Source organism: Epinephelus fuscoguttatus, linkage group LG12, assembly GCF_011397635.1.
Source record: "Epinephelus fuscoguttatus linkage group LG12, E.fuscoguttatus.final_Chr_v1".
Taxonomy (NCBI): domain Eukaryota; kingdom Metazoa; phylum Chordata; class Actinopteri; order Perciformes; family Serranidae; genus Epinephelus; species Epinephelus fuscoguttatus.
In genome coordinates this window covers 11,661,279-11,733,367 of record NC_064763.1, presented here as the reverse complement: position 1 = coordinate 11,733,367, position 72,089 = coordinate 11,661,279, and the positions used below count along the sequence as shown (strand labels likewise).

General features: G+C 41.9%; 1 protein-coding gene and 4 non-coding genes across 6 annotated transcripts; 2 read left to right on the top strand and 3 right to left on the bottom strand.

The window, feature by feature from the left end:
* Positions 1 to 41,615: 41,615 nt before the first annotated feature.
* Positions 41,616 to 54,202, bottom strand: znf346 (zinc finger protein 346). Of its 2 annotated transcripts, none has more exons than XM_049591864.1 (7): positions 54,098 to 54,202; positions 51,495 to 51,598; positions 48,377 to 48,469; positions 48,138 to 48,285; positions 46,108 to 46,338; positions 45,870 to 45,969; positions 41,616 to 45,702 (listed from the first exon to the last, which is right to left on the bottom strand). In XM_049591864.1, the coding sequence occupies exons 1-7, from the start codon at positions 54,153 to 54,155 to the stop codon at positions 45,435 to 45,437; spliced, it is 1,002 nt and encodes a 333-aa protein (XP_049447821.1). In that variant the 5' UTR covers positions 54,156 to 54,202; the 3' UTR covers positions 41,616 to 45,434. The 2 variants fall into 2 exon arrangements, with proteins under 2 accessions (XP_049447821.1, XP_049447822.1); XM_049591865.1 differs by having other exon boundaries at positions 46,108 to 46,335.
* A 7,697-nt stretch (positions 54,203 to 61,899) lies between these two features.
* Positions 61,900 to 61,972, top strand: trnav-aac (transfer RNA valine (anticodon AAC)). The gene has a single exon. It is a non-coding gene; the product is annotated as a tRNA-Val (tRNA).
* A 775-nt stretch (positions 61,973 to 62,747) lies between these two features.
* trnad-guc (transfer RNA aspartic acid (anticodon GUC)) lies at positions 62,748 to 62,819 on the bottom strand. Its single transcript has one exon. It is a non-coding gene; the product is annotated as a tRNA-Asp (tRNA).
* Positions 62,820 to 67,838: 5,019 nt separating this feature from the next.
* trnad-guc (transfer RNA aspartic acid (anticodon GUC)) lies at positions 67,839 to 67,910 on the bottom strand. The gene has a single exon. It is a non-coding gene; the product is annotated as a tRNA-Asp (tRNA).
* A 269-nt stretch (positions 67,911 to 68,179) lies between these two features.
* trnav-cac (transfer RNA valine (anticodon CAC)) lies at positions 68,180 to 68,252 on the top strand. The gene has a single exon. It is a non-coding gene; the product is annotated as a tRNA-Val (tRNA).
* Positions 68,253 to 72,089: the final 3,837 nt, after the last annotated feature.

Sequence of the window (72,089 nt, the reverse complement as noted above, 5' to 3'; positions counted from 1 at the left end):
CACACATCGGCTTGTATTTCATGGTCTCAATGCTGCCTCTGTTTAAAGGTACAATATAACGACATCCTCCACTGTCGGCTCATTTGTTGTTGTGTGAAATTTTTTACTCCGCCCTCTAGTGCCATCTACTGGCTGTATCTATGCCAACATAAAGGACACACAGACGTATGAGGGTAGTGACAGTTGCAATGTATGAAACGGAAGTATCTATTTTCGTACGTAAGGGGAATAAAAATGACCCTTAAGATTCTGATCTGATGCTGAATATTGAGAACACATTTGCAGATATCTACCTGATCTGAATTGTTTTCTCACCTGCCCTAAATCAGTACGTTTACATGCACAGTTAAGTTGAGCTACGGTTTTAGCTCGACGAGGACATGTAACTCGACTCCTGTCCTTATCCCAGTATACAAGCACGGGATGGGAATCCATTTATTGACCCAAGTATGTCCGACTTCTCTACGATAGGTGGTCTCCTTGACCGTCCAAAAAGTCAGGGCACTGGATGTAGATTTTGCCATGTTGTTACCGGCTTCTTTTTCTGTTGCACATTTATGCATTTCTGTTACAGGTCAAAGCCCAGGGCCGAAACTATGGAGCATGCTCAGAGCGCTTTGGCGAGTTTGGGTCCAATTGACTGTATACATGCAGGAGTGACATTATCTGGATGTGTTAGTCCCACTTTGAGAAATTCCATTTAGTGCGATTTCATTTGGATCAACATGTTTCCATGGATTTTTAAAAGTCCAGCTTTAGTTGGACTAACACAATAAATCAATTAATGTCATGTGAACGTACAAATTTTAGTTGTAATAAAAATCTGGTTGACAATATTTCAAACTAACAACACTAAGTGGACGTTAACATTTTTATGTTTTGCTGATGTTGGGTTTTGTTCTTCACGCCTTACGACTGAATATTGGTGTATGTTTGGAAGATGTTGTATATTGCCTACTTGACAACACAACTCAAAACCAATAAAATATCATCTGTTGTCAGTATTCCTCATCAATTGGTGTTAACGTTAGACGTTGTCAAGACATTGAATTTTGGTCCCCTGACATTACAACCTAAATTCAACCAATTATCAGTGTTAAAAGACACTGGTGGCCAGCTGGGTTACTGTCAACTTAAGTCTCAGAAATTTTGAAATCGCAGAGTGTAAATGGGCCTTTAGAGAGACTGAGGTGAAAGTGGCGCTCCATCATCATTTTTGAGATATCACAGAGGGAGGCTTAGATCATCTCGTCGTCTGGCAGGAAGGACAGATAGAGCTGGGTATCACAGCAGTGGTAAGAACAGCAGTTCTCTGTTCAGACTGAAAACGTACCTTTTGTTGCCCTGACAGACGGACTATCACTGAACTCTGGAAAGACACTTTCAGCTTTCAGGGCCTTGACTCAATGTGAGCTTTGTCCTCAGCATCAGGGAGGGGAAGGTGAGTCTGGGCTGTCTGAACCTTGACCTTTGAACCTGAAGGTCACATGTCCCTGGAAGCCATTTTCGAGGCCCAAATCTACACAGGGGCAGCTGGGAGGTCTCCGTCTCAAACAGCAGTGAGAGTACAGAATTGTTACGAAAGCGTTCATGGAGGTCTAAAACTGAACAGCTCAATGTTTTAGTTTGACATGGACCCAACATTCCCACCCATCTGCCCACTGCTCAAGGCTTTCTTCTTCTTCTTCTTCTCTTTTTAGGCCACATGGTAATCTACAGCCCTTTTTACACAGAGATCGTGTGCGAGAGACACTACGAAAGTCCCTTCTTTATGTTGCCTTTGCATTTCTTTACAGAACTTAACAGCGGCAACATCATGCCACTCCAGGTGATGATGATGGGCATGACATGTAATGTATGCGTCAGCAGTGCCTTATTAACAATAACAATGACATTAATATGACAATAACAATCATTTACCATCTCTGTCATATGGCGGTTGATCTTGTCTTCTTCTCGAAGGGTAAGGAGCTCCTGGACCTAATTGCTGTCCCAATTTGTGGACATTTCCTGATTCACTGAGTTAGCTGCTAACTGCTACTTTTTAATTCTCCCGTGGTGGGTCACACGCATTACAAGTTGACAAAACGTTACGATCCTGCCCATGATCCCGTCCTGCTGGCTGTCCGTTTTATGCAGACATCCTTTCAGTACCGTTAATACCTGTGTTCCCTACTCAGAGGTGAGACAACTCTGTCCCACCCATTCTAATGTTGTATCTTTTATACAGAACGTCGAGGCGGACAGCACCTGTTGTGGTGGTATAATTTGCTGCAGGACAGCGTCAGGTTAAAACGCTGCTGGTAATGACATATTGTAAGGAGCTGGAAAGTCCCTACAGGGCAGGCAGAAGAGGTGATGGATGGGATCTGGTAGATGGAGTCTGGTGCTCGCTTCCCGTTTAAATGTAGAGCCAAACCATGTTGTTTTTCTTCTAAACCTAACCATGAGCCTTTGTCAGCCTTTGCCTTTGTCGACATCTCAGCGTTGGTAGGGGCAGCAAACACAGAAGGATACCTTAAGTGTAATATGTAAATGTGTAAGTCCACAAAGAGGCGATATGTGACAACTTGGGATGAGAACATGCCGACTATGGCGTCCCATCTACAGCAGTGTTACCCGGATTTGGTAATCTTGAAAAGTTTGCATCTGGATCAGAGTGACCCAATCCAATGTTGCTTTTAAAAAAAAACGACAGTGAGATGGGTAAACTGATCCTGGACTGCAAAACATGAGATTTCCAAATCTAGATCATTCTGATTCAGATGAAATTCTTTGAATAACTGGGGCTTGATGATAAAGTCAGCTCATATACATGTAATCAGAACTGCATCACTTTAGAAACGTTGATATGATACATATGAAATACACAGTGTATCTGCAGTTTGCAGAAATGTACAATAACGACATTTTGTTCTGCTGACTGGGCTGCATACAAACAGATTTGCTCTTCAGTGGCATGTTCAAACTTGTTGCACCAATTTTCACGTGTTTAGAATTTTGTCTTGGTCCAGACCTGTTGCACAGATTACAACCCATTATATTACATTTATTTAGCTGACACCTTTGTCCAAAAAAACTTGGAATAAATGCATTCAATCATGTGGGTACAACCCCAAAAAGTGCAATAATCAGTCAAGTACTTAACTTCAAATATTAAATATGCTGACGTACTTCAAGTGCCAGAATTTGTGTCAGTAGGAGCTAGAGAAATATATTCCATTTTATGAGCCAGAGTTCAGTCTGAACAGATGGTTTTCAGTCTGCAACAGAAGACATGTAGAGTTCCTGCTGTCCTGATGTCAATGGGGAGTTTGTTCCACCAGTGTAGATCCAGTAAACAGTAGTGCAGTGGCCGAGCCCCCTCAGATTGATAAACAGTCTTCAGAGGGGGAGAAACACTTGTGTGACCTGTTGTAAAATTTACAGTGCTTTAATTTAGTCTGGATAAAGAGGTTCCACCCCAACCGTTATTTTTTTGACTGCATTGGAATGATTTTTTCTTTTACAACAACATACAGTTTAGTAGACTCACAAGTCAGTCTTTAGACGCTTTGCTTAACTAAAGACTGATGACTTTCTCCCTGATTTTGTGTTTAGATGGGCGAATACAATTTCAGAGTTTAAAAAAACTCCCTACGTTGCAGAACCAGTAGTAAATCTGCAGGGCGGTCCTTCGGTGGCTCGCTGAACTCTTGTGCTTGTAAACATAGTCCCACTAGAAACACGTGTAGCGGTACAAAATGGCTCAGCCGTGCTCGCAGAAAACGTTGTCAAAGTTAGTGGATGTTCGTCGCGTTTGTGGCGACACATTCTCGCCAACTAAAAGAAACAAACATAATCTTTTACAAGGCCATGACTCATCTGTCCGGCCGGACTATAGAGGGAATCGCCTTGTTGTTTACAAATACTTCCGGGTAGAAAACCAGCAGAGCTTTTAGCTATATATATAGCCTATTTTCACATCACTGTATCACCGTTTAGACTAATCCGATGTTTGTAAAGTCTATAAACACAATGATTGAACAAACATTACTATTTCTGTGTGCACGTTTAGCTGGACTAACCGTTAGCTGTTAGCCCTGTTAGCCGTTAGCAGTGTCTGTAATAGGTAATAACTCATTAAACGGTCCGTGAAAAAAATATCTTTTCCAGCGGATATCTTAGTTACAACATGATTGAGCTAGCAAAGCAGTTTTGTGTTGCTATGTGTGGTATTTATTCAGTTTTAGGAAATCACGATGTCTAGAACGCATCAGTGGCTGCAGCTGACAGGGACAGCTAACAGTAGCAGCAAAGGTAACATGACGTCATCTGTTAAAAGCATCTCGTTGTCGGATACGACATGAAACTACTCCAGTTAGCTCAATAATGTTGTAACTAAGACATCCGCTGGAAAAAATATTTTCTTCACAGATGAGCACACGTTTGATAAAATGGAGTTAAATCTCTCGGCATCCATTTTCAAGCTCTCAAGCTGTGTGTTTGTTTCCTTGCGGACGAGAAAAGGAGGAGCACACATTTCCAAGAAGGCGTGTCCTTTTCAAAAATGCAAGAGGCGTTGCTTTGTTGCCGGCCGTTTTCACAGGTGTGTTAAACACACTTTAGAAAGGAGTGTCCCCAGACTATCAGAAGGCGGAGATCTCTGATTGTCTGGTGGCAAGACTAACAGTTTAGTAGATACGCTTTTCTCCAACAGTTGCCTCTTTACACAGGTTGATGCTTCTTCCAATTTGGGTATGAAACTGTCTGTACGTTTACATGCCCAGTGAAGTGGAGCTACAGTTAAAGCTCGATTAGGCCATTTAATTGGACTACTGTTCTTGTCCCAGTATACAATCCAATTATTGACCCAATTATGTCCGACTCCTCTATGATAGGTGGAGATGTGCCCCCCCCCCTTTCAGCTTGTTAGTACCTTTTTCCAGTTGACCTATTACATCATAGACCAAACAAGTTACCTATGGTTAGCTAACAGCTAACTGGTACCATGGTGGACAACTTTACAGCTCTGTATGTTTGGTCTGTCCAAAAATGCACGACTTTCACCATGTTTTTACGGGTTTCTTCTTCTGTTACACATTTAATGCTTTTGGACTTCTGGGTCAAAGCCCGGGGCGGAAACTGCAGAGCATGCTCAGAGCGCCTCAGCCAGTTTTGGTCTGATTGACTGTATACGTGCAGGAGTCACATTATCTGGGTGTGTTAGTCCGACTTTGAGAAATTTAATTTTGTATGATATCAGTCAGACAGGTACTTTAAAAGTCTGTTTTTAGTACACAATAAATCTATTTTCTCTAATGTCATATTAAAGCACTGACTGAGCTTGCAAAGGATGTTTGTGTGGTTTCATTCCTTCTCTATGCCGTCACAGTACAGCAAATGACAGCTGGTAATATTTTCTCCTTTAAGTACCTTTACTGCACCACTTCTGACACTACAAACATTTGTTATGTTTTCATCTGTTGATTTCTGATATGACTATGATCTTTTTACTCTTGGGTGATGATTTTTGTGAGTGAAACTTGCCCACAAACAGAGCAGAACTGGGGAGTGTCACTTATGTTACTAATCAAATTCTTGACTACTCATGAACAGGTGGAATTCATCAAGTTGAAACCAACAATTTACACAGGGTTTGTGCAATTAAGAGAGTGAGCTGAGTGTGACTTCTAACACACAAAACCAGTGTGGAAAATATATCTACAGACAAGCAGTGCAAGAGTTTGAAGCTTTAACAACCAATAGTCAAAATGTAGAATTTTGATTCATGTGTTGGACCTGTTTATTAGGCTACGTGAACCTTTGAGCCTGTTAAGACCTGTGTTTTGCGTGATCTGATCACAAGTGGGCAGCTGAAACACATCACTGCTCACACCTGTGCCTATCATGCATCTCCAGCTGTGTGCTCAGATTTTATTACTGCCTCACGCAGAGTTATTACATCTAAACTTTTGCTAGCTGCTCTGTAGTAGGGCGTTAACGACTTTGATTTTTTTTCAGGTCGACTTATCTGTCAATAAAGTCGAGTCGAGTCAACAAGTCATTTGATGACGTTATCACATTGACACAGCGGAGGAAAGTGAAGGATCTCCACACATGTGATGTGTGTCTGTCAAGGCCCAAACATACTCGGGCGGAACGTATGCGGAACGGACTCTGTGGAGGTCTGCATTAAACGTCCCAATGTTGAATTTAGGTCCACTAACGTCACAACCTAAATTCAACCCAATATCAACATTTAAAGACGTTGGAGGCCAGACTGGATGTGAAGATAAAGTTCACATCCTGTTTCCAGTAGTCAGCGCTGCCTTCTCTTAACCACTGAGGCAATCTTTCCTAGTAGTTTTAGAAGCCATAACTTTTGTTGTTGAAGTATGAGAATTTGTGGTTTCTGTTATTATACATATAAGCAGTTCCACTGGAGCAGCTAAGATTGCTCAAAGGAACACGAATGTTAAGTTTCTTACTTGCACATAAACCTTTGAGTTTTGAGGCCTGCTTAGAGCAGAAATGACGCAGCACGACCGATCATATGTCTGGGTGGTCTCAGCATCACAGGTAGGAAGTGACCAGCAGCTGAACGACAATGTTCAACTCAAGCAGTTAAGTCAAGCCACGGGGCTCTGAGTGAACAATGAACAAAACTAAATCCCTCACAGATCCTCATAATGTTTCACTTCTGTGATGTAACCTTTCCTTTCCCACTGGCCTTTCAGTCAGGATATGGCCAAGTCAAGCAGCAAAGCCACACCACTGTGCCCAGTGAGTTAAATCTAAGCCCCATTCAGGAACTCTCAGCCTGCATCACAAAAGGCTGTGATAGAAACTTCCTCTTTCTCTTTGTATCTGTGTAATGACTGAGTTAAAGATATTTTCAGACAGTAAACAGTAACTGCTGCATCTGTTGCAACATCAGTGTTTCGTGTTATGAATGGACTTAAGTATGGCTACATGCTCTCTTACTGGTGGTACCCATGGTAAGAAATAAACAAATGCCCTCTTAGATGCTCTTATGGTAGATAAAACCTGATGACGTGTGCTCTAGAATGCCCTTTTAGTGGAGAAAACAAGATTAAGGGTTCTTCCAGTGCCTTCCAGTGGAGAGGGTGTGATGAAGTGTCCTCGAGGGTGCCCTTCCAACAGAGAAAATGTGATGAAGAGCCCTCTAGGATGCCTTCCAGTGGAGAAAATGTGATAAAGTGCCCTCTAGGTGCCCTGCTAGCGGAGAAAATGGTGCCCTCTTGGGTCCTTTCTAGTGGAGAAAATGGGAGGAAACACCACCTAGGCCACCTTCCCAGTGGAGAAAACAGGATGAAGTGCCTTCTAGGTAGCCTTCTATTTGAGAAAATGTCATCAAGTGCCCTCTAGGTGCCCTGCTAGTGGAAAAAATGATGGCCTCTAGGGTCCTTTCCAGTGGAGAAAATGGGACCATCTCGGCTACCCTTCCAGTGGAGAAAATAGGATGAAATGCCTTCTAGGTAGCTTTCTATTTGAGAAAATGTGATAAAGTGCCCTCTAGAGTGCCTTCCAGTGGTGAAAACATTATAAAGAGCCCTCTATGATGCCTTCCAGTGGAGAAAACAGGATGAAGTGCCCTCTAGGTGCCCCACTAGTGGAGGGAATGGAAAGAAGCACCATCTAGGGTCCTATCCAGTTAAAAAAAATGGGAGGAAGTGTCCTCTAGGGTCCCCTCCTAGTGGAGAAAATGGGGAAGAAGCACCATCTAGGGTGCCCTCTTAGTGACAAAACTGTGATAAGGTGCCCTCTGAGGTGCTCTACCACTGGAGAAAATAGGAGGAAGGGCCCTGTAGGGTTCCCTGTCACTGAAGGAAACATGGTGATATGCCCTTGAGGGTGAGTCAAAGAAAGAAGAAAAAGATCAACAGCTGATCCCAAACTTTTGAACGGTAATGTAAAACTTTATCATCTTGAATCCTCTGGTTTTCTCAGTATGTCCTTTATTTTCACCTCACTTCTCCGGCAGTACAAACACTGTCAGCTTCTTCCTGATGACCATGAAACCAGCATAGACATTGTGGTTCACGCTGGAACACAAGGCCGACATCCTGCTGCGAATAATGTGCTAATTAGATTTGGCCTGTGGTTGTTGCCGTAATCAAATCTATCCGGTGCTGCGGGGCCGAGAGGCTGAAACCTGATCTGAAATCCAAAATATGCAATCTGTTTCCTCTCAAGTCCTGGCACGCTGCGCTGTCTGTGCACCCCAAGTGTGTGTGTGTGTGTGTGTGTGTGTGTGTGTGTGACTGTACATGTGCATGTGTGTATTTATTATTGTGTGCACATGGATCTGTGCACCATCTTTCCTACGGTGCTCTATTCTGCTCTGTATTGCACAGCTGAACTTTACTGTATCCACTCAGCTTTAGTCTGTTCTGCTTTTTCCTTTTCTACTTTGCTCTTCTACTTCTAGCTTCACTAAGCTCTGTGCTACCTCACTGGTCTTCACTCACTTTTATAAAACTTTAGTCTCTGCTGAGCTTTATTCAAAACTTATCACAGTTACACTGGACTGCTGAGACATGCTTAATGAAACAGGAGTCTACATGTTCTTCACCATCACTTTCTTACAACAGCAGACCTCCCTCTTGAAAGTGTTTTGACACTGTTTTGTTGGTTTCATGCATTTTTCACACCCTTTTTCAAGCAGACCTCATAGAAAGACCCAGAACTCTCTTGGATTCACTGTGTTAAGAAAAAGGAAAATTCACAGCTGATAGAAATGACTTGCATAATTATGAATCTCTAATGCGCATAACTCTTCAACCAGCGATCAGTCGTTCCATCTGTTAAAGATGCCACTTCTTTGTTGCTATTTGCAAGCATGGATCAAAGAGAGAAAGTGCATGTAAGGAGAGGACCAGACCATAATTCAGCATTTCTGAGTTTGAAAAGTTTGAAACAAGACGATGTCAAAACCTATATGACTGTTGTGATCCAGCCAAAAAGAATTACATTTGTAAAATCTGATTGAGTATGATTTAAATAAATGTTTGAGTATTTCTGAGTTTGGGTTAAATTCTTTATTGGTTCATTGTGAATAATGACTGCAGCACGGGTCGTACTCTAGGTGCTTATTGTTCATTCATTTTCTGTAGCCACTTATCCTGTTGAGGGTCGCGGGGGGCTGGAGCCTATCCCAGCTGACATTGGGTGAGAGGCAGGGTTCATCCTGGACAGGTCACCAGACTCTCACAGGGCTGACACATAGAGACAGACAACCATTCACACTCACATTCACACCTACGGACCATTTAGAGTCACCAATTAAAATGCATGTCTTTGGACTGTGGGAGGAAGCTTGAGCACCTGGAGGAAACCCACGCTGACACAGAGAGAACATGTAAAATCCACACAGAAGGGCTCGAACCAGGAACCCTCTTGCTGTGAGGCGACAATGCTAACCACTGCATCACCATGCCACCTCCTTTTTATTCCTGTTTCTACAGATGTAGGACGTGGTGTCATACAACTTAGGGACCAACATGATCAGCTTCTTCTCCTCCATTTTTCCGATGAATGAACTTCTGCCGGTATGTCCCTAGTGTCACACACCCCTGGGGATCTCAAGGCTGATTGGCTATTGCGAATTGGTTGCTACAGTTCAGATTATTCAACTCTTGCGAATAAGCATATGATGCAAAATTGCACTGCTTGCATGATCTGTGCCGCTCAATTCATGTCATTTGTGTCATGACCATTGCCCTGCGGAATTCATGTTAAATTGTGTCTTTACATTGACTTTATATTTAATTAACTTGTGTGACTTGTTTTATTCAGGCCTGGAGTGAACATAACATGAGAGTAGGTTTGGGTCAAGCAGGACAGAGCAGAGTTATGATGTTTCTCCTCCCTGTTAACATTTTTGGCATTGTGTAAATTAACTGATAATCATTTTTTTTATTTGTACACTATTTATTTGCACTATTTCCCATTTTGTACTGGGGACCAGACCAGAGTAAAATATATTATAGTACAACAGTCTGTTTCTCTGCCTTCAGACTGTATCACAGCCTCCAGCTGACTGTGCTGTAGATCCACCTGTTCCTTGTGCTCAGAGCTGCCTCCTGATCCGGATGTGGGAACGTGAGAATATGGATGACTCCGCAAGGAAAACAAGTCTTTTTGTTTTTTTTGTTTTTTTGTTTTTTTTTTTGTTAATCGGAAGAGTTGGTGTTATTATCCTCCGGATGGGTTTTGTGGTGGAATGTGGCAGAGCTGAAATATCCCGGAACAAAGGATGTGCTCACTTCTGGTGTTTTTGTTGGCTTGGTTTTCTTGTGTATTGCTGTTTAAATGTGGTTTCGGGGCGTCGTGCTTGGTGGGCGCACAAAACGAAAAAAAAAAAAAATAGAGAAAGAGAAGCGGTCCACAAACAAACCCTTTCCTCTGCTGTTGCACCACTGCTGTAAGTGCTGCGGTCTGTGGATATTACGGTAACAGATTCCTGTAAGTCGCCTCATTCAGTGTTTTCACGGCCAAAAACACAAACACAGGCAGGCTGTGGCTGAGTGAATGTCAAGGCTTTAGCTGAGCATTGTTTCTGTAGTGTGTAGAGCGACAAGGAAACTTTCCAATCATAGTTTGAATAGATCTGTAAAATGTAAAGGTATTCAGCTGCATTTATGCATTTAAGTTTTATAATCTGGGTATAATTCAGTACTAATTTTAAACCCATCTATTTGAACTTTACAAAGCAGTTTATGTATTGCAGACAGGTCATATAAATCACCAAACAGTGGCATTTAACCAGCACCGTTCACAGACACTTTTTGGGGGCTGATGCTCAAGCAGAAAAAAGAGCACCCCTCTCATTATAAAAGAAAACAAAAAAAAGTTACATACAGTAGAACATCTTTTACTCATATTCATTAAGGCAATTTATATCAGTACCCTCAACTGTTAATTTGTCTGAACATTGGAGGGGTAAGTGTCACAGTGAGCACTTCCGACCTGCCATACATGCCATCTTCTCAGCTCTCTCGGTAGTTTCCACTCACCCTGCCTCTCTACCACACCTACCTGCCAGCCTATCACCTGTCCACACATTTGCCGCTCCTGCTGGTCCACCACACCCACCTCATCACGCTAACTCTGCTCACCTGTGGATCATTACAAAGACTCCAGCTTCATAAACTCTTGTTGCCAGATTGTTCTTTGCCATATCATGCAAGACCTTTCGGCATTTATCCCCAGACTCCTTCCTCGTTGCTGACCGCACCTGCTTCTGACTCTCCTGTTTCGTCTGCTCTCTGATAAATCACTCAGCCTTGTGTCTTCAACCAAGAGCCCTGCGCCTGGGCTTCTGGTTTCTCTTCACCTGTTTCCCGCAGCTGTGTGGAGAGACCGTCACTGAGCTCTCTGTTGTGAGCGTACCTGTTCTTCTGCCTGTGGTTCCCTGTGCTTCGGACAACCTTGCCGCATGGTTACAAATTCCACCTGTGTGCCAATCTCTTCAGCGTTGCCGCTGATTATAGCCAGCTCCACACAGGTGTGTTGGCTTCCCTAATAGGTTTTCCTGCTTCCAGATTCGCTGTTAGTCTGACATCGCCTTCTACCTGCTCCCTCACGGTACCATTCCACGTGCCCCTGGCGGACGCTGGCTACTCACTTGTTTTCGGCTTCGGCATTCCACGCCTAGAGCCCTGGACTGAACCTGTTCCTAAAGTTCATTAAACTGTCTTGCCTTTCATCTGTGCTGCTTTTTAGTCCTACACCCACCCGTCAGACACATATGAAGTGGGGCAACATTTTGAGCATCAAACACTTCCTGCATTCTGGTTAATTTTTCTGCATCAGTTTATGGTGGAAATGTCTTGACACTGCTCTGACACACCTTGAGGACAATTTCTCCATCAAAAGTCTTCAATTAGACATGAAACTCACAGAATGCTGAAGACAAAAAGAATCTTTTCTTTTAAGGGCTTTTTTTGGGCCATTCTCGAGGATTGGACTTTCATGAGGTCTTCTTAGAGCTTTCACTGGATTGACTTCAAATTTTGGGCAGTACTGTCTAAAGACAGTAGCATTGTTAAATTGTGAAGCAAGATGGCACGTCTGTAGCCAAGTGTAAAGATGCTGCATTTAAGATATGACAAGTCTAAAGTGATATATTGGAAGTGCTTGATGAAGAACCAAATGTTGTAGGTCCATAAGACAGACAGTCAAAGAGGGACAGACAGATAAAGAGATGGAGACAGAGGACTAGAGTGGGAGTGGTGTTACTGTTTTCCTCACTGGGGTTGGGTGGTGGTGGTGGTGGGAGGAACAGATTATGCAGAAAACCACCACGGGAAATGCACCATGAAAAGATTCAGACACGGCCTGACTAAAGAACTTAATTCAATTCAGGACAAAATGGAACAAAATCAGACACATAACACCCTTAAAACAATCATTTCACAAATCAAGGAGGAAGCAACAGACCTCCCAGACGGCTCTGAGAGCATCCTCACTGTTCACTGTCTGATATTAAAAATGTTCATCCTTCAGAAGACGAGCAACCTGTCCCTTTGTGACCTGAACATCATCTGTACATCCTGCACCCTTAACCTTATTTTTCCTGGATATCAAGATAGCGAGCTTAGCGTAGAGAGAAAAGGGGGGGGGCGGACATGGGGAGGATACAGCGCATAGGAAGCACACAGGAAGCAAACACGGCAGCTCTTTTATCCCTCCAGTGCCAATGCTGCTGCACTCTTACCCCACTCTTGACATCTTGTTTTCAGAGTGGACTGAATCCACCCCCGACACCACCATCTCCACCCACACACACACACACACACACATTTCAGCACCACACCAGATTTTACAGCTGGATGAAGAGCATCAATGGGAGCAGTGAGCGAGCGGCCAAACAATGGACACGGCGTCCAGGCCGGCACGCCAACCCAGGATTTCCTGGCTTACACCACAAAAAAAAAAAAAAAAAAAAAAAAAGTCAGCCCCTTCCGGGTGCTCAATAAAGAATGAAACTCTTGTATGTACCAGGGGGGAAAAAGAGCATGTTGGGTAATCTCACAATCCAGACAAGTGGTGTTAGTGTCAGTTGGTGGGCAGATATCAGGTGGTTTGTTTTTGACTGTCATTGTGAGTTAGTGGCGGGGTCCGCCGCCCGGGCAGCTTGGTCCGTCTGACACAACAGGGCTTAAAAAAGCAAACAGAGGCGAAATGAGCGGTGCCTTCAAACGCGAGCGCCACCCCGACATCAAACACTCTGAATCTGACCCGATCCTCCCTTTCACTGTCGCATGAGCCTGCATGGAAGCTGTCAGGCCTCGTTAACAGAGAGACGCCCACCGCCAGCCTGTCTGCCGTCCCAACCGTCTGACCGTCTGAGCGGCGGCTGGTCTGTGCAACTTTCCGTCTGACATCTCAACCCTCTGTCTGACTGTCTGTCGCCGGCTTTCTGTTCATCTGCTCCTCGACACACAACTTGTCCCCGAGGTTTCGAAGGAGTGGGGCAAACAGAGCAGAAAGGTTGGCTCCAGGGTTCGAAATATGGGAAAGATATGAGGAGCTCGGCTCCCCAGAGAGAGACGTAAGCTCTCTAGAAAGCATCATTTGAGAAATGAGGGGATCTAAAGCATTGTATTTTTTGGTGCCTCTGTTTTTTGTATTCTGCATAGATGCATTTGATCCTATATAAACAGGTTCTTGAAATAAATAATTGGCTAAAACTGAAGCACCTGTCAGGGGGTTCGTTGATTTGCACACAAAAATGTTCAATTATTTGTGTCTAATAACCACGATGCTGTCTGCTCCTGCTGTGGCCATCCATGCATCGGGGCACACTCAGTGTACGTTATGCTCCGTACAATGTCTTGCGCCAACATTTGAGGCTGTGAGCAGTATTGTTAGGCCTTGGCGTCTGAGGCTTCGGCCCCAGATCTAAATAGGCTGTAAATATATTTTAAAAATAAAAATATATCCAATAATAAAAAAAATAAATATTACAAAAAGCCCCAAATCTAGAAAATAATATGTTGTTGATAAAAAACACAAGTTTCAGTTTAAAATGCCATTAACTATATAATATAAGGAGCTGAAAATTCGCTTTATGGTGGGTAGGAGTGGAGATGGATGGCTCCAACAAACCCCTGGCTTTCACCCGGGAGACTGCGGTTCACTTCCTGTGTGAATGTTGAACCAAACCATGATGTTTTTTTCTAAACCTAACCATGTGCTTTTTTTGCACAAGGAAATACACGTAAATATGAGGTGTTTTACCAACATGTTTAGTTTATTTTAAAAAAGACTGTATGCATCTAAAAAACAGAAACTGTACATTTCCTGTGAAAATGGAAGTTTATTTGGAAAAGAGAGAATGCATGTAACAAGCGTAAATCCACACAGCGTCCCTGAACGTCAACAACAGACGTAAGAGGATAGCTAGCGTGTCATATGTAGACGTGAAACTCCACTGACAAAGCGACGATATTTGACGAGTTGGCATGAGAACCCACGTCAGACGATAACCAAAGCCAGTAGGATTCATCCTCTGGGCTCAGTATTGAAGTATTTCAGTCCAAAGTTGTGAACTGACCAACACTGAGCTGCTAGCATGGCCATATTTTGTATGAAGTCAAGTTTATGCCTTTTTTTTTCGGCAACAGCTCAATGCTGCTCAGTACATTATTCATGAAGCTGTGACGTATAACAACAAAAACTCCCTCCCTTCTTTGATTTCCTGTTAACCCACTCTGAGTGCTGTGATCTCCTGAGGAGCACAGCATTGGGGATTCCCTCATCCTTCCTGTCCTCCCTCCCTCTCTCCATCCCATCATCCTTTTACTTCCTCCTCCTCTTTGCAGGGGGGCATAAGCCTCTTATCGACATGCTTCAGGGGAGCGAGTGGCTCACGAACTGTTTAAAATGTATTGCGTTCATGATTATGGTCTTTGAATATAGTCACATTTCTCAGGTCGTATCAAAAGAACCTCCAAACTACTGTAACACACACAACAGCTGACTATCTGTCAACGCTGGTAAAGCTGAATAAATGTTATAAATCCAGCCTTACAGGTGGCTAAGTCTCACCCCAAAGGGTGAAAACTCTCCCTCAGAGAGTAACGGAGGCAGACAGAGGAGGTTTTTGTGCCGAAAGGAAACAAGAGAAGCTCCCGATTATCAGCACTAAAGGCAAAAGATCCCTTCATTCTTAAACCCCCCAAGGAAGGCTCTGAAGCCTAACATGTTCTTTCATCCCCCCTGATTTGAAACACAAAAGATCCTCATGACTCTGAGAGGAGAGATGGAGAAAGTCTTAAATCTCTCTCTTAATGGCTCAAAAATCTTTGTTTCAGTAATGTTTAATATTTTCATGTTGGCAGAGCCAACAATACAAATAATCATTAGCTGAGAAAAGTTTTCTTTTATCCTTTAACTCCAACAAGATATCTGTGGCCACATTGCCCCCAAACCCTATCAGTACAGTACCTTTGGAACCAACAGTAACCCTTCAGACATGGTACCTAGACACTTGGTCTGTTGAGACAGTCCTCTTAAATGTGGGTGGGGTTGTTGTCACTCACTGCTCCGTCCAGCACTCGCTGTATTTCCTCATCAGCGGTGACACAGATGGAAGTCTGCACCTGGTTTATTGTCCACAGAACGAGGCTGCACGCAGACATTTTCAGAACAAAATAGAACAGGCTGCAGTGAGAGTCTCTCTCCATGGGATATTTAAAAATAGCAGCTTTGTGCATTTAGTCCTTCTCAGGCAAGCTCAGGGGTTTAGTGTTGCTATAGCCCGACGCTACGCAACCCTTTTCTTTTCTCCGAGTGAGGATTAGAATATATGCAGCTCACATAACCTGGTCGAAATTAAACACTTGAAGATCCACTCATTACTACAAATGTATGTCATTGTTGTCATATTGAAATTTAAGGTGTGTTGATGGGTTCATGTCATCAACTCATGCATTGAGTAACATTACAAGTTAACATTCCAGCTTAAAAGTTGCCAGTAGTCGGCCCAGTGAATGAAGTTATTGTTTCTCAGACTCCAGCTGCTGTGAGAGGCAGAAAAACATCCTTTCATTTTATAGTTACAATTTACTAATAAAACTCTCCACAGTATGAACAGTGGTTACATGAGCCTCAAAACCAGACACAACTCAGCCCTGAGCAGAGTGACCGTCCTCTACTGACCAATCAGATTGCAGGGTTCACAGCTCCACCTTTTTGTACCAGAATGGTTCTAATGGTACAGTCCACAGCTTGTCACTGTGGAAACAGATAAAAAGCATACCGAACTGATTTGAACCGTACTGTACCAGTCTGCTTGGTGGAAACAGGGCTTTAGAACTGCACATATTCCATGCAGCAACATGTTCTCATCCCAACTTGTCAAATATTATCGCTTTGTCAGTGGACTTTTCCGTCTATATATGACGCCCTAGGTGTCTGTTTTCACAGGAAATGTACAATGTTTTTTTGTTGGATGCATATAGTGATTTTCAAAATGAACTTACAACATTGGTAAAACACCTTGAATTTACGTTTATGTCCTTGTGCAACAAAAGCAAGTGGGTAGGTTTAGAAAATCATGGTTTAGCTCATTATTTACAGGGGAAGTGGACAGCAGGCTCCCGGGTGAAAGTCCAGGGTTTGTTAGACCCATCCACCTTCCCTCCCATTGTATAGCGACTCTCCAGCGGGGCAGTGACTTGGGGCGTCAGAACCCAATGAAAAAAGGCCTCCTTTAACGTCGGCATGATATGCGGCCAGATGCTGTTATAGTTTAATGGCACTCAGCAGTGTCAGGGGGAAATGCAGCGGGACAAGGACGAAAGTTTAGGTGGCAAAATCTGTTTGTTGGATGGGTCCAACGAACACCAAGCTTCACCTGAGAGAGCGGTGTTCACATCCCATAAGATTGTGAAGCGAAACCCTGTTCTTTTGTCCTAAACCCAACCATGTGTGTTTATTGTTGAAGGGAAAAAAAAGTCACTTCACCATGTTGTACCAACGTAGTGCTTTTATTTTGAAAGAGACTGTATGCAAACTGTACATTTCCTGTGAAAACAGAAGTGAATCTTGAAAACAGACAATGCATGAAACAGGCTGAAGCTGACACAGCGCCCCAGAATGTCAACAACCAACGCACCCAGGGTACCTTGAACGTCATATGTGGACGTGGAAAGTCCATGACCAAATGTCGATATGTGACAAGGTCACAGTGAGAATGTGCTGAAATGTCAAACTCGAGGCTTCAGAGTTGCAGCCCACAACCCATCCATTATTTTATACAGTCCGTAGGTAAATCCCATGAAGCTCTTTACATGTCTGTGCAGCAGACGTCTCGACTTCACTGACATTATAATTAAAATAAACTTGAAACTATTTTTTGATGCTTCACTTTGCCTCAATCAAAATTTGTCACCCAAACAATACTTAAAATGTTTTCATCCTGTGTTCTGTTTTTCATTCAGGTTGTATTTTTTCTTCCGATCTTGTTGTTTTTTAAATATTTTATAGTCCGTCAGTTATCCAGGTTGTGAAATAAATCTTTATCCTGAACAATAAATCCACAGACTTTGCTCCCTGAGTGTTTTCTCCAGGTATTTGGCAAACTGCATAATCCTGCTTCCTGGAACCTCAGAGCCTCCACCCCCTCAGGTGAGGAGGGAGAGATGCCCGGCACAGTGAGCGGACATCCGCAGACCGTCATCCTGCAAGTGGGGGGAGGGCAGTGACCCGTGTCTCCTTAAATGGCCAGAGGTCAGCCAAAACAGAGGTGTTGGATTCAGACGGGGCTACGCTGAGCTCCGACCTGCTGCCTCCTGAAAGGAAGTCATTGTGCTGTATGAGTCTGGAAAACCTCCCTCCTCCTCTGTCTCGCTGTGTTCACTTTCACTCTGGGCTAATTGTTTTCAGAAATGAAATTCAAAGAAGCTGTAAATTGTTCTGTAGATTGAACAAAGACTATGACATTAAAAACAATCAATGAAACTATTGTTTGCTGCAAATACTGTATTTTTGTTCTTGATTCTAATGAGGGTTTTTTATTTCAAAGTAAATGCAGATGAATTTCATGTTTTGATTTTGTTTGTTGAGGTTTTGATGCTTAAAAACAGACCCCAGCTTACAAGCAGTGGGCAGGTGGTGTTTGGTTGCAGGGTATTGAAGCATGAGGATGTATCAGACGTAGCAGTATCACAGTGTAAAAATACTCCATTACAGAATATAGACTGTATATAAAGATGGATGACATGACAGCTCCCCGTTTTAGGTAGTTCTTATCACACTGATGTTCCTTTAAGTTCTAAGTTTCTTAGTTTGGTTTTGATCAGTTATTTGATGCTATAAAAAGGAGGCGCTGCTTGCAGTCGCTTGGACGGGTGTGCACGTGGAAATTCTATACCCCAGAGATTGCTACTGCACAGACTCTGACTCCAACAATGTGTTCTCATCCCAACTCATCAAATATTGCTGCTTTGTCAGTGGACTTTCACATTGACATTCCATTTTCACAGTACAGTTTCTACTCGTCAGATGCATGCAGTCTTTTTCAAAATAAACTTAAACGTTAGTACAACACCTCGTACTTGCTGGTGAAAGAAAAAACATGTGGTTAAGTTAAAAAAAACATCATGGTTTGGCTCAACATTCACACAGGAGGTGAATAGCAGGCTCCCAGATGAAAGTCCAGGGTTTGTTGGACCCGTCCACCTCCCCTCTCGTCCACCCTATAGGGACTTTCCAGTTCCTTATATTACATTGTTACCAGCAGTGGTTCAAACGGACAATGTCCAGTGCTTTTCATATCACCGCCAAAGGTGCCTTTGTGCATCAGTATCTTATCTGAACGTCCACTGACATAGCACCAGTATCTGATGACTTTAGTTGGTGGCTGCTGCGTCAACAACTGCTGCCACCTGGTGTGTATTATACCACCGTCAAAGGTGCCTTTGTGCATTGGTATGTAACACCCAAATCACTGAAAAAGCGGCGGTATCTTATGAGTTCGGAATGAGGACAGGCTGGCTCCAAATGACATCATCAGCACAATGGGAGTGGCCGTATCAAGGAAAATTTAGGGAGATATTTGTACAGTGAGAGTAAGTGGAGACGCATCATCCATCTTGATTTACAGTTTCTGGAACAAAAGTATTGATTGTTGATGTTCTGGGATGGCGTGTCAGTTTATGCTTGTTACATGCATTGTGTCCTTTCAAAAAACACTTCTATTTTCACAAGACGTACAGTTCCGCTGGTTAGATGCATGCAGTCTTTTTCAAAATAATCATACAGTATCGGTAAAACACCACCTTTATATAGTTATTATGTTTATGTGTAAAGTCTGGGGTTTCTTAAACCCTTCCACCTCCCTTCATGCCCTCCCTCTAGGGACTTTCCAGCTCTTTATATTACCTTGTTGTATCACCGTGCAGGAGGAAGCGTGCATCTACTCATAGCCGAGATGTAAACATTAATGCATGTTATATCTCTGCTAAAGGTGCCTTTGAGCGTTGGTATCTTTCATGGATGTCCACTGACATGCGCTGATATTTGGTGACTTCGGTTGGAGGCCACTGCGTCAACAACTGACGGACAGTGTCAGTTTGAAATGCCACCGCTTACAGTGTAATACAAAGAGCTGGAAATTCCCTGTGTGGCAAATGGGAGGGAGGCTGATGAGTCCAACAAGCCCCAGACTTTCACCCAAGAGATCGTTGTTCACTTCCTGTGTGAATGTTGAGCCAAACCATGATGTTTTGTTTTTTAAAACCTGACCATGTGCTTTTGTTGCACAAGGAAATAAATGTATGCTGTGTTTTTTAAATGCTGTAAGTCTATTTTGAAAACTGTGTGCATCTAACAAGCAGAAACTGTTCATTTCCTGAAGTCTATTTTGAAAAGGCACGCTGTATGCAAGAATGTTAGCAACAGACGCAGGGGGATACCTAGGGCGTCGCAGATGTTAAAGTCCACTGACTGATTATATTTGACGAGTTGGGATGAGAACGTGTTGGCAATAGTTATCAGATAGATGTAGTGATGTAAAAACTACAATAATCTTAAATACAGTTGCGTAGAGTTGTTTCAGCTCACTGTATTTGGCTGCCTTCGATTGTTATGTATGTATATTCTTATGTGTTCACTCTTGCCACTTGCTGTACCACCAAATCTCCCTTTAGGGACAAAAATAAAGTTGAAGTTGAATAAGTATAAAGTAGCATCTCAATGTAAATGCTGAGTAAATGTTCTGTGTTTTGTTATTCAGGTGAACTGATCCTGTAAATTAAGTATACTTTGATGAACCCTCCATTCACTCCCACTCTCCCGCTGTCTCCTCTGAGCCACGCTGGTCGTATTAACTGCCGTTCAGCCTGCGATCTGCTTCACATTGAGAGGATCAAAGCCTGAAGGGGGGGGGGGGGGGGCGGCGGGGGCATGTGAGGCAGTAATTTGTTTCCACAGGGGAGTCCTCTCCCTGGGAAAGTGCAATAGGTTAGAATATCAATGAGACGTGCCTGAGAGCGTAACCGCTCACCTGTTGTCTGACTGCGGATTTGGCACTTTCTCTGCAGTCAGGAGGCTGCCTCGGCTTCCTCTCCACTCCGTCTGTTTCCCAGCAAACATTCTGACACTGAATAAATCATGAAAACATTACAGTGATGTATGAGGAGCAAAGTTTCTGTGAGAGAAGCAGGCAGGAAGGTTTCAGAGGTTTATCTGGAGGGTTCTCGATAAAGCTCTGACATATTATCATCACTAATCCACATTTAGCCGGAGGTGGAAGAATTCAGATCCTTTACTGAAGTAAAAGTACTAATACCACACTGAAAATACTCACGACAAGTAAAAGTCCTGCACTGTGTTGCACCAGCTGTGTTAGGGTGTAGAGTCAACACTGGAGGTTTAGCAACTACCAGTTAGTTTGTAACTAAATCAACTAATAAAAGTGTTTGCACCTCGACGACTTAGTGCAGAACTGAACAAGTTTGGATGTTAAGTCCTAGTTAAGGCAAGTGGCCAATCAACAATCAAAGACAAAGTTATGTCATCATTGTTACTGTGCATATTAGCCTTCTGGCAGCCCAGTGGACAGAAGAAAATTTCATAGGTATCATATTAGTGTTTCTAAAGTGACGTTGTCATCCTGATCTCATTTCAGAGTCGTTGGATACCAGCTTTTAGTCTTCCAGCATCAGACACAGATGAGCCAACAATGATACGCGGCCAGTCAGCGTTGTTGTTTACTGGTGCACAGTGGCATCAGGGGGAAACGTGGCGGGACAACAACGAAAGTTAAGGGAGCGAAAGTCAAAGAAGGGTGGCAGGAGGGGTGGTGGATGGGTACAACAACCACAGACTTTCACCGAGGAGGCCGGTGTTCACTTCCTGTAATATTGTAAAGCCAAACCCTGTTCTTTTTTCCTAAACCCAACCATGTGCATTTATTGTTGAAGGAAAAAAATGTTTTGCTGACATAGTGCTTTTATTTTGAAAGAGACAGTATGCAAACTATACATTTCCTGTGAAAACAGAAGTGTATTTTGAAAACAGACAATGCATGTAACAGGCTGAAGTTGACACGGCGTCCCAGAACGTCAACAACCAACACACACAGGGTACCTTGGATGTCACATGTGGACGTGGAAAGTCCATGACCAAACGTGGACATATGACGAGGTCACAGTGAGGATGTGTTTTTGTGGTACATGAGCTGACTCTGTCATCAGGAGGTCGAGGGGACGGTGAGGGATGAGACGTCACTGCATTACCTACCAGGATGGTGCACTTAAAGTGTTCGTATTTTCACAGATACATCGCTGTGTCTCCAGCAGCTTTTTAGCCACCAAACCAGGTATTTTAACCCCAAACAGGATCATTTTCCTGATTATAACCAGGTGTTTTTTGTGCCTAAACATAAACACTTTAACCACAGCGGTGGGATAATGTATCCGTACTTTGCAGAAATGTACGATACCAACATTTATTCTGGCAAATGGGTCGTTTGTGGCTGACATGAGCCACTTAGCTTCGTAGCACATTGTTGTAATTTCAATTGATATTGAAATATCAAATCAATAAATGGATTACTGTGTTGAAAGGTGGCATGCATATACTGAGAACATGATGCTGTGTGGCACAAACTGTCATGATCTGCCCCGATCTCTTCCTCAGGTTGTGTTCATCAGTCATGCTTCGTGTTTCCTGTTTTATTTTGTTACTCTAATCTCCTCTTGTGTCAGATCACCTCACTTCCTGCCTTTGTGTGTTTTCTGGCCAGTTTTGATCGTCTGCCCCGCCTTGATTAGTTTCACCTGTCCCTCAGTAGTCCTTCAGCCTACTCACCTGTTCTCACTTCCCCAGTTAATGTTTCTCTGCTTATATCTGCCCAGTTCCTTCGTTCTTTGTCAGTTCGTCTTCATTTTTGGTTCTGAGGTCTGTTACCTGCAGCCCTGTGCCTGCCTTTAACTCGTCCAGCTGCCTCATTTGTTCTCTGCATTTGGGTGCAAAGCTGCTCCCTGCTCTCCAAGACCGCAGCAGAAAAACTTAGAGTTATGCTGTAACTTGAATCTGAGGTGCAACTGATTTCATTTCAGTAATGCATAAATCACAACTTAATAACTTACCATAACGAGGCTAAAGCTGCTCTCAGACCACATTTGGTAACTGCCCTGACAACCACGGACTTGCAAGAACATTCCCCCAGAAAGCAAAGTGTTTTTTGTGTGGCTGCTGCTGCTGCGCTCCACACTTGTGACGACAGGCAGAAGTACACGCTAGCCTGTTGCTGCTTCTGTAACAAAACGATAGAAATCACTGAAATAACCAGATTTCCACATATTTGGATAATTTGTCATCTGAAGTTTGGAAATAGACTGGGCATAGTTGTATTTGTTGAAATAATATATGTGTTAAAAGAAGAAATGTAAGAGAAAGGCAGGGACATTTAAGTGTTACCTCCACCTACTCCTTTTCAGACACTGTCTTGTTTGTTTTTTTTTTTACTGTTCATTTTGGTTCAAAATAAAGTCATTAATTCATTCATATATCAGGCCAAGTGTTTCTACTGGTCGTCTTTATAAGTTGCTGGTGCCGTAACTCTGGGTATTCATACACCAACATGATTGGCTCCCCATCTTGTCTTCTCTCTGCTATTTGATTGGCCACAGCCAGATACATTTACTACCTTAGGAAGGCATCAGGCTGACATGAAAACATCAGCATATTTACATAAACCACACCTAAGACATAAGACACAATTACATTCATACTACGTGCATTCATTTCACACATAATGCATACACCTCTCATCCTGTGTCGGGGTGTCTTGTATTGTCCACTGGATGCTCCCCCTGCCCTCCCAGCCATGTCAGCCATATCCTTTTTTTTAATTCTATTTTACTTTACTTTATTTTATTTTATTTTATTTTATTTTATTTGGTTTATTTCATTTTATTTTATTTTATTTTATTTGGTTTATTTCATTTTATTTTATTTTATTTAGCTTTATTTTATTTTATTTTATCTTATTTTATTTTCCTTTATTTCATTTTATGCAGCCTGAACATAACTCTTAGTGACATTTTACAATTTAAATCTTTAATCCAGTGGATAAAGAAACATTTTTGACTTTCAGTGAAAATCCAAAGCTCTCTGCACATGGTTAAGTAAATCAACTGCAGCGTGTCGGCATCAGTCATCAATGATTCTGTGTTAAAACTTTACAGATCTGCCCTTTAAGGCTCCTGAGTCTCTGCTAGAAACAACTCTGAGCCAGGAAACAGAAAACGGAAACATTCAGTTGATCCAGCTGTTTTCTCCCTTTCTCCCCTTCCTCCTCTATCTGTTTCTGTCTCACACCCCCCCCCACCCCCGGACTCTCCCACATATCAAGTGTCCGGGGAAGAAGAGGGGGACAAGGAGGAGGAGGAGGAGGAGGAGGAGGAGGAGGAGGGGGTTCAAACAGGTGTCTGACTATCCCAGCAGCCTGCTGGTTGGTCTGCTGCAGGTTTTACCTCGTGCCCCCAGCTGCTCCCTCGTGCACACACACACACACACACACACAAACCACCACCATTTGTCCATCTGTCACAAGAATTAGAATTAATCCATAGGAATTTTCAGATGTCATGGAAGGAGAGGTGTGTGTGTGTGTGTGTGTGTGTGTGTGTGTGTGTGTGTGTGTGTGTACTTTCACTGGGGCTGTAACCCGACCACCCGGCCACCTGCAGCAGACGGCTGAGAAACCCAAAGAGAAAGAGGACACACTCCCTCCCTCTCTCTCGGTGTGTTACTGACATGCCAACCAAAGCAATGCACAGAATGTACATGAGTCATGTAAACAGCTCATGGGAAAAGACTCACGCTGACATAACGTACCGTCACATACATGTCCAACCATTCAAAAGGTTGGAATCAGCTGTTATACTGAGGTTTGTTTCTTTCCTTCAACACTTTGACAGAGATTAAAACAGTATAAATAACACACCACATGATTTATTTTCATTTGAAATAGTTTTGGCTCCAAAAGAAGAATTAAGGGTCTGTTCTTTATTTATCGGGGGCAGGGGCTTAAGCCTCTCTGAGTCCTCCCTCCAACATCGATTAGTTATTAGATTTTTAAAAATCACCCTTTGATGTTTGAAAGTTGAACGTGAAATCCTGGAGTTGAAAAAGTCCCTTTTTTACACTTGTCATGCAAATGTTTATTTTTGGCAAAATTTTAAATGAGACGTACAGCAAAATATGGCGGCTTGGTGGCGCAGTTGTTAGCGTTGTCGCCTCACAGCAAGAGAGTTCTCAGTTCAAACCCCACTGACGGAGTTTGCATGTTTTCCCTGTGTCAGCGTGGGTTTCCTCCAGGTGCTCAAGCTTCCTCCCACAGTCCAAAGACATGCATTTTAATTGGTGACTCTAAATGGTCCGTAGGTGTGAATGTGAGTGTGAATGGTTGTCTGTCTCTATGTGTCAGCCCTGTGAGAGTCTGGTGACCTGTCCAGGGTGTACCCTGCCTCTCACCCAGTGTCAGCTGGGATAGGCTCCACCCCCTGTGACCCCTAACAGGATAAGCAGTTACAGAAAATGAATGAATGAATGATGATTATTGTTAATGGCGCCCTGCTGCATCAGGGGGAAACGCAGCGGGGCAACAACAAAAGTTAAGGCGGCGGATGTCCAAGTAGGGAGGAAAGGAGGAGAGGTGGATGGGTCCAGCAACCACCGACCTTCACCCACACTTCCTGTAAGATTATAAACCCAAACCATGTTCTTTTGTCATAAACCCAACCATGTGCATTTGTTGTTGAAGGAAAAAAACATCAACTCACGGTGCTGTACCGAGTGTATTTTGAAACAATGCATGAAACAGGCTGAAGTTGACACGGCGTCCCAGAATGTCAAGAACCAACACACCCAGGGTACCTTGGACGTCATATGTGGACGTGGAAAGTCCATGACCAAACGTGGACATGTGACAAGGTCGCAGTGAGAATGTGTTGAAGTGTTCGTCGCACACGGTGTGTCCAAGAACTGTTGGACTTTTGAAAAATCCAACGATAATTTCTGTTTTTACAGTTTCCGGCTGTGATAAATGTGATAAAATTTTGGTGATTTCCATCAAACATGCCCGCAGGTGGGTTTGGAAGTCCCTCCCCAGCGCTTAAAAAATTATTTGACATGCATCCCCCTTTTTGCACCACCCACTCCCGCCTCATAAGTAATGAACAGTCCCCAATTCAAGCTTCCATTCAGTCGATGTCTCAGTGTTGCGTGAGAATACTGTGTGAACGTGGATTTTGAATTTGTTTTTTAGTCCAGAAAAGTGTTTTTGTCTGAGCCCTCTGCAGTCTGCTTAAACTGTGATCTGTTCGACTGAATGTCAATAAATATTTAGCCTCTTTTCACCTAGTGTGATACAGTGACATCATCCACTCGGCTCTTCATGGGCAAACACACTGGGGGAAAAAACACATGAAAAGACAAATTGACCACAAACAAAAATGAGGTTGTACTTTATCATGTGAAGCAAAGATTTGCTGTTTTGACTGCTGCTGGTGTCTCCGGTCTCAGCACTGCGGAGGAGGAGGAGGAGGAGGAGGAGGAGGAGCAGGAATTGTCTCAGCAGAGGCCGCCTAGAGCGCCTCCATGTTGCTCACAAGAGAAACTGGGTGTGTGGAGTGGCTGGTCCCCCACATGGATGGCACAGGTCGTAATATGTCCACTCCAAACGTCCCTTACCTCTCCTGCTGCTATGGTCGTTCACCTTTGTTTCTTGCACAGGGTTGTCAGCTTGATTGTGACCTGCAATTTGTCCCGAGCAAAGCCGAGCTACTTGGAGCTTGTGGCTCATTTATACTCCCGTTAAGTATGAAAATAGATGCGTCTTTTTCAAATGGTTTAAAGCCACTGGCTTCATACTTCCTTGCATCCTTTATGTCGGCTAGATACAACCAATAGATGGCAAAAGAGGGCAGAGTCAGAAGTTTCACATAGCAACAAACGAGGCAATGGTCTGACGGCTGTGGTCTGTGAGACCACTGTATACACTCGGCATGTGGACGCAAAATTATTTTCACTATATCAGCAATTCATTCCATTCCACCGTTATTTAAATGTCTTGGTCATCTCCTGTGGTCGTATCTTGCTTGAACTACGCCACACTGCCTCCATGATCTGTGGTGTTACTGCTCCGTTTCGTCTGTCTCCATTAGCTCTCAGAAAATGTGCACAAATATGGACAAAATGCACGCAGAGGACAGAAGGCTCCACATTCTTACTTGTAGATTAGCAGTTAGCTGCTAGCTCCTTCTTATTCTGCTATGTTTAGTTACCTGCTGCTTGATACTTTTAATCCCGCCTCACCATCCCGTCCTGCTGGCTGTCTGTTTTACACAGACATCATTTTAGGGCTGTAACTGTCTCTGTTCCCAGCTCAGAGGCAAGACAACTCTGTCCCATCCACAATTGTACTTTTTACTCTCATGGCTACATGACAGCTCGATATTCCTGTCTTGTACAGGCAGTTTGAAATAAACTCTGTGGATGGTGGTTGATATTCCTAACATTCCTGTTTAATCACCTTTACACATTATGAGAGTGGTGGAAACCCTGAAGCTGTTATTGGTAATCGCTGCACATCATTATTTTAAAACTTTAAAACCACAGAGATCATAAAGGATTTAGCAAAACACACACAGACAAACACACACTTAGAGACGTGACTGACGAGACAAAGTGATGAAACACACACTCGCCCAGCGCCCCGCCTCCTTCACCCAACACACACCTACAGCCATCAGATACCACAGAACACAGATGTTGGTGTTTCCCACCTGGCCTCCTTTCAGTAACAGAGTGGCTTACTGACTGATGGCTGATGGGAAGTGGGCTTGCTGCATGCTGGGTAATGAGCTGATGACAGCCTGATCTGCACGCCTGCTCTGATTGGCTGTTGCTTTCCTGCAGTCTGCTGAAGAAGAGGAGACATGATTTCTGTGGTGCGTAAAGCAGTAATAGGTGATTTGTTTTGGCCGTTTGCTGCAATCAGCTGTAAACACATCACTGACATACAACAAAAAAACCCTGGTTTTGGTGGCACAATTGCGGTGTCTCCCTAAAAAACACCTTGTTGTGATGACACAATGGCAAGAAAAGTTGCAAATGTCTAACTAAAACTCACAGTTTAGTGGCACAATTGTGGCTGGAAAAGCCGCTGATGTCTCCATAAATAGACCTGGTTTTGGTAGCACAACGGCAACAAATGTTGCGGCTGTCTCACTAAAAACCCCCAGTTAGGTGTTGTAAATGCAGCTGGAGATGCTGCCAATGTCTCTCTAAAAAACACCTGGTTTTGGTTGTACAGTCGGGGCTGATGACACAATTGGGGATAAGAAATACTGCCCCTAAAAAACACTGGATTAGGTGGCATAATCACAACTGGAAATGCTGCCTCGCTTAAAAAACATCTGGTTTGTAAGCACAATTGTGGCCGGAAGTGCCGCCGATGTCTTGCAAAAAACCCACCTGGTTTTGGTAGCACAATGGCAACAAATGTTGTAAATGTCTCACCAAAAAAACAGTTTTGCGGCACACTCGCAGCTGGAGATGTCACTGATGTCTCACTTGGTCTGGAACAGAAGTCTGTAGCTTAGCAGGCATCTTGCCGAGGTTTCACACCATCCACCATCCCGTCCACCTCCCAAAGACAAAGTTGGACATGTAATCACAACTATGTCACTTAACAAACAGTAATATGACACAGTAGCGGCAGTAGCTCAGTTTTGTTGCCTGTTCGAGTCCCCGTCCGGACCAAATATGGAATGTGGACTGGTGGCTGGAGAGGTACCAGTTCACCTCCTGGGCACTGCCGAGGTGCCCTTGAGCAAGGCACCGAACCCCCCAACCGCTCGGGGCGCCTGACCAAGGCAACCCCCTCACTCTGACATCTCTCCACTTTGTGCATGTATAGGTCCTGTTTGTGCATGTGTGTGTCTTTCGGACCTGTGTATTAATGACAACAGAGTGAAAAAATTGAATTTCCCCTCAGGGGGATTAATAAAGTATATAAAATTAAAAAAAAATAATAAAATTAAAATGTAAAACATGCAATGTAACATATCCAAAATAAGAAACACTAGTAGTTCAGAATACCTGTCACGCTTTCAAGCCGCAGGACATCCTCAGTACAAATAGATGTTATTTTGTATGAAGTGTTTGCAAACACAGTTTTGTACATGGAGCACAAAATGCTGCAGACGTTGAACAAACAGCACAGGCACAACTAATGAAATAACATTTTCAGATTAGATGTAAATTTGTACACTTGGATGTGATCGCACAGGTTTGAAATGACGAGACTAAAACTGGATGATTTAATGAAAGTTTAATGATCTCTCGGGGGGAAATTAGATAAAGTCATTAAATCAGATGATCTCTGTGAGGAAGAAAACTTCCTCTTCCTAATACCCCACAGTGATGCTGGACACAGAGCAGCCTTCATATGTTTCATTTCCCAACTTTAGTATTGTTGGATGAAGCATCTTCAGTTACATCAGACATTTGAAGGTTTACAACTTTCCTTCCTGAGTGTTTTGTTCTGTGTGATTAAAGAAAGCAGCGTCGGACACTGTGATGTTTTCTTTCAGATTTGAGATGTGAACTCTTTCCTGCAGACAGATGAGGTGAAGATCAGACGCCATAAAACCGTTGAGCAGCTTCATGGGATTGATTTTTCTTTTGATCTTTGGAACACATGAAGTACTTGGTACAGGAAATGGAACAAGACACCAGAGTAATGTTCTGTGCCGGGTTTCCTCCCCACGACCTGCGGACACAAAATACTGCATTCAAAATGACCAGTGGAAGAGAAAGTATTCACTTTCTTCACTTAAATAAAAGCGCTAATTCTACACAGTAAATACTCTGTTACAAGTAAAAGTCCTGAAAATGCACTTTGAGTAATAACACTTGACAAATGTTGTATTTGATCCCATCGGATGTTTCTGGCTCATGCATCAATGTCAGAGCAGGATTTTACAGCCTCAGTCTGCTGAGGTGAAGCTCATTGTGAACTCTTAACTAATGAATGATTAATCTGCTGATTATTTTCTCCAGTAATTGATTGGTTTGTAAAATAGTGAGAAATGTTCGTCACAGTGACTCAGAGCCCAAAGTGAGCACCTTCACAGTGTTTGTTTTGTCTGACCAACGGTCCAAACCTCAACATTATAACTAAAGCCCACTGACACTGTGTGATTTTGGGCTGTCCCACAAGAGAGATGACCAACGAGAAAGAAACGTGGTGATATCTTTGGTTGTGGCTCTAAAGTGGGATTTATACTTCTGTGTTGAATCGATGCCATAACCTACGCCATAGCATAGGCTCTCTGTCAATGCAGAGCTTATGCTGTAAGTAAGTAAGTAAGTAAATCTTTATTTATATAGCACCTTTCACAGCTCGAAGTCACAAAGTGCTTCACAATAAATATACAAACAGTTAAATAAATAGAAAACACAGCAAGTACAAACAGCAAAAGATACAGTGCAACCGAAACAACAATCTATATACAATCTATATAATTACTTACAATTGTCCAAATGCCTGCCTAAAAAGGTGTGTCTTCAATTGCATCTTAAAAATATGGACAGAGGTAAAGGATCTCAGGTCCAAGGGCAAGGAGTTGCAAAGATTTAGGGCCACCAATTGAAAAGCTCAACCAGGAGTCACTGGTTAGAAGACCTCAGTGACTGGTTGGAGATATAAGGGTTGAGGAGTTCGCAAATGTAAGCGGGGGCTACTTTGTGGAGGGCTCTGTATGTCAGGACCAGGACCTTGAATTGGAATCTAAAGTGAACAGGAAGCCAGTGCAGGGATGCCAGGATGGGGGTGATATGGCAAGACTTATGTGACCGAGTGAGCAACCTGGCAGCAGCATTTTGGACAAGTTGTAAACGGTCCAGAGATGTTTTACTGAGGCAGGTGAATAGTGAATTGCAGTAGTCAAGCCGGGATGATGGATAGCCATTTCCAGTTATGAGTCTGAGACGATGGACCTGAGTTTTGTAAGGTTTCTGAGGTGAAAGAAGCATGATCAGGACAGAGAATTAACATGTTTTTCAAATAGCATGTTTTGGTCAAAATTTACCCCATGTGGTTGACCACCACAGAGACTGTAGAATCATCAGCAGTAATAAGAATCTCAGTCTTGTCTGTGTTTAGTTGGAGGAAGCTGTAACCTACGCCGTAGCCTGATGTGTACCTCCCCAGAAATGTAACATGACACAGACCTCCTGTCTGTTTCTGTAGGCTGAAACTATTTCCCTCAGTGAAAACAAAGCTTTGATTTACTTTAATTTCACAGCTAAGAAACAATGAATTGTGAAGACAATAAAGCCTCCACAAAAATAGCATTTTAATTTCCTGAGTGTGATTTATTCTGGCTTCATATGAGCAGAGGAAAACTCTGCTAGTCACTAGGCTAATTTATACAATGTAAAATGCCATAGGCTTGTGCTAATAACGTTAGCATGTTGTATTTGTTATAGTTATAGCGAAGCTGATTTGTGTACTTGTGTTTGAAACTGATTTGTGTACTTGTGTTTGAAATTGTATCTATTAAGCCATGTTTTATGTGTGTTTAATGTGTGTCTAATGCATGTTTAATGTGTGTTTAGTGTGTTTAATGTATGTTTAATATGTGTTTAATATGTGTCTAATGCATGTTTAATGTGTGTTTAGTGTGTTTAATGTATGTTTAATATGTGTTTAGTGTGTGTTTAATGCATATTTAATGTGTGTTTAATGCGTGTTTAATGTGTTTAGTGTGTGTTTAATGTGTGTTTAATGCGTGTTTAATGTCTGTTTAGTGTGTGTTTAATGCGTGTTTAATGTGTGTTTAATGCATGTTATTGTGTGTTTAATGCGAGTTTAGTGTGTGTTTAGTGTGTGTTTAATGTGTGTTTAATGCGTGTTTAATGTGTATTTAGAGTGTGTTTAGTGTGTGTCTAATGTGTGTTTAAAGCGTGTTTAATGCATGTTTAATGTGTGTTTAATGCGTGTTTAATGCGTGTTTAATGTGTGTTATAGTGAAGCTGATTTATGTACTTGTGTTTGAAATTGATTTGTGTACTTGTGTTTGAAATTGTCTCTATTAAGCCATGTTTTATGTGTGTTTAATGTGTGTCTAATGCATGTTTAATGTGTGTTTAGTGTGTTTAATGTGTGTTTAGTGTGTTTAATGCATATTTAATGTGTTTAATGTGTGTTTAATGTGTTTAATGTGTGTTTAGTGTGTTTAATGCATATTTAATGTGTTTAATGTGTGTTTAATGCATGTTTAATGTGTTAAGTGTGTGTTTAATGTGTGTTTAATACGGGTTTAATGCGTGTTTAGTGTGTGTTTAGTGCGTGTTTAATGTGTGTTAAATGTGTGTTTAATGCGTGTTTAATGTCTGTTTAGTGTGTGTTTAGTGCGTGTTTAATGTGTGTTAAATGTGTGTTTAATGCGTGTTTAATGTCTGTTTAGTGTGTGTTTAATGTGTGTTTAAAGTGTGTTTAATGCGTGTTTAATGTGCGTTTAATGCGTGTTTAGTGTGTGTTTAATGTCTGTTTAATGCGTGTTTAATGCGTGTTTAATGTGTGTTTAATGTCTGTTTAATGCGTGTTTAATGCGTGTTTAATGTGTGTTTAATGCGTGTTATTGTGTGTTTAATGTGTGTTTAGCGTGTGTTTAATGCGTGTTTATTGTGTGTGTAGAGTGTGTTTAGTGTGTGTTTAACGTGTGTTTAATGTGTGTTTAAAGCTTGTTTAATGCATGTTTAATGTGTGTTTAATGTGTGTTTAGAGTGTGTTTAATGTGTGTTTAATGCATGTTTAATGTGTGCTTAATGTGTGTTTAGTGTGTGTTCAATGCATGTTTAATGCGTGTTTAATGTGTGTTTAGGGTGTGTTTAATGTGTGTTTAGTGTGTGTTTAGTGTGTTTAATGCATGTTTAATGTGTGTTTAATGCATGTTTAATGCGTGTTTAATGTCTGTTTAGAGTGTGTTTAATGTGTGTTTAGAGTGTGTTTAACGTGTGTTTAATGTGTGTTTAGTGTGTTTAATGCGTGTTTAATGCATGTTTGATGTGTGTTTAGAGTGTGTTTAGTGTGTGTTTAATGTGTGTTTAGAGTGTGTTTAATGTGTGTTTAATGCGTGTTTAGTGTGTGTTTAATGTGTTTAATGTGTGTTTAGTGTGTGTTTGTTTATGTGTGTTTAGTGTGTGTTTAGTGTGTGTTTAATGCGTGTTTAGAGTGTGTTTAATGTGTTTAGTGTGTGTTTAATGTGTGTTTAATATGTGTTTAATGTATGTTTAGTGTGTGTTTAATATGTGTTTAAAGTGTGCTTAGTGTGTGTTTAATGTGTTTAATGTGTGTTTAGAGTGTGTTTAGTGTGTATTTAATATGTGTTTAATGTGTGTTTAATGTGTTTTTAATGTGTGCTTAATGTGTGTTTATTGTGTGTTTAGTGTGTGTTTAATGTGTGTTTTGGGTGTGCTCTGGGTCAACTAAACTTTACAGCACTTCACAGAAACCTAGTGACTACTGTTTAGAGGTGTAACTGCAGAGTGACACAGACACACCACGTCACAATTATAAATGCTCACAACAGTGTAGGCTACATGCATAGGGTCTGCATCGAGCTGATGCTCAAGTATAAAGCCGCCTTTAAACGGTGGTCCTACGTAGCACAGTGAGTTTCAAGTATGGCTGTTGCGATCAAAGACAGCCTGGAAAGAAATTCTGACTGTCAGAAATTTGGGATGACCATCTCACTGTGTGACTGCTGTTACCACCTACATCTACTAATCAACCAATAGAAATGCAGCATGAAATGACGCACTGATCAGCGCAACAATGCTAAATGCTAATAGATGCTTATAAATATGGTTCGAGCTCACACATGCCAAGCTGGCCTCTTTTCCCCGGCCACAACTGCATCCACGTTCTCCTCCTCCTCTTCTTCTACACACTTTTCCGACACACATAAATGCCACTAAAACAAAGGCTCAATTCATGTTTGTGTGCAGGGGGAGCAGTGTTTCAAACACAACGCATCACTTAGAATATAAATATAGAATATAAAGATTTCCCTTTAAACTCTTGTGGAGTAGAGATACAAAATAGCATGAAATTACAAGGAAAGTACTGTTGCGTCAGACTTGTGTTTCAGTGCAGTACTTGAGTAGATGTACTGCAGTAGTTGTGTGTAACTGCTACAGAGAGCTGAAACCATTTCTGATAACAGCTCCGGCGAGGTGACGCTGTGGATCGCCAAATAAATTACTGAATAAGAGACACTTGATTTAAAGCAAACTGACGCCTTCACCAGCTGTTGATGCGACGCGTCTTTTTTCCTCCGAGCATAATGAGGGCAGAAAAGAACACCTGGATACAACATCTGCATTTATATCACATACAGACAAAGAGAAATATAGAGATCCATGACAGTCTGAGCATCTCACAAACACACTCTGGCAACCAAAGCATTTTTCCAGGCGAGGAGCAAATTCGACTGACAATAAAAAGACAATTTATTCCTGCTCATCCGTTAGTGGATTCTGTAAAATGATGCAGTTTCTGCATTTTAATGACGTGCCTGGTTTAATTGCATTACAATAACGGTGGAGCCCATTCAGCCTACAGGGGACCAGGACAAATTGTCTTGTCTGTCTGCTCTCACAGACTGTCCTGGTAAAGTACTGTACAGTACTGGACACACACAGCTGCACTGCTACACTTAATTCACACTGGTGTTGTTATTTCAGACATATGTCAGTCCCACACAGTAAAAGTCCTGATGCTGATGCTACTTTATACACCTACTCCACATTTTAGAGAGAAATATTGTACTTTTTATTAACTTCAATTAATTAAAGAAAAAATAATGCATTAAAAAAATAAACGCTGATTAATCGTCTTCCTTGGTGCCCTTTGACCTGGTGTGTCACTGAAGGCCACAGTGGTTTTATCACACGATGGTGGCAGATGAGACAACGCTGCTCAGAACATTTCAGTCAGACAACTCACATTTAAATGTTTATTTCAACAGCAGAACATAATTAACTTTTGCATCTAGACTCTCGTCGCTCCCTGCAGATATGTTTACATGAGATATGAGGACGTGATGATTAAATATTTCCCCCCTTAGCCGGAGCCTGCAGGTGGATGCTGGGGTGGGGGTGGTTTTCTTCATGATATTGAAGAACATTTAATAATACACTTTTAATAGGTCTTGTGCGTTTGACCGAGTCACAGCTTTGAATGTTCCAAATGTTTGTTTTGTCTTAACATTTCCCAGTTTTTTGTTGCTCTTCTCAACTTTTTGGAGCGTGTTGCAGCATCAGATTCAGAATGACTTCATATTTACAAAAAACAATTAAGTTTATCAGTTTGAACATTAAACATCTGTCTTTGTCCTGTATTCACCTGAATAAAGGTCAACAAAGAGTTGCTCATTGCATTCTGTTTTTATCTACATCACTTCCTGTGTGCTGAGCTCATTGTTGACAGGTCATATGAGGAAAATACCACTAGGGTCTGAACCCTGAACCAGCCTCTCTGTCATGAGCTGACACAGCAGTAGCAAAGAGTAAGAGCACCACCATATGGACGGAGCGAGATCAGGCTGCAGGGAGCTCACAGAGTTCGCTTCATTTTTCCCTCAAACGGATGTTTATTAGACCATTTTCCTTCTGTTCTCAGAGCTTTGTTTGGTTTGACTGTTTTGTCTTTTTCTCTGTGAGATTAAACTTCGATCTGTGGTGATGATCAGATTCTTCCTAATGTTTTTGTCTTTATAAGTGACGAATCTTAAGACACATCAGTAACATTGACCCACATGTGCATGCTGAACGTCTCACTCCAAAACCATGCACGTATTAATCTGCTGCTTTTACAGCCTCCATGATTCTGGGAGTTTACACAATAGGCCTTTATCACAGGAGACATTTTGAGACACCGTAGCAGGAAAAGCACAGGTGTTATTAGTAACATTAATGATGGCTGAATTCCTCTGAGGGGACATTCATGTATTATGCATGCTGGCTCACTGGGTCACCCAATGGCGCTGAGCCGTCATTAGTATGAGCAGTTTCACCTGAGCTTTCCCTGCTATGACATGTCAGAATGTCGGCTGTGAAGAAGGTCCATTGTGACAGTTTCTTCTTCTTGTATTTTCCTCTTTGAGCAAAGAGCCTTGAGATGTGTCGACAACATTAAACTCATGTGCTTTTTGAACTGATCCAGGGCTTTATGGGCTGGTGCCACAGGAACCACCTCCAGATCAGTGCAGGGCAAACTAAAAAGCAGGTGGGACCGTCGGTGGGTGTTTCTCAAAGTCAAGGAAGGATCCTTAAATGGCTGAATTTCAAGGATGCTACATCACTGACACCCTCCGAAGGACTGTTCCAGTGTCAAGGATCCGTCACATTCTACCGAGGACTGAGTCCTTCCTTCAGAGAATTTTCAAGAATGCATGTGTGTATCCTCAGTGGGTATAAAGTACCCACAATTCTTTGCACACAATTTGCTGGAAGTGAGGACGGGGCCTCTTCAATGAAACCTGCACCAGCAGAGCTTGGCAGGATCTAGATAAATATGTCATTTATTTGGATTAATATCTGCAGGAGTTTTTATCATACCAGCATAAAAAAATATTGACAGAAGCCTAATTTACACTTTCGAACGTGTCCACTGCCAAATAATGAGATCTTTAAAATATTGTGAAGTATAATCCAGAAATATATTTGTCCTCAAAGTCACGTGACTTTGACAATACTGCTCATATTTATTCAAATTGTACAACAACATAAGAGAGTGCCAAAATGATCACAGTACCTTGAACACCCCCAGTCCACGGAGGGTTATTTATGCTCACATGGGGGCAATGGTTAGCTTGTTCCAGTGTGTGTTCACTGAATGCTAGGAAGGCCTTGCCTTGTCTCTGCAGGATCCTTCCCTGGAAGGACCCGTCCTAACAAAGAAGGATCCTTGACTTTGTGGCATCAGCCATCCTTTATGGAGTGGAGGGCCAGCTCTGTCCTGAGACGCTCCCTCGATCTGGTGGAGGTGGTGAGAGAAAGCTGTCATCCCTCGTGGACAATATGTCCCACCCCATGCAGGACACTCTGACAGCACTGGGCAGCTCCTTCAGTGACAGGCTGCCTCACCCTGCTGTGTTTTTAAGGAGCGATACCTCAGGTCCGTCCTTCCTGCTACTGTCAGACTGTACAACCAACACTGCTCCCGGTCAACCACACATACCAAAACTATGGACAACAATCATCACTCATGTGCAATGTCTGTATCTGTTTAACCTCCTGAGACCCTCTGTCCTCATATAAGGACGTCACATTTTGGGTTTCCCTGACCTTATACTTCATTCTACTTAACTCAAACCTGTTGTCATGGTTCGTGGACACTTTTTGTACCATCTAGTGGTGGTAAGAGCACAATACACTAATCCATGTAAAAACAAGATGGCAGCCATCTCTGCCAAGTCAGTCTGCAGCTGATCTCGACACAGAAGTTGACAAGGTTCAAAACCTGAACACGTTATGGTTGAAACTTGTTTATTTATGATTAATAATGTTTGTAGTTTGATACGGCAACAAATTTGACCAATTTTAGCAACAGGAACAAGCTAAATGCTGTTAATTAGGAGGTACTCATTTGAGGACAAGGGGACTACATTATCATTTTGTTTGAGGACACTGGGACTTTATTATTGCTGACAATTTTTAGTTTTTTTATACTCATCAGGTCCTACTGATCCCAAATAGCTAGGAGAAATTAAAAATGCATACCAAAATAAAAGTTCAGGTCTCAGGAGGATATACTAAATATCTTCTGAGCTTTAACAGCCTCCATGATCCTATGAAGGCTTTTTAGGATTGTTGAGGAGCCGAGAAGCGACCACACTCTTAACTGTGCTTCACTGATGCCTCGTTAAGACCTAATCAGAGGTGCAGCAGTAGGAGACAGAGGCCTGTTTAGACTTGGCATTAACATGTGTTTTGGGTGATCCAATCACAAGTGGACAGCTGAGACACATCATTGCTCACACCTGTGCCTGCCATGTGTCTCCAGCTGTGAGTTCAGATTTCATTACTGCCTCACTCACACTTATTACGCTCACTACTCCAGTACAGCTGGAGATACCACAATCACATGTCTCCCTCCACAAGGCAAAACGAGGGATGGTCACGCATCACTTCATCCAGCTTGGCATAAAATGGGTACATTGCAGAGCATTTGTGCGCTGTCACCAGAGCAACCACCATGTCATGCACTGATGATGTAATCCTTGTTAGGGACGCATCAGGATGCATTAGCGTTTACACTACAAAAGATATATGGTCAAATGTGTCCCAGACCACCTCAGTGAGTGGTTTGAGTGATTGGATCACACAACATGTGTTAATACCAGTGATGGAAAGAAAATTCTTAGATTTGTGACGTTTTCTTCGAATTTCCCCTTAAAGTTATAAGACTAGGTCCTAGTAAAGGTAAAAGTTATTCACAGAGCATCGTAGACTTTAACAGAGCAGAGAGGAGGAGTTTAAGAGTTTCTGAATCAGACGAGAAAATGGTGGAAACACAAAGAGGTCGGAGAAATATCCTCCATATGGAGGATATATGGGGATAATATGTGTGTGTGGTAGATGTCATATGCATATATTTCCCACCTAACTCTGTGACAGCAGAAATAAAATGATCACAACACTGAGATATTTGGAAAACTGGAAAAATACAACAGAGCAGCAGTGATGAGTCTGTCTCAACTTTCCATCAGCAGTGATCACACTAACAGTGACAACACTTTCACAGTCAGTTGTTCATTTCATTTCCACCGAATGTCCTCACCTTACAGGCTCACAAAGGGGCGTGTCTCTGACAACCAATCACATCTGTGAAAAGAATGCATCATAGGGAAAGGTAAAAGTTTCTGTCTGAGTTGCTCTGAGAACTTTCCTAAATCACTCCTGAGCCAGGAGCTCTCTGAGAGAGTTCACAGAGTGTTTGTGAATACAGGACTACATAGGATATACACAAGACACTTTAAAGAAGCAATAAGCGAAATCGTTTCACCGCTAGGTTCGCTGTTGTGCACTGCCTGTAGAGCAAAACAAAGTGTGTCATGAGCCACTCCTCCCTCTACCTCTGCTCTCCAACCCCCCCCCCCCCCCCCCCACTCGCCTCGTCTGTGCCGGCGAGTACCGCAGCATCTCCACGGACTATCACATCCAGACAGTCCCGATGTTTCTTCCGCAGGCTCCGCTTCACTCAGCTTCACTCAGCTGCCCGATATACCCGTTGCTTCTTCCCACATTAACCTGAATAACAAACCAGGGCTCGGTGCTCTGGTTGGATCCAAACGGAGAGCTGCTAGCTGGGAAGCTAGCGGAGGCTAACTGGCTGTGTTATAGCAGCTGAGTGAAGTGGAGCATGAGGAGGAAGCACCGGTTAGCCCCCGCTCTCACTGCAGGCAGATTCACTCACCACAGGGGCGAGGAAATAAAACCTAAACAGCCAACTTAGTTTAGCAGTTAGCAATGTCTTTCACTCACTCTCGGTCTCTGCTGTGTTTAGCTATTTCCCTGCTTTCCTGTTAGCGTTAGCACTACTCGGCTGCCACGCTAATGCTCCAACTCCAACTGAGTTGGGAGCCGGGCTCACGGTCTCACGGAGTTGGAACGTTTGCATGGCAGCCCATTAGTGCTAACATCCCCACGCTTCTCCGCCAGGCTCAGTGAGTCAGAGCCGAGTTGGCGGAACTTTAGCTGCCATGCTAACGTTCCGGGAGCCTGCTTAAGCGTGGGGACGTTAGCGTTAGCACTAGTCGGCTGCCATGCTAACGTTCCAACTCTTCTCCGTGGACTCACGGGCTCACAGAGAAGAGAGAGGGGAGATCAACAGAGAGAAGGTGTGTGAGGTCATGCTATACTCCAGATGAAATTACACCTCTAGTTCTTCACATAGCAATTTTTTAATTCCTTCAATCTAGAAATGATGAATTTTGCTTATTGCCCCTTTAACAAGTCCTGTTTGGTGTGTGTAAAGTTCATTGTGGACATTGATTGGCGCCATGTAAGTCAATATCAGTTTGAGCAGTTTGTATTTCACATCTCTGTAGGCTTATTGCTGTTTGTGTGGATACATAGGCCTACATTTTTATACTAAGTTTGTTTCCTTATTTCCAGGGAGTCAAACAGCCCATGGGCCAGAACTGGACCGCCATAGGGTCCAGTCCAGCTGCTACTGATGCCCTCATGAAGAGGTGCCAGGATTCAGGAGCAAGTGACACAGTGAGTTGTTACTTCATGTAAAATGCTGCTTCAGAGGCTTTTCATTCACACCGAGCAGAGAAAAGCTCTCTGAGAATACAGTGAAAACTTCCTGCAGTCATTTTAAAGATTTTAAACACTGTGTAATCAGCTTCAGTACAAAAAACTCTGTATCAGACTTCTGTCCTAAAATAATATTGGTGGAACCCTGTCGCTAGGACACTGCCAAAACCTTAGATTTGTAAACGGTTTGTAAGACGGGGAACAACTTCACCTGCTTCCTCAATAACTTCTTAGTTTGGTGTGGTGATGTCAGCGTTACACAGGAGTGGAAATGTCGGTACGTGTGAGGAGTTCAATCAGGAGAGGCCGGGAAGTTTTTGTTTTGTTTCAGTTTGAAATGATCCTGAACTTTGGTCTCTTCTTTATCTCTCTTTCATCATTTTGTAATCTGTGATATCAAATTCCATCTTCTATTTTGAGTTCAGATGTTTGAGGTTTCTTCTTCACATCACGTGTTCACATTGTGCCACGGCAGAAATCAGTCCGTGAAACACACTGCAACAGAAGCTTCACTGCAGATGAGTTGCAGAGATGATTTTCAGTTTTAGCCGAGGGCAACATCAAAACAAAAAGCAATGACTGAAGTCCTAATTCCCATGTCTGAGCATTTCTAAGACTATTGAAAGATTGATTTAAGACAATTTAGTACTAATTAAGGCCCTATATTTAGATTAATGGATTCAGTGTGTTTTAGGACTTTAAAAGGATCCCATGAACCCTAGTTGAGTGACAGGCTGTCTGCCAGTAGTGTCTTCAGCTTCTCTGGTCACTTCTGGCTCCAAAAATCCAAGATGGTGATGGACAAAATGCCGAACTTAAGGCTGGGTGATGTCACAGTGGATACGTCCATTACAATTATACAGTTAATTTGACTGCCTGGAGTAAAGGTCAAATCTAAGTCCTACCTCCCAGGTGTTTTCACTGACACAGCGGCGTAAATGCAACCACACTCATGCCGCAGTCCTTCACCTCCTCTCACAACATGTTGGAGCCTCATTTATAACCACTGTACACACAAAAAGGGGATTTATAAAGAAAAAACTTGATGAGGACATGTGCCTAAATGTAGGGAAACTCCATGTGAAATTTTAGTTTTCAGATAGTTTTTGTGTGTAAAATGGCTGCAGGGAACATGAGTGTGTTGTCAGGCGCACAGAGCAACCTGGAGACACTGCGGCACATCTTCACCACCTGCACATATGGATCGTGTAAATTAGCAAAGACTAAAGATGCAATTTTTTTTTTGGCATCTACCTTTAGTTCTGAACTTTAAGAAAACATTTAGGTAGTGTCCTGTTTGATAAACTCGCTGCATTAAAAGCAGCAACATGTTTCCACTCGTTTCTGACCCGACTGCACACTGAACAACAGACTCTGCTTTCTAACTTCCTGCTCACCCAAAAGCATTTTCTCCATTTCTGTGTCAGGAATATTCGTTTTCTTGGTTTTCCTCTCAGCCATTGCCGTGATTCACTGTAAAGAACCACTGATCAGCCAGCTCATGTCTATGCATCCATATTAACCCTTTAAAACCTGAGCACCTGGTTTTAGAAATCTGAATATTTTTTGGTGTTTGCACGTGTGCAAATATTTAGTGTGAATTCTCTAAATGAGGCAAGGAACAATATTTCTTTATGGAGCGGAGGCAGTGTCACGTTGACACAAGGGGGAGGAGCTTGTCCACAAATGTGGATCAGTCAGTCAGGGTGCGACACAAAAACAAACATTTCTTTACTTTTTGCACATCTTTGCGGCATTTATTTTCCCTCAGTTATACACAACTTATATTCAAAGTAAATCTTAAATCACAAAACACCTAACACACAAACGATGAGGGTGAAAACAAATAAAAAAGCCATTTGTCTTTTATACACCGTGAACTCTACATACAGCGTGTACGAGCCCTCTTTGTAGAAATTACATCCAAAAAAAATCTTTTTTTGTCTTTAGCCAGAAGGTTGAACATTTAATCCTAAAATACTCAACCTGTCATCTTGTATGAGGACAAATGGACGAAAAAAAAGTTATTCTAACATTGACATCACTTTCTAATATTGACATCACTCTTGAAAATCGATGCAGTAAATATTGTCATCTCTGCTATTGACAGTAATTACAGAGCTCAGAAAGCATCTATCGGTCTCTTCTAGAGTTTATAAAGCCCCGACGCAGAAGCAAAGGATTTAAAAATCTTTTCGCCCTTCAGTAAAACAAAACTCAACGGTACAAAAAAGCTTTAACACACTTGAACTCACAGCTGTTAAAGATTTGAAATGAGAGGACAGAATTCATGTTTTTCTATCATCATCCTTTCCTTCTCTCCGTTTTCTTATTAACTGTTCAAACTTTATAAAATGACATCAACCTCTACAAAATGCTCACTGGTGACACACTCAGGTTCTTTGTGAAGCAGTAGAGGATCTAATTTCGACTCTCTGAGATCACAGGATCCTTTTTTAGCATTAAAGATGAGCCTCAGACAAAGATTTACATTCTCGCAGTATCATTTCTAGTCTCCTGCAGGAAAACTATTCACTCCTGTTTGTTGTGCAACCTACAGACAGAAAGAATAACAGGAACGTGTGACTGGGCCATTAAAATAATCATTTTTGAGTTTACAGTAAAAACTGGAGCGTACAACATAAACGCAGAATCTGAACAGAAACATCAGCTTTGTCACATTAAAAAGAAATTCGAGTGAATCACAATCTGCTGCTCGATGTTTAACACCAAACAACCAACAATGAAAAACAACAACAAAAAAGCAACTTCTGGAGATATTTTGGCTTTAAATAAAAAAGTTAAACAGTAAAACCAAGTCAGATTCAGCTAATGATTCATATAATGAGATCAGGTTTTACAAACTCAATCCAGAATGGAGACAAAGTTTTTCTTCACCTGCCTGGACAGTGGCAGCAGCATCAGGTGTGGCTACAGTGACTCATCAGGCTGTGATTTCACTTCCTTTCCAAAGTCTTCAACACCGGCTGGAGAGATGATCAAACTCACAGAGAAGTACGGACTGGCATTAACTCAATGTTACATAAATGCATACATGAATGTGATATAAAATAAATCCTGAAATAAATAAATGAGGCAATAAATAAATATTAAAAGAGTCAATGTTCCAGTCGTTTAATAAATAAACAGGTTTTTATATTGGAGGGGAAAAAGACATTTTTCAGAAGACTCCTTTTATTTATTTCAGATGACTTTTCTTTCCGAATTTATTTCCATCTGTTACATTCAAGTGAATTTGACTCAGATTCAGCAAGCTAACGCATCCCGCCATCCCTCCGACTCACCCCCCGCTGCTAGAAGACTACTTTGCTGCGAGGAGACCTTTGTACACAGAGATGGCGCTGTAGGGCCGCTGTGAAGTCTCTTCTTCCTGCCGCCTTTGCATTTTTACACAAAACCACACAACAGCAGTATCACGTCACCCCAGTGTGTGATTTTAGACAGCATGCCGGCATAACGGAATCAAAAGAGGTGTCATTTAACACAACAACATCGGCCTCTAGTGTGACATATAACACCTGCATCAACAATCATTTAGCGTCCCTGTTATATGGCGGCTGATCTCGTCCTCTGCTCACAGGGTAAGGAGCTCCTGGACCTCAATGTTTTCCCAATTGTGTGGACATTTTCAGCTGCTGTTCTTCTTTGAGTTAGCTGCTAACTGCTAACGGCTACTTTTTAAATCTGAGATGGGTCACACTCATAATACGTCGTCAAACGCCCATCCCTTTTATAGACATAGTTTCAGCGCTGCTACAACCTCTGATGCCGCTTTAAAGGTGAGACAACACTGAGTCGGTGAGATAACCACGCCCTGTTCATTTGAAGATACGGATGAAAAAAGACAAGCTGGCAAATAAATTCTGAAATAAAAGTTCCCATGAATAAATTTTCTTCGTCTTTTGAAAAATATCCTTTTCTAAAATAAAAATCTATTTATTTATTGACTCATTTATGTTTATATTTACATGAATGTACTGCCTCATAAATGTCTTCACAGACATATTTATGTATTTATTTTTTATTTAATATTGATTTAAATGCCATCCCATAGAGAGGAAGGTGTTTCAATAAGTACATTAACTGGAGATGCAAACCAACTGATTCAGGTGCAGAGAGGAGTCACAGATGTGACGGGGGAAGCAGCTTTTTCACTGGTTACATGAAGCTCTGGTACCAAATGTTAGTATTAGTGAGGTGTTAGTGCGGCCAGAGGTGATGTTATGCTAGCTTTTGTCCCGTATCACGTGTTGTTGTCCGCCAGATGGAAATGTAAACAGCCAAAATGTCCATGGGAAATTTGCCAAATAACAAAATAATATCATTAATAACATTAAATTGCCTGACACTGTGTGACCTTTAAGATAATATATACTATTAGTTTATTTTAATATTCAATTTAAACTTATAATAACTAGATTTTAGGATCTTTAGCGTGGACTGATGTGTTTATCCTCTGGCGCTGTACAGAGTTCGTCCCACAGAGTGACGCAGTGTCTCGTTCTGCAATCCAGCTGATCACGTCACATCAGGAGTCACATTCTTCAGTTTAACTTTGATCCAAATATTCTCAGTAACTTAAAAGTGCAGTGTGTAATTCTGGAGAGAGATAGATGATGTCTCATTCCCAGAAATACCGACAACTGCCAACCCAAAGCTTCAGTATTTGACGACCTGAGAATGAGACTCAACAATCAGCTCCTCTTCTCTGGAGTTACAAACTGAACCTTAACTTTATAAAAATAAATGTTTTAAACCAGGACCTTTGGTGTTTGGATCAAGTAGGTTGTGAGAAAATACAATGTCAGCTTATGTTTATATAATCTAATCAACAGAAACACTCTATCAGACTTGGCAGATATTGAATATTAGAGGAATCAAAAACCTGACTGGGGCATCTGTATGTGTGCACTACAGCTGGGTTTCAAATGTCAATACTTAGTTTGATCCTCTGTGTCCGTAGCACAAAGTATCGAAAGCTGGCATAGTTTTATAGTTTTATTTTCTTTCAGTATTCTTATGGTACCTCTGATATGGACAACTTTGGAAAAAGTCAGGTCTGTTGTTACACAAATGAAGAGTTGTGTAGAAAAGAAAAGGTTGATACACAGCCCTCGTGTACACTGATGGTTTCCGGTCAGTACATGTTTGTAACAGAAGAAGACACTCATTATAATGACTGTGGGTACTGACAGCTGCTGAGCCATGATCACATATTGAAGAATCGAACCGAACCTTTCACTTATTCACAAGCTTGAGCCATTAGAGGGGAAAACGTATTTCGGTTGGGAAGCCAAAGTAATAAAACACCACATCAGGGTATTCCAGGGTCCAGATGGCTCTGTTCGAGGATGAAAACCTACTGAGAAGAGACTCTGAAGGTCTATGGAGGTCGATGTTAACGTGTCAAGGGGGCTGGTTGTTGTGTGTCATTACAAGTTCTGACTGAAAGCTCTGCAGTCCCTCCCAGCCCAGCCTCAAGTAAAGTGGTACTGCTCTGAGTACTCTGTGTCCTCGGGAGTGTACTGGTTGTCTCCTGCTACCTACTGCGTGTCATCTCCAGGGGCGTACTGGTCGTCCCCGGCGGCGAACTGGTCGTCCCCAGGGGCATACTGGTCGTCTCCGGGGGCGTACTGGTCGTCCCCAGGGGTGTACTGGTCATCCCCGGGGGTGTACTGGTCGTTCCCGGGGGTGTACTGGTCATCTGCTGCAGTGAACTGGTTGTCTCCGCCAGTGTACTGGCTGTCGCCCTCGTAGTTCTGTTCTGCTGCGTCTTGGTTCTCTGCGGTGTTCAGGCCTGATTTCTTCACTCTGTCAAAAGACATATTAAGACTGTGACATGTCTGTTTTTCTAAGGACAGTCTGATCACCTACAACACATCTATACGCAGGGCATGCTGGCTGTCAGTGTCAGGCTGAGTAATGAAACAAACTGGAGATGAAATGTGATTGTCGGGCTAAAAAGTGTGTGTACTTACTGGTTCTTGTGTTTGGCACCACTGATGTGAGACTGGTACTGCTCCACAGAGTTTAGCTCAATATTGCAGACGGTGCAGGGGTAGCCCTTTAGTGTGGATGCTGCCGACACGCAGAAAAGGAGAGACGTTAGGGTTTTTTTTAGGTCTGTAAGATTGAAACTGTCCACAAACGCATGACTAATTATTTAGTAGTGCCATTCTGCAAACACAACACAACCTCCTGGTTCTGTGCTCTGACCTGGTGCAGTGGAGGGGCCGTACGTCTCCATCAGTTTCAGCTTGGTCATCTGTTTTCTATGCTTCTTGCCCACATAGTGCTGCTGGGCCATGAGCGGGTTGTTGAAGGAGGCCTGGCAGATGGAGCAGAAACGGTCTGGGTTGTTGTTGTTGCCACCCGTCACCGACATACCGCTAGAATCATCTGCAGGTTTCTTCTTCGGCTGCACTGTTGGTGGTGTTTGGGAGGCTACTGCCAAACAGGAAACACAATAAAAACAATGAGCACCTTTAGAAACAAAAGTAAAATACATGTAAATAAATAAGGACTGGGTGTTGGTACTTGTCACTTTGAAGGTATCGACCAAATCAACCCAGTATCAAGTAGTATTGAGACTTTGTCAGTTGATTGATACCAGTATTTTTTGTACCCACATCTTGGAAAAAATGAGTTTGTATGGTTTAACTTGCAGCCAATCACCACAAGCGTTCCTCGATTTAATGCAACGTGTGATTGGCTCACTACCGCAGCAGCTACAACATACAGTCTGTCAAAGCCACAAAGTCCCTTCTGCTCCAGTGCGTTATTATAGACAGCATGTGGACATCTTGGAATTGAGAGGCGTAACAGGTGTGACATGAACACAACAGCATCAGCCTCAACTGTGACACATAAGATGCACATTAGCAGCACTTTATAAACAATAACAATGGAATTAACATGGTTACAAGAATCCTTTTCCATCTCTGTTATATGGCGGCTGATCTCGTCCTCTGCTCGGAGGGTAAGACAAACATTTTCTGCCCCTTTTCTTCTTCTTTGAGCTAACTAGCTAACTGCTAAATGCTGCTTTTTAAATCTTCTACAGTAGGTCGCACGCATAACACATCGTAAAAACATGACACCCGTGCCGCCCATAATTCCATTCTGTTTGTGCAGACGTCATTTAAACACTGTTACAACCTCCAACGCTTTAAGGTGAGATAGCTCTGTTCCCCTATTCTGCAATTCTACCTTTAAAGTCCAGTTCAGACCAAAGGTTGGCGACGAGACAAAACTGTTTTCAAACGTTGCCGAGAAAAGTGTCAGCAGTGTGAAATGGCTGGCCTTAGCTCGACTCAAGCCGGCTGATGGTGTCACCTGACACTCAGCTGGTGAAATGGCCGGTGGCTGGTTTTAAAGCATGTCACCTGTTTCAACAGCCAATCACCTTTCGTAGAGTCCGCTGGTCAAGTCAAAATGACCGCAGACGGCGTGTTGGCTTGCTATAGCAGGTGCTCCGTCCCCACCGAGCCCTCTGTTTCTGTCCTCACGCTGTGCCAGTGTCAGATGGTGGGTCGCTGCTGCTGTAGTCTGAGTGGGCGGAAGTTTGCTGCATAGATCAGCCTCTCACTGGGTGGAACGAGCCACCCGCTGAAGTCCCGCCCTACCACCTCCGGTTGTGTAGCAGTTTTCAACCGTTTCCAACACGTCCTTTACTAACTTTTGCGGTGTTTGATCTTGCGGGGATGGAGCCATTTTTCTGCCATGGTTCGTGTCCTGTAGGCGATATTTTTTTGGGCGTGTTACACCAAAACCTGTTTACCCCGGGCAATATTTTTGCAAGCGCACCGTTGCTGTGGCACCACCCAGAACGATTGTGATTGGTTGAAACAAATACAAGCAGCCAGGGCGTTTTTTCTCCAATCTTAAAGTGAGAGTCGGCCCAGCCAGACCTTTCTTTTCTTGAGAAAGGTCTGGTGAGCGAGACTACTGCTGCTGCTGCTGCTGCTGCTGCTGGCTGTATGTGTTTGTCTCATCACACAGCTTTGATCTGAAGTGGGCTTTATAGACAACGAGGCACCCTAACAGTGTGAAATTCTGAAAGGCTATTAAATGAAGTTCACTAGTGGCATCAGTGTCACTTCAAGAGTGCTGCTATAGTCATTTTTAAATGTTATCTATCCTCATACAGGAAATAAGATAAAAAAAAAGTAAAGAGAATTAGAAGAAAATGGAAGGCACAGAGCTGGAGGTGAGGAATAAAACTGTACACAATAAGAGGCACATACCTGGGGCCTGGGGACCGAAGGTTTTCAACCTCAAGTTCTTGGCGTGAACTTTGCCCTGGTAGTGAGACTCAGCCATCACAGGAGAGGAGAAGGTCATGTTACACACATGACACTCCTTCATCCGGTCGCTGTCTCCATTGTTACAGTCCTGCTGACAAAGACACAGCAACATTAATCATTTATGGCGACAGAGGGCCTTGTTTGTCTTTTTAAACAAAGGGTGAACTTTGTATACTCACACTGTCAGATGATGTCTTGAACTTCTTGACCGTTGGCTCCTTCTCATTTTGGAGGGAAAAATAACGGCGCACTTTATTGGCATGTTTCTTGCTCTGAAGAGACACAAGCAGAAATGTTTTATTACAAAAGTGACAACAAATGCTGTGTCAAACTTATTTTCAGAAGTAAGAATAAGGAAGTGATAGGAATTGTTGAAAGAGTTGAGAGGGGTCTGATTAGTGTGAATGTGATTGAGAACTTGAGTGATACTGTTAAGATGGAATATTTTAAGGGCTGCTGAAAAGCTGAGGCGACGCTGCAATGTTAACTTTAATGTGTAAGAACACAAAACTACACGCAGGTGAGCAGCAGAGAGAGCAAATATTCTTTATTTTTCAGAATAAAACAAAGTAAAAAGCTATGCAGTATATGTGTAATACTTTAATGTCTAAATAACTATTATGAAGCTGCAGTTCCTTTTATTTTTAAAAAGTCAGTGACACAAGTGTAACCTTTGACCCCGTGGTCACACTGGTCACCGACGTGGAGGACTCCAGCCATGAAACTTTGCAGCCCGAGGATGAGGTGGCAGCCTACATGGAGTTCAACACACCCAAGGAGGATCCTGTGGAGGTTTGATGGTGGTGGAAAGAGCATGCTAAAATGTTTCCTAACCTGGCAGTGATTGAATGTTTTCACCATCCAGTCAAAGAGACGTCCAATTCAAGAAGGGGAGAACCAGCCTAATCAGAGGGACTGGAGCCTGGGGGGGTTTAATCACGGGGCTTTTATTAATGGGTGCGGCTTTGACTTAAGCCCTATTCGGACGGGATTAGTCTTACATGGGCACATGGGGTAATGTCACTTTACCACAGGACGTCGGTAATATTAATAGCCAATTCGCACGGGATAAGAAATATCAGTAAAACTATCACAAGTGGGAGGGGTAAATCCATTAACGCACCGCCGTCCCCTCTCATCGTCATGTGCATATGACGTTGAGTCCTGTGCGTACCACACTCAAACACACTTGAATCGTGTTCGTCATACGCCCACAGTACCTGAGGTTTCACACGGACTTGTCCGACTGTGAAGTGCTAAACTGAGTAATTCCTCAAGAGCCTCCATGCTTGAAAATGCCCAAAAAACCACTTGTAAACAGGATATGACGAAATATCTGCACACATATTTACTGCTGGTCTATTCACACGTAGAGATGTCACGATTATAGATTTTCTTGGTACGATTATTGTCAGAGAAATAATCACGGTTTTACGATTATCACGATTATTATGCATTAATTAATTTCACACTATAAATATGTAAAATCACATGAACACTCCTTATAGATCTTTAAGTTTAATTTATTTCCATGCCAACGTAACAAAAATAACATAGCAACAAAGAAAAGTAACCAAAAAGTAGTGTGCGGACTCTACTTTTACTACATGCCTCTTTGTGGTTCAGCAGTCCAAGTTTTTTCTAGGATGTGTGTGTGTCTTTTTGTTCTCTTTAAATTACAATTACACAAATAAATTGAGAGTATATCTTGTGCAGTGTTAATAATAAATGAAACAGACATCGTGCTGGATGGACAAGTCCAACATTTACTCAACACAGATGGGAGGAAGCAAAAGGAGGTAATACTAATGCTAAATGTTCACTGACTGAGGACCTTGAGAACACATTACGTATATCTTCCACATTGCACACTGAAACAGTCTGACAACTAAAAAAAGGATTTGAACTTGTAACAGTCGAATATATGAAATGTGCCTTTAACATGGTGTATACTGTGTCGCCTAGCAGCAACGTCATCAAGCAACGCCTGTTTTGATTTGAGTCTGATGAGCGCACCCAACGGTGGTCGGACGTATACTTATGAGCTCCTGCTTTTTCTGTTATCTCTCAACACAACAGTGATGGTTATAAGTACGTGTGGTGACTATTTTGTTCATGTATGAAAATGTAGTAGCCGTACAACCAGGCTTGGTAAGCTTGGAGTGTTTTTAAGTTGATGTAAAAATAAACGACGAGCATTTGTGAAATCCCACACTCATGTGGACATGAGCTTCTGCCTGTCGTCTCACTCCAAAGAGCTACACGGACCCACAACCATTACAACCTCACGCTGTGTGCACACAAACTGCAAAACTATCCATGAAAAAAGTTTTTGAGACGTGCCTTAGCTTGTCACGTTGCACTGTAAGCCCAACTCGTATCATACCACTACGCCATTAATTGCAAATGACATGCTAACATGTAATTTTTAATTCAATGTTACATTAGATAAATTGAGATTGACGTATTTTAACCCAGTTATTGTGCATTTACCTTTGCTTGCGCATGTAAAGCCGGGTGGCTGTCCCGCAGGTGTTGCATCATGTTGCTCGTGTTTGATCCTTTGGCCGCGACTTTTTTGCGGCATGTTTTACAAACTGGAAAGCCGTCGTCAACAATGACCCCTTGGTCATTCTGCGATAGCCAAAATGATCCCACACGGCTGACTTTATCCGTTTTTTGGGGGGGAATAAGTCTTCTTCATCCATACTTCATCACTCGGAGACGCCGCTTGTGTAACTTTGTTTTCGTTCCGTGCGAGTTGCGCTGACCTACTGTATATGGTTCCGCGTCCCGGCATAATCTTTGGAGAGTGCCGGTGTTGAGGAATCTTTACGAATAATTAACCGTGGCGTTTAAAATCGCGGTTAATAGTGAAATCAAGTAATCGTGACATCCCTATTCACACGGGATTAGTATTACCTGAGGTAATTTTCCGGGACCCTTTTACAGAAGGTAAAAGCCGCGGTAATCTTTACTGACATTGTGTGGTAATGATTACTGACATGGCACATTCGGACGGGACTAAAATCTCTGGTAATTATTACTTTACCCCACGTACCTATGTAAAACTAATCCCGTCCGAATAGGGCTTTAGACATAATGACGGGGAACGGGTCAGTTCTAGTACTGGCTTTTACGGGTATGGCCCAGTGCAGGACACAGCTGTAAAGTGCATTCAACAATCACTCCTCCGAGCTAATAATTACGCAGCGTTCACTGAGCATAGTAGCACCATTAAAAATAAAGTCTCCTGACATTGAAACAACAGCAGCAGCAGACTGTGGGCTCACTGACCTGATAATGAGTCAACTTCTGAGACTCAGAAATGAGGACAGCACTGCAGACTTTACACTGGGAGTCAGAAAACAGGTCACCATGCTCCTTTATCATCTTATTTACTGCAGGGGGGAAGAGAGAGACACAAGATTTCAAATCAGGTCACATCTTTTGGGAAAATGTATTTTTAACACAACATAAAAAATAATCTGTAGCAAAAGTTCAAACAACAACTGATCATGATTGTCAGCTCAGCAGTGTCCACACTGATATCCTCTGTGTTAGATATATTTAAACAAGCACCTTGTAAAGAGCTTTCTGTCTCGTACTAACTCAGCCTCTGAGATGCTCCCTTGAACACGTGTTAACAATACATGCAAGTATGCACGGCAGCAAATCTGTAAACACCAGACACACATTTTGGGCCCGACGGTGAGTTTGACTCAAACAATCTGGAAAATGTATTTAGTCGCTGCGTCAACAAAAACAACTGGTGATATATTAGACAGATGTGATTAAACCAAGTATTAAACCAGGGGATTAAAACTGGTTGGATGTGACATCGTAGGAGCGTTTCGACATCACTGTGTCTTTTTCTTCGTCGGTTTGGATGAGCACAATTTAATTTAAACCTGACATTCAGAATGGACCTGTGACCCTCCAGTTGAGAACCACTGTCCTAAGTCATGGTTTCAAGATCACACTGTTGGAGCAGTGCAGCATGAATTTGAAAGTAATAAATCTTAAAGCCAAGATCATACAGTAAATTTCTTTGCATTCATTTGACTGCCAGCCAAGACGGTCTGGTAAGAGTTGTTTTACCTTCGGACTTCAGAACTGTTTCGAAATGTAACATAATGAAATTTTAAACCAACATGTTAAAAAACATTTAATCGAGATTGACTATTGAAATTCTGTGATTAATTGCGATTAAAAAATGAATCCCATGATACTTCTGACTATGATAAAGGTGTAATTATGTTGATTGTAAAAGAAAACATGACTTTAAAACCCACATTTACTTTAAAAAATCAGCAGTAAGATGAATAATCCCAGGACTCCCTTGCAAAAGAGATTCTGAATCTCAATGGGACTATTTCCTGGTAAAATAAAGGTTAATAAAAATAAAATATTAGGGATGCACAATGATATCGGCTCATCGTCGGTACCGGCCGATATCAGCTTTAAAATGAAATATCAGAATCCGCCAACATGCTTTTTTCTTATTTTGCACAATGAATGAATGAATATTACAAACAGGGAAAAGTACTTTCCCCACAAATACAACATGCTAATGTTTATAGCACAAGCCTATGGCATTTTACATTGTATAAATTAGCCGAGTGGCTAGCGAAGATTTCCTCTACTCATATGAAGCCAGGGACAACAGCAACATTTAACAAAGGTAACGTTACATAATTTGACTCCATTACAACTCACAAGGTTCACTGACAAAACACCTGTATTATACTAAACACATTTTCCAAACAAATATAACATTCTAACGTTATTAGCACAAGCCTATGGCATTTTACATTGTATAAATTAGCCTAGCAACGAGCAGAGATTTCCTCTGCTCATATGAAGCCAGGATAAATCACGCACGCGACTAAAAATGCTATTTTTGTGGAGGCTTTATTGTCTTCACAATTCATTGTTTCTTATCTGTGAAATTAAAGTAAATCAAAGCTTTGTTTCCACTGAGGGAAATGGTTTCAGCCTACAGAAACAGACAGGAGGTCTGTGTCACCTCGACATGTAGTTACATTTCTGGGGAGGTGCATGTCAGGTTACGGCGTAGGGTACAGCATCGTTTCAACGCATAAGTATAAATCCTGCATAGAGTATAAATGCCCAGTATAATGTTAATTCCACTACAGAGAAGACTTGATGATCACTAAAATGAGGTGGGGAAAAATATACAGATATACAATTATATAAAAGTTGTGTGTCCCTCCTCTGAGCCTAAATAAAACCATAAGACCCTCCCAGTGCTGAACAAAGTCTCTGACATGGCTACCCCCCTTTCACCCCCTCCCCGTTAATAAATACAGAACAGTCCCTAATATGAGCTGAGGTAAACACACAGAGAATATGACTCATATATGATCCAGTCACACATACATCAAGCCATCAGACACATTTGCTTTTTAATATCTAGATTGAGGCACTTCACATGTAACGTAGCCCCCATGCTGGTCAACAGTCACATGTGTCTTCTGGTACTGGTAAAGTAACGTTACACACGCAGAACAGGGATTAACGTTACACCGTTAGCTACCTACGGCCTCACCATATGCCCGCCTGCTGCCCCACATCCACACCTGCCTCTGTCACCTCATCCTCCACCAGCCCGCAGACACATCAACTGATGCACGATCACTGTGAGGCACCATCGGATGCAGGCATGCTCTCATCGACCTTGGAGCTGGAGCGGCTACAGCTAGCTTAGCATAAACCTGCTCCGCTCCGCTCAGCCTGCAGTGCCGGCTAACGTTAGCTTGCAGGAAGCTAACGGCAACAGTAACAGCTCGAGCCCGTTTCACTGCGACTGTGACTGAGCGCGATGACGCAGCTTTTGTTTAATATAAACGTATAAATGCTGAATAAACAGGTCATACCCTCCGCCGGCCCCGAAGGTAGGTAAGGAAAATCCTCCGTTTGCATCGCGACGGCCATAGTTTCTGCTGCTTAGAGCCAGCGGCGTCCTAATGCGCATGCGTCAGATGGCGGCAGAGAGGATAAAAATACAGAGCTCTCACTCCGCGGGTGTTTATATGTACCAGGACAAATCACAGCGTTCCCACGGTCCTGGAAAACCTGAGAAAGTCATAGAATTTCACAATCTCATTTTCCAGGCCTGGAATTAGTCTAAAATCATTGGAAGTTTTGGGAAAGTCACGGAATTTTGTTGTTTGTACTAGAATTGTTACAATAGTCTTTCAGGGTTAGCCTTCCACATAATGTTAGGCCCTAGTGCATGCCATCATGCAAGTATCGTCTCGTCACATGATCAAAAACATTGGATAACATCAATATATATTACCCGCTATGATGCTTGTATATCTGTATAAAATACCAAAGAAAATAACGAATTAAGAAATAAAATGTTTAATTTAACAATTCTAAATGGTGATTTATAGTTTATTGGTTGCAATCACTCATAAGGGCTTATCCTCCACATTGTTGGAGGGCACACTTTCTCTATGCGAGCAAGCTTAAATTATGTTTAAAGAGTTTGAATCTGACACATTTACAGGGCAAGAGGGGCAACAAAAAAAACTTTATCATGGGTGCTTGAAAAGTCATGGAAAAGTTTGGAAATTTTGTCCATGAATATGAACAGAACAGGAACAGATGCTCTAATCTTAATAGACGATCTTTGAACCAGTCTGTGATTTGTTCATGAGTTTGTCCTGGAGGTCTTTGTAGTCCAGTCAAACTGTGGTTTGACCTCTGGAAAACTGCAACAGCAAGGGACTGTTCGTTACTTATAAGGGGGGAGGGGTGGTACAAAAAGGGGGAGGCTTGTCAGAGGGAGTTTTTTTTTTTTTTTTTTTTTTTTTTAAAAGTTTGGCTTAGGAGAGGGGCATACAAATTCAAATGGTTGTGTTTTGTATTCATTTTACTGCCAGTTTTAAAGAAGACATGGGTTTGGAGGGCATGTTTTTTAAAATGCCATGATAAAACCATATATCACAGCCAGAAACCGTAAAAACAGAAATTATCATTGACTTTTCATATTTCCAACGGTCCCTCGACACATCATGTGCAAGGAATGCTTCCGTCAGAAAAACAAACAGAACAGAACCAAACCTGACCCTAAAATAGTGATATTTCATCAAAATCACGTCTCATTTAAATTGCGGCCAGAATAATCTGTTTGCACGACAAGAGTGAAAAACTGAGACTTCTTTCAACTTCAGGATTTTATTTTCAACTTTTAATTTTCCAACATTAAAGGGTAAGTTTTAAAAATCGAACAAAGGTGGAGAAGGTATTCAGACCTTTGAGTAAGAGTACTAATACCAGACTGTAAAAATACTACATTACATACCAAAATTACACCATTTATCACAGCCAGAAACTGTAAAAACAGAAATTATGATTGGATTTTCAAATTTCCAACAGTCTTTGGACACATCATGTGCAATGAACCCTTCTATCAAAAAGGTAACATCCAAATCTGAGGTTAAAATAGTGACATTTCATCAAATCACTTTATGTCTGGTTTACAGTTTAGCCAAAATGATAAACCATTCACACTAACCAGGTGGCGACCTCTGAGGCCACGGTTACACATGGTCTGCAGTCGTGAGGTTGGACGTCCTCTCAGGTTCAGGGAAATGACACTGGAGATGTCTCATGGAAGTGAGATGAACATTCAGTTCAGAAGGCAACAGCTCTGGTGGACATTCCTGCAGTCAGCATGCCAGAGGCACAATCCCTAAATACTTGAGACATCTGTGTCATTGTGTTGTGTGATGAAACTGAACATTTAGGCGTGTCCTTTACAGTGACCACAAGGCACACCTGTGTAGCAGGTACAGATTGGTGCTCCAAATGACCCTTCCCTTTGATTCATCACAAAAAAAATGGGTGTTGGGTGGAAGTACCCCAAATACAAGTGCATTAGAGTATCCTCTGAAAAACAGTTTTATTGACAAGATTTACCCCTGAATCTCAGGAAAAGGCACCAAATATGTTGACTAGGCGACATAGACCCTCTGTATTAACACCATCTTACCCAGACTGTAAAACATAACCTTGCTTTTGACCTTGCAAAAAGAATGATCCACTAAATCCATGAAGGTATACTTTTTAATTTATGATGCAGAGGAGACCAACAAAAGCTATGAAACATGCTATTTCTCCTGGGTTGGGCCATTTTTTTTAGTTAGACTGACTGGACTATTGTTACAACAACACAATTTGGCCAAAAGGTTTTTTGCAAAGCACATCTGCCTTTTGTTTAGTCGTACTTGTTGCCCAGTTGCCACGTTTGCATGTTTGCAGTGGTGAATGAAGCACTCAGATCCTTAAAGGGATGGTTCAGATGGAGTGCTTATTCATAGACTGAAAACAACCAAACTAAGGGTGTTTTCAGACCTGAAAATCCGGACCAAGGTCCGGACCAAGGTTCTGTTTTTGTTACATGGTATACATTTGGTCCCTTGGTTTTGCATTGACATTGCAATTCTGTGAGCAGACTAAAGAACTTCACATGACATAGTTACGTTCATCTACGTGGGTTGCATCACCTTATATTTGACATCGATTGGTTTATAAATGGGCGGGAGTCTGATGTCAGCGTGTTGTCAAGTAGGCGGGTAGAAATCCTCTCAGTGTTTACGAACATTACCTCACGAAAATGGACGAACTGATTCTAATAACTGCCACGCTACTCATACTATTATGGCATTGCTCTCAGCTGCAGCACCAACGTAGAGCACAATACTCGCGGCTCGTTCAAAAACGAAATATAAATCTACACCTTGTGCGAAGATGTCATCGTCACTGGCAGGAAAGGAGGAAGAGACAGTTAGCAATGTTAGCAATGCTGAAAGCCCTGCCAACTCGGGAGCGACCAGTGTCGAGGTGAGTGACCACAGATGGCTCATTTTTGATGGTGGACTTGACTTCTCTCCTGGCAGAAATGAACAACCGGCGCACCAGAATTTCCTGTCAATGGTCTGAAAGTCGGAACCATCCAAAATAATGCTTTCACACTAGTAAAGGGCCGGACCATGGTTCCGCGTGGTCCGGACCAAGACCACCTCTTTTGGCCGGACAGATACACAGGAACAATCTGAGGCCAACAGGCTGTCCACTTTGGATTTGGAGACGCAGCAGCTTTCCTGCCTTGTCTTACAGAGACTACATGCACGCTGCCTTCATTACACAGAGACAGATCAACAGACATGTCAGATGTTTCCCCCATAACATCCCAAATCCTACAGATGACACCAAGAAGTGACACATACTGCAAACGCCTTGTCTCTCTGCTGAGCCTCAAAGACCTCAGTGAGATCATTGAGCTGTTGGCAGATAGGATGGTGAAAGAAGAACAGACTGAGAGCAGAGCGTTCATAAGCCTCACAGCCTCTGGGAAGAAGCTACACTTTGGTTCATGCTTTGAGGCTGCGCAGCCTTCTGCCTGAGGTGGGCCATCCTTAAGACGGTGGCTGTGTTGGTGGCTCATGTGACATCACTGGAGATGTGCAGGCCCAGGTATTTGAAGGTGGACACCACCTCTACAGCTGCTCCTCTGATGAAGAGGAGAAGGGAGGGTGTGGCCTCTCCCCCTAAAGTCAACAACCATCTCCTTAGTATCAGTTTCACCTCCAGCCTGTGCACAGACTCATTGTTGGAGATCAGTCCAGCCACAGTCGTGTCACCTGCAACGTTCACTATATGATTGCTGGGGTACCTCACAGGGCAATCATATGTGAGGAGCGTGTACAGCAGGGGGCTCAAGACACATCCCTGTGGGGTGCCAGTCTTGAGTGTGATGGTGGAAGATGAGATGCCATGGATCTTATCAGACTGTGGCCTGTTTGTCAAGAAGTCGAGGACCCAGCTGCTGAGAGATGGTGTTCATCCCAACAGCAGCAGTTTATTGACTTAAGTCTGTGGGATGATGGTGTTGAAAGCAGAAATATGACCGCTGATGATAAAACCTTTGAAAGACTATTTTAAGAGACCTGCATTGGCAGTTTGGTTCTGCAAAGGTTCTGCAGGCTGCAATGATGTCACATGATCCAGTTTTCAACAGCACAGTTGTTCCGGCCCTGAAACATCACCTGATGTCTCCTCCATCACGCCTCCAAAGAAGTGTGTTGAACCTCTAGCCTGCTGAAGAAGACAGATACATCCCATGAGTTCTGACCAAGACAAGGACACGATCACACCCATCAAAACTGTCAACGCTGCACCCGAGAAGCAAAACACAGAGGCCCCTCATCCAAGTCCTGCAGAGCTCACTGAAGCCAGTCAGAGTTTCCGACCCCACACCATATCAAAAATCAAGCCATGTCTCTCCCTCAAAGACCTGGACACAGTCACCCACACTCTCATCTCCTTCCGTTTAGACTACTGGAACACTCTGTACACCTGTGTTACTCAGTCCACCCTGTCCCGCCTCCAGCTGGTTCAGAATGCCACTGCCAGACTCCTCACAGGTACCCAGAGGAGAGACCACATCACACCTGTTTTAGCCTCTCTCCGCTAGCTGCCTGCGAAGTTCAGAATTGATTTGAAGCTTCTCCTGTTTAATAGTCTGGCCCCGTCCTACATCGCAGACCTCCTAACCATCTATTCTACGCCCAGGTCCCTCAGGTCAGCTGACCTGGCTCCTGGCCGTCCCACGCTCCAGACTCAAACTCAGGGTTGATTGTGCCTTTGCTGTGTCTGCCCCCAAACTGTGGAACTGCATCCCCCCTCCACTGAGTCGTTAAAGTCCAGGCTCAACACTTACTGTAATTCATTAGCGTTTGAGTGGCTTTTTCTGACGTGTGCCAGTGTGTGTCTCTGAATTTATGAGCTGTGTGCCTAACATATGACTTATGTTGCCTCTCGTGTTTTTAGTGTCTTATCAGGCTGACCAAACGTCCTCTTTTGCCCGGACATGTCCACTTTTCACGTCCCGTCCGGGGCGTCCGGGAGGTTTTATAAACTGATGATAATATCCGGTTTTCCGTGTGTTTGTGTGTGTGTTAGAGTGCGGCACGGGCAGCATATTTCTGTCCGAACCCGAACCGAGCACGACATTATTTAATGACCAAAGCACTGAGTTTGTGTCACACAGCGGTTACAGGCTATTTAACAGGCCGGGCGTGCGCCGTGGGTGCTCAGCTGCGGAGAAGGAGATCTCCGTGTTTGAGACAGGAGCGGGAGGCGGGAGGTCCGACGCTTCTAGCGGGAGGAGAGGGAGAAATAAAACAAAATAAGATAAAATAGAAAAAACCTGTCTCCCTCTTTTATTTGGAGCTCCGAGACTTCCAGCAAGGAGAGAAGAGAAACAAACAGCCAATGTGTATCTGTGTGTGTTATGTTCAGGTGTTGTCACGTAAATAACAGTGCCCACGCAATAAACAGGACAGACAATAGGATTTTATTTATTTTTTCACTACATTTTCACTGAAAGCTGGCCGAATCCGACCCGAGCCCGAATACAATTTATAGCGACATTTTTGACCAAACCCGGCCCGACCCGTCGGGTACCGTCGGGCTTGGATCGCCACACTCTAGTGTGTGTATGTGTCCCCTATTGGGGCCTATCTGAATTTCTGTCTTTGAGAGATATTGTAATATAACTGGATTTTCTATCCATACATATAAATTTTAAAAATATTAAAATGATAAGGCATCTTTGAGTAAACTGCGAGTATCATTTAAGTAGGCTATGTCGTGGCCGGCCGAGTGTCCTCTTTTTTGTAAATCAAAATATGGTCACCCTAGTCTTAATCCTTTCGTACAGCACTTTGGTCAACATGAGGTTTTTTAAAATGTGCTTTATTAATACATTTTAGTTGAGTTTCCTCTGAACCAGTCAGAGTTGTCAAAGCATACTGCTGAAGAGGCGTGACATCACTGCTCAAGACAGATATTATCCTAAAGTATCTGACAAATAATCTACTGACAGAACAGACACTTTTCCCATTCTCGGAACCCATCGGCTGTATTCAGCGCCTGACTTCTGGCAGATGGCGATACAGCCTCTGGGGACAGACCCCTTATTTTTTGGCATTCCGGTTTGATTTGGGCAGAGGAGGCAAATTTCCGTTTCCGACTTCCGTTTATATAAAAGTAAATATGCTGAACCATTGCAATGGATTCAGAGCTTGCAGTGACGCCAATTGTGTTCCGCCTCGTTAGTTCACCTCACGGACCATTTAACCTGGCAACAACTGTAGCCAGCTCAAACGTGATTGGTCAATATCACACGGACTACAAACAGCCTACAACCGGAATCCAGGGCTCTTCCGCTCTTCTTCCGGAGGCAAGATCTCCGGGGTTTGCCTACAGACTCTACATTCACTGAATGTAGAGTCTGTATATAGAGACTACACTTTTCCTGACACAATGATCAGCTCTGACGAGTCTCTCTGTTGAATCTGAGTCAGCCACTAGGTGGAGACAAATAGCCGTTAAGAACAAGAGCACAGTGTTCCATCAATGGGTTTGAGGGATACAAATCAGGGATGCACAATAGTGGTGATATCAGATATGCCGATATATAACAACCCATTTGACTAATAACCGATATCGATATATGCCCTTTTATTCCCTCCTAATTTTAGTGATCATCAAGTCTCTTCTGTAGTGGAATTAACATCATATTATTCATGTATACTCTTATGGTGACGGCCCACCAGCAGATGGAGACATGAAATCTAATACTTTTCAGTGTTCTATATATATATATATATATATATATATATATATATATATATATATATATATATATACACACATATATATATATATATATATATATATATACATATATGGCTGTGTTGCTGTGATGATATGTATTGCAGTTACAAAGGAGCTGCTGGTCAACCACTGCTCCGATCAGTTGTTTTTGTTCTTATTTTGCTTCCTGTCTTTCTTGTTTTCTTTTGTTTCCTTTTCTTTATGTGCTTTTCTCCTTCCTTCTTTTGAGTTTCTTCTGTTCATTCATGTTTACCTTACTCTTTTTCTGTCTTTCTTGCGTGCTGTATGTCTTGCGAATTCACTTCAACCATATTTGGATTACATCCATTGTTGAGAAAACTTGTGTTTCTCCCCGTCGGGGAATCGAACCCCGGTCTTCCGCGTGACGGGCGGAGATACTAACGAGGAGTGGTACGAAGAATCAAGTGATATGGGAAGTGGAAATCGACAAGCCAGGGGTATCTGTGATATGTTCAATATGTTGCATGTTAAATTCTTTGACTGAAAATATTTATTATAAATGTTATTCACTTCAGCTGTCAGTGTTTAAGATGAAATTATTCCCTGTATGTTTGTATTTTTATTTATATGGACTTCTGACAAAACGACTCAGATTACACTGGACTGTGCAAATTAAATTAAACAAAAACTGCTCCACATCAACGATAAAACAATTTAACATACAAGGCAATGAATAAAATTCCTTCTTCAAGACTTTGAACATATTCTTTATATGTTACCTGTCCACCATCTTGAACATCGGACATGCCGCAAAAAAAAAAAAAAAAAAAAATGTATGTGGCAAAATATTCAAAATTCAAAAATATTCAAAATATTTGATTATCAATGAGAAGGTCTCAGTCTTAAAAGATAATCATAAATATCCCTCTGCAGATATGAGGCAGATTAAATAGGCTGTGTTGTCGTAACTATGTGGAACAATCATTTGTTTACCATTTGTCCCTGAACGCAGCACATTTTCATAGTTTCCGTAGTGTAGTGGTTATCACGTTCGCCTAACACGCGAAAGGTCCCCGGTTCGAGACCGGGCGGAAACAAATTTTGATTTTCGTCATTTACACAGTTGGCGTTGAACTGGTAGTTCAACTACATTCATGTTTGTATAGTGATTTGAGTAGTTAAATGACTGCAGTGTCCTTCTGTGGAGTTAACTACTAAAACAGCAAACAATTTGGGGCCATGAAATTTTTTTTTAATGATTTATATATTTATTTCACTTTACCATTTCTTTCCTACTGTAACTGAATCCCCTCTGACCACCCCCACACCCCTTTTCCTTTCACCCAGACTGCTGTGATGACGTAACCGACGTGGTAACGTAGTGAGTGGTGTCCCAGTTCCTAAGGAAAGATTTCTACCCCTACCCCTCTTGGCTTCATTTTGAGGGCCAAGGGGTGGTGGGCAGGGGGTGGGGATAGGGCCAAGGGCTGGGGGTAGTGACTTATGTCATGTTTTGTCCTTGTAGAAATAAATAAATGTATAAATGTAGAAATACATAAATAAATGTAGGAATTTAGAAATTAATTAATTAATTAATTAATTAATTAATGTGGAAATAAATACATGTAAAAATATACAAATACAGAAATAAATAAATGAATAAATGTGGAAATAAATAAATAAATACATTTATAAATGTATAAATAAATAAATGTAAATATATTTATTTATATTTTAGTCACATATTTAATTATTATCACATATTTAATTATTTACTTCCACATTTACTTATTCATTTTTGCATTTATAGATTTTGACTTACGTCATTTTCTGTCCTTCATATCACATCCATCGTGAAGAAAACCACGTAATCTCCCCGTCGGGGAATCGAACCCCGGTCTTCCGCGTGACAGGCGGAGATACTGTCCACTATACTAACGAGGAATGGTACATATAATCAATGATGTAGGAAGCACAAATCGATAGGCGGAAAAAAAAACTGCACTATCTTTTTAATGTGATACACAACACGCTGAAAGAGTCACATAATGCAGGATGTTGGATCAGCGTCCTGGTCGTTAGCTAACGTCAGCAACACACTTGAGAACCTGTCGATGCTAAATGTTACCGGCCAACTCTTTGTCCCCTTTAAGGGCAGTGGCCTTGTGGGTAACCTGTGAGACTGTGACGTGTACATCAGGATGTATGGAGGGAATGCAGAATGATGATAGTTAGCAGAATCAAGTGTGTAAATAAGCTCAGGGCTGCTGCTAAACCTCATTAGGAGGCCATGTCTGTGAACGGCACCTGAACGTCTCGCCTTCCTTCCCTCTGCAGGCTGGTCCGGATCGCTACCAGCTAGCTAGCTACTACCAAGCTAGCTACAAGCTAACAACGAGACGAGCTTATTTAATGTTAAGCCCGCGTGTTCCTTCCGGTTCGGGGCCGATAAGCTGTCACTGAGAGAGGTAACATTAAACAACATAACTATCACAAATTTAAGTTTTAGCACGCTGCCCCTCTATGTTTATTGTGCATTTGTTTGTCCAATTTCACTGCTCACAACTGACTGAAATAATCAAGCCTAAAACAACAGGCTTGTTATGGCTGTGTGGTGAATATTCTGGCTGTTTGTGTACATGTATCTACACTCACCGGCCACTTTATTAGGTACACCTGTTCAACTGCTCCTTAACATAGAGCTAATCAGCCAATCTCTCTTTTGTATTTGCCTCCATTTTTTTACAGGTTTAAAAAAAAAAAAGAAAAAGCTCTGCTACTTTTTACACACTCAAGAGAGTTAATTCTCACATTTTGGATGCAAATTTGTTCAAATCTGTTGAGTGCTTCTGTTTTTTTGAGATAATCCATCCACCTGACAGGTGTGTTATATCCAGATTCTGATTAAACAGCATCATTACTACACAGGTGTGCATCGGGCTGGTCACAATAAGAGGACACTCTAAAACTGCAAAGAGTAAAGTGCTGTATTTTCATTTTTGTTCAGTGTGGTACTTAAGAAGTTTTGCATCTTGTTAGATGAGAAACAGGTTTTGTAAAAAAAAATATTGATGTTACTGAAAGTAAGGTATCAAAGAAAGTAATGTCAGTCGAGAAAATTATCTAGATATCAGAAAAATTATGAAAAACATCCGTCACAGTTGTCCAAGATGACATCTTCAAATGACTGTTTTGTCAGACCAAACATCTAAAAAGGCAAATATATAAAACGTAAAATGATATAAAACAAAGAAACGGCGAGTCCTCACATTGGAGAAGCTGTAACTGGAGACATTTTTACTCATTAACTGCTTCAACCATGAAAAGTTTCTCAAAAATGTTATTTTTTTTTATTACATATTAATTGATATTCGGTGGGCAACTGTTTGGTTTGGAAGGTTTGATAGAATCCAAAGCAAACATGATGTGAGGTGCTTCCTCTATATTACAGTGGAGTTTAATACATGTTGTGATATAATCATTTACTGTGATATCTTGGCTGCAATAATCGTTGCATGGAAATGTGACACCAGCACAAATCTTGATAGGTGATCTCACAGCTCATATATTGAAAGGTTTTAGGTTAATAAAGACTCTATGTTCTGTGTTCACTGACAGACTGAGAAGACGTCACAGTGATGCAGTGACAGCCGAGGACATCTGCAGTTTCTCTGAAGGATGAAAGATGTTTCTGGGTTTCCTCTGGAGGGACTGGGAGTCACATCACCATGGTGTTAGATATCCAGAGGGCACAGTCATGTTCCCTGAGTTGGCCCTTGGAAAGGATGGAAGATTTAGATCTGTGTCTGCTAACAAATGCTGTGATGTTGAAGCTTTATGACTTTGCCCAAACAATGACCAAGTCTGAGACGTATTTCTTGTTCGACAAAATGTTGGATGATGTCATGCAGTGCTGCGACCACACACACCTGAGGTCACACAGCTGCTGTGTCTCCAAAACCTTCTCTGAGCTGCTGCGTATCTGGAGATGTGTTGTTATGTGCAGTGATGGAAAGTCAAGTATTGAGGTACTCATACTTAGTTGAGTCTTTTCTTTTTATGCCACTGAATGCTTCTAATCCATGCCTTGCCTCGTTCTTGTTCTACTCTGAAACAACCGGACGGCAGCCCAGTTCTACATACTGCAGCCCAAATCGCTCCCCTGTGTCTCTGTTTAATGTCTGTAGAGCTGCATATTTGGCCCTCCCTGTCACTCTGACAGAGGCTGTGTTGAGTTGTGTGATCAACAGGGGGTCAAACACAGCTGGCAGCTCCACACCAGGCTGCGTCAGGACCACCAGCCTCTGAAAGTTCCACCTCACCACTCCAGTCAAGGCCTGGGCCTGGAAGAGCTCACAGGAAACCCGGTTCCCTGTCACCCACTTTTTTTTGGTGAAGGTGGAAGCCCTCCTGCTGAGATGTGCCTCTCAGGGGAATCCAAATAGGTACAGCAGCTCCTGTGCCCTTGGTGTAATTGAGCTGCAAGGTGCCACCATACCTGTATAGGATTCCCTCCGTCACCTCTGGGTTGCTCAGGCAGCCTCTCAGGATGTAGATGCGTTGGATCCTCCACACCCTCAACATGGAGGCCTTGAAGAGGGGCACATCCTTGCTGTCCTTTGCCAGGTAGAAATGATGTAACACATCTTCTACCCTCTGCAGCAGTTCTCTGGGCTGTGGCACCGTCATTCTACAGTGCTCTCTGATGTGCTGCTTGGTGGGATCAGCAGGAGAGATTCTGCAAAACGTACGCCTCCTGGAGCCTCCTGAGGTCACTCTGGTCCACCACAACGAACGCTGCAGAGAGGAACTGGCAGAAGGAACTATAAAGTGGATGGTGTTCTGACACATACTCTCTGGTAAACCGGCGCATGCAGTGAAACAGTCTTTATAGTCATGTCTAGAGGCACTGTTGTTCAGTCATGTTTCCTGCCATGATAGCCTCTGAAATCCTCCAGCAGGCCCACAAGAGGTGCTCCTGAGCCCCAGGCTGCAGGACCTTGAAGGCAGCACAGCAGTCCCTGAAACATTAAAAAAAGAACACCACCTGAATTAAAAATTCCAATACATCATTTCCATGGTCGAGGAAAGTTTGATCACTTTGTGAATGTGAGTTGCTCTCTCTCAGAAACCAGAGACTTCAATATCAGATTTATGAAGCTGTTGCATGCTGTTCGAGCAGGCAGTTGTCTGACTGATGGACATTGTTTTATACATAACCAAAGATGACATTCCTGCACTTTGCCATGAGTGGTTTTGCTTTATGTGTGACCTGTGAACAGGTGGATAGTTTTTGCAATAAACTCAATTTAGTGGCTTTTTTCTTATGTATTATATTTTGTTATAATTTCTTATCACATGAATATTGTTAGTTTGATTTTTTTTTTCTTTTTTTTTTTTTTTTAAACAATGTAGTTTGAACTTTGAACTACTTTTTCTAAGTAGCTTTTGGTAACGAAACTTCATTTCTCCCCAGGGTAGCTCCAGTGTGAAGTAACTGGTAGCTTGTAAAAACTCTGCTTTCAACACACTAACAAACTATATTTTGTGTTTTCAACTTCATATAATGAGATGCTTTTCAGTTTTATAGCCTGTTGTGACCTGTGGACCATTGGGAAACTGTTTGTTCAGGGTTATATAGAAATGTTTGAAATGTGCCTTAATTTTAACAATGAAAAGTTAGAGAAAGATTTCGGCACACTTACATCTGTGCAGTGTCTCACTTTATCGCTGAGCTTTTGGTCTATTCCATCTTCATCAGAGCAAACATCAGGCAGTAATGAACAGGCTGGTAAAAGTAACCAATCTCAGTCTGATCACTGGCTGTATGCAGTACACCTGTGTGCACCTCTGGTGGTAGGAGCTGCACCTTCTGGGAGTTGTGGTTTTTTTAATACTGGATGGCACCAGAGTTTGAATGAATGCATGTAACTTTTGGTGTACTCCTGATGCCGGTCCCAAGCCCGGATAAATGGTGAGGGTTGCGTCAGGAAGGGCATCTGGCATAAAACTCGTGCCAAAACAGTGATGTGGAAAACAAACATGTCTGCCATACTGGATCAGTGGAGGTTAACTGCCTCCAGTGCTGTTGACCAGCAGGGTGCCAGTGGAAATTGGACGATTGTTGGTCGAAGACCATCTAGGGAGGCAGATGAGAGCAGCCAAAAGACGAAGAAGATGACTGTCTGTTCAAAATAAATGGAAAAATACCCAACATACTGTTCTAGATTTTGAGGCGTTTACAACCTGAACCTGGACCAAACTGTCACTTCTTTGCACAGTCACCCCTTCTTAACACTATACAATTAACTGTATGTTTTTAACTTATTTGGATTTCTAACAAAGACTCAGATTACACTGTGAACTGTGCACATTTTATTTAAAAAAAAAAAAAAAAAAAAAAGGACAAGACATTTAATGCCAACAATAAAACAAACAATTTAACATACAAGTCAATGAATAAAATTCCTCCTTCAAGACTTTAACATATTATTTATAAGTTACCCGTTCACCATCTTGAACTTCAGCTAAAAAACTGATATGCTGCACAAAACAAATAACACATGTATGTGGCAAAATTAAAATGATATTTGATTAACAATGATAAGGTATCAGTCTTAAAGGAATAGTTCAGAGTTTTTGAAGTGGGTTGTATGGGATATTTATCCATTGTCAGCGTATTACCTACAGTAGATGTCAGTTGGCACGCCCCAGTTTGGAGAAGCAGGCTGGAGTCAGAGTCAGAAGTTGTGGATGAGGTCTGCAGCAAAATGAATTTTAGCCACCGAGTTTAAGTGTGCGCTTTATTGAAATGTTTTAATGGCTTTACCTTTCCATCAGATAGCCCGTTCTGACGGGAGAGCGGTTAACAACTTAGTATAAAGTTTAAAAACAAATGTGTGTTGTTGTTTTTCCAGTACAGCCATGAGGGAATCACAACCATCGTGGGAAAAAAATAATTTACTCCCCGTCGGGGAATCGAACCCCGGTCTTCCGCGTGACAGGCGGAGATACTGTCCACTATACTAACGAGGAGAGACGTTGAAAGACACGTGATGCCGGAAGTAGTCATCGATAAGGTAGTAGTAGTAATATGTGACATGTTAAATTCTTTAATTTAAATTATTTATAATCGATTTTTGATGTGTAAGACAGTAGTTATGTTTCAGACTGTTTTACCTTCATTAAATATGTTTTACGGCTCGTTCTTGGTGCGTGTGAACGTGGGGTTTACTACATGTTCCTGAAGGCAACATTGCATATAGTTTCTGTCGTAGACATATATACATGTATATATGCTTATGGTTTCCGTAGTGTAGCGGTTATCACGTTCGCCTCACACGCGAAAGGTCCCCGGTTCGAAACCGGGCGGAAACAATTGTTGATTTTCGTTCCTCATAACTTTTTTTTTAATTTTTTTTTTTTAAAGCTTTATTTAAATTCAACAGTGGACAAGGAATAATAACAGGAATAAAGTATATACAAACTATCAGACATTTCCAAATCAAGGCAAATTAATATAATAAAACAGGAATAGAAAGAAAAAGAAAGAAGAGAAAAGAAAGTGGAGTAAGGCTCAAAAATGAAACGAATAAATAATGAATCAGACACAAAAGTTAGAAAAGTAAAAATTTACATAAAGTGGCAGACAAACTCAATCAAGGTATTCCGAATAAAATTGAAGAGCAAATAAGCCTTTCTTGTTATTTTCTATATATTTCAGAGACTCAAAATAAAGTTTCAATTCAATTAAAAATAATGTAAATGACGGGATTGCTTTTGACATCTTGGCTTTATGAATGTGAAATTTACCCATTAAGATAAAAAGGTTCACAATGTTATACTTATTTTGAGGAGAAAAACCAAAAATAATATTTTTCTCATCAAATCGAAACTCAACTGTTGTTTTGTTAAACAGAAATTTCTCCAAGTCTTTCCAAAAGTTTATAAAATAAGTGAATTATATTTTCAGTTTCAGCTTTACAAAAAGTGCATTTATCATCAGCATCTGAGAATATAGAAATGTATAGATTTGTTGGATAGATGTTGTGTAACAATTTAAGATGTAGTTCTCTAATTTTGTTAGATAATAGGAATTTAAAGGGGACAAGCCATGCTCTACGCCAATTTATGTCTTTAATTTGAGAATTCCAAAAAACCTTTCCACGCGGTGTTATCTTTCTTTTGTTATAAAAGCATTCCCTAATATGTTTGTTGGTACATTTGTAACTCATAAATTGAATGCCATTTATGTAAAGTGTACATTGAGGGTTAAGAATCTCGTGCTGATTATTATATCCTTTCATTAGTTCTATCAAACCACTAGGAATAGAATTAACCACAGATCTATATTCCTTGGGTTTGACAGGAAATGTTTGTTTCTGAAGAAATGCTTCATAGGACATTAATTGACCTTCATTGTTAAAAAGGTGTTTCATGAGTATTATGTTCTTTTCAACCCAGTTTTGAAAATAGAGAGACTTGTTCCCTTTAGTAATATTCTCGTTGTTCAATATTATTGTTTTGTGAGGAGAGAAATTATGTGAATAGCACAATTTCCATGCCAACAAAGCTTGTTGATAAAATTTAGACAGACATAAAGGAAGTTTAGAAACATTATAATTACATAATAACAAAAAATGTAGACCTCCCACTTCTTTGAATATATTGTGAGGGATGAAATACCATAAAGACTTGGGTGCTTTCAAACATTCTTTTAACCATTTCACCTTAAATGTATAATTCAAGTCTTTAAAGTCCAAGAGTTCGAAGCCCCCCTCTGCTTTGGGTCCAGACAAAACCTCCTTCTTCAGGTGGTGATGTTTGTTTTTCCAAACGAAGTTAATGAAGATGTTATTAATGTCTTTGCATGTTGAGTCCGGAAGACTAAGAGAGAGAGCAGGGTAGACAAAGCGTGACACTCCTTCTGCTTTGGTTAATAGGATCCTTCCCATGATGGAGAGGTCTCTTTGGAGCCACATGTTTAAAATGGTTTTGGTTTTGTTTATTTTGGGAGAGAAGTTGAGAAGCTGTCGCTCCATCGCGTCCTTACAAATATGAATTCCAAGATATTTAACACTATTTTTAACAGGCATGTCATGCAAGGTTTTGTCTCCAGTCTGAAATAAGCACAAGATTTCACATTTAGATTTGTTCAGTTTTAGACCTGATGCAGCTGAAAACATGTCTATTAGGGATATAGCATGTTCAATCTGTTGTTTATCCCTTAGAAATAAGGCAGTGTCATCAGCTAGTTGAGTTATTCTTATTTCTTTACCAAAAATAGATAAACCTTTAAGGACTGGATCATGGAGAATGTGTAATGAAAGTAATTCAACAACAATCAGAAACAAAAAAGGTGAGATAGGACAACCCTGACGAACAGATCTCATAACCATGAATCTTGGTGTTGTGTTTGGATAAAGCATAACACTACTGTCAATGTTCTTATAAAACATTTCAACTGTTGAAATAAAGTTTTGACCAAAACCAAAAATTTGGAGCGCTTTAACTAAGAAACTGTGTTCTACAGTATCGAATGCCTTATAGAAATCGAGGAAGACTATGAGGGCTTCAGATTCAATATAATTAGAGTAATCCAATAGGTCAAGAACAAGTCTTATGTTAGAGCTAATGTGACGATTGGTCATAAAACCTGTCTGAGTTTCACCTATGATCTCAGTAAGACCCTTTTTTAAACATTTAGCAAAAATTGTAGAGAAAATCTTATAGTCAGAGTTTAGGAGTGTGATGGGTCTCCAGTTTTCTATTAATAAGTGGTCTTTGTCTGGTTTGGGAATTAGGGTTATTAGACCCTGTTTCATGGTGGTGGACATCTCCTTACTACTCAAACATTCTTTAAATAGTTCCATTAAAGGGCTTTCAAAGATGCTCCAAAAATGATGATAAAATTCAACTGGAATTCCATCAGTGTTCCTCATAACTCATAAGAACACTTCTGTCCTCTAACTGAACGTCATAAACAGGAGCACATTTACTGATGTTCCGTAATTCAGGCTGAATGTCTGTTGGTGGTGATGGAGTAGGGAACTGTAACTTCCAATATGTCACTAAACGCAGCTCTCAGTTGGATTTGTCGCAATAAAGGAAAGCTGCTACTCATTTGCAGTCGTTTTGCAGCACTGCTAAACCTCCTGAAGAGATGTGTTCTCCATAATTTAATGAACACAGACTTTAGCAACCTCTTCAACCGCCGGGGCGACCGGTTTTTCCTCCGGTCTGTGGTAAGTGCTCATATTCAGCATCTTTGTGCGCCGCCTGCTGTGCAAACCTAGCATGGAGGCTAATGTTAGCATGACCGTGTCAGGATACTCTGTTAGTTAACTCTACTATCACTGAGCTGTTTCACTGTGTTTGACCGTGGTGAAGGCTGTCACAACACTAACTTCTTCACTGGTTAAGATGCAGTGTCCTATTACTTTCTCCTTATAAATATAAATCATCACATTATGTCTTTTTGCTTTTCCTCGTGTTTGACTGCTTAACGTTACAACCGGCGGGAGCGTATCTATGTTCCCCGGGTTCTATGTTCCCCATTTAACCCTGCAAAAAAGGTTCTATGTTTCCCTCTTACTAAAAAAAAAGGTTCTATGTTTCCCTCTTACTAAAAAAAAAGGTTCTATGTTCCCCGCTTATCCAAAAAAAGGCAGGAAACATAGCAGTTGCATTAATATATTGTTTTAACATCTCTAAACACACAACGGAACATAATGGGGAGAAATTACAATCAGAAACTTACCCTTTGGGCAATCTATGGTGGGCAGTCTGGGCAATTATATCCTTTACAGAAGTTTTTTTTTTTTTTTTTTTTTAATCCAGCCGTTAAATGCAGTGTTTCAGTCAGTGCAGATTTCTTCGAGCAGCCAAAGACCAACTGGTAAGAAAACAATAATTATCATGGCCGAAATAAAGATAAATAAGCTGTTAAGTGCAGCGTTTTTTCGGGAACTCTATTCAGTAAATCCACCATGATTATTTATTCATTTGTGATAAAAATAAATGCGTCTATGTTGCTGATCATGGATGTTGATATCAACTGTTCAGTTTCATGTTTCATACATGTTTCCTTGTATCCATAAGCAAACGGGGAAACGCATTAACTGTACATAATTATTTATCTTTATTTCAGCCATGATCAATATTCTTTCGTTTGTGAACACTGGTAGATAACTATCTTGCCACAGGTGGTCTTTG

Coding starts and splice junctions, on each gene's coding strand:
- znf346 (XM_049591864.1), bottom strand. CDS start 54,155: ATGGCCGTCGCGATGCAAACGGAGGATTTTCCTTACCTACCTTCGGGG. Junction 51,599..54,097: donor ACCTTCGGGGCCGGCGGAGG/GTATGACCTGTT, acceptor TCCCCCCTGCAG/TAAATAAGATGATAAAGGAG. Junction 46,339..48,137: donor CTTCGGTCCCCAGGCCCCAG/GTATGTGCCTCT, acceptor CCTGTTTGGCAG/TAGCCTCCCAAACACCACCA.